The sequence below is a fragment of the Nicotiana tabacum genome, chromosome 12, assembly GCF_000715075.1.
Source record: "Nicotiana tabacum cultivar K326 chromosome 12, ASM71507v2, whole genome shotgun sequence".
Classification (NCBI taxonomy): domain Eukaryota; kingdom Viridiplantae; phylum Streptophyta; class Magnoliopsida; order Solanales; family Solanaceae; genus Nicotiana; species Nicotiana tabacum.
Window position 1 is genome coordinate 98,269,968 of NC_134091.1, and position 61,555 is coordinate 98,331,522.

Genomic DNA, 61,555 nt, shown 5'->3' on the forward strand with positions numbered 1-61,555 from the left:
AGAGAAGAAGTAGCCTGCCTATTCAATGAGGGCCACCTTCGAGAGTTGCTTAGTGATCGAGCTAAGAATCACTTCAGAGAAAGGGACGCTGACAAAGGAGATAAACAGCAGGAACCTCTACATATCATTAACATGATCATCGGTGGGGTTGATATTACACAGGAACCCGTTCTCAAATACGGCAAGATACCGGCTACAAGGGAAAAATGAACCCGAGGTTATGCACCCGAGGGCACTTTATCATTCGGAATTGAAGAAGTCGAAGGCATCTCTCACCCTCAGAATTAAGCGCATCTTAGTGGATCCAGGTAGCTCTGCAAATATCATCTGATCTTGGGTAGTGGAGAAGCTCGGTTTACAGAATCAAGTCATGCCCGCAACTCGGGTCTTAAACGTCTTCAATATGGCCAGTGAAACAACTAAAGGGGAAATTATCCTGCCCATAAATGTGGTTGGAACGGTCCAAAACACCAAGTTCCACGTAATCGAAGGCGATATGAGGTAAAATGCCCTACTCGGAAGACCATGGATCCACAATATGAGGGCAGTACCTTCGACTCTACACCAAGTAATGAAATTTCATACGTCGGACGGCGTGAAGACAGTGTACGGGGAGCAACATGCTGCGAAGGAAATGTTTGCCGTCGATGAGATAACACCGATACCAACATCGTCGGCCTCAGAAAGGTCGAGTATAAAAAATAGGTGAGGAACAAAATAGCAATCACAGCAACCGGTCTCGACCGAATCGGTGAAACAGGAAATAGATGATAACGAGGAAGAATTACCGACACCTCGAGCTCTTATCGTCCCCGACGACTCCGACGCCACCAAGTCAACGATCGAAGAACTGGAGAAGGTTATATTAATCGAATATCTTCCCGAGGAAAAGGTATACCTGGGTACGGGGTTGACCCCCGAACTTAGAGAAAAACTCATTCAATTTCTTATTAATAACATAGATTGTTTTGCTTGGTCCCATTTAGACATGGCGGTGATCCCACCATCGATAACAACGTACCAGCTGAGCTTGGACCCTAGGTTCAAACCGATGAAGCAAAAAAGAAGACCCCAATCTGAGGTGAAACACGCATTTGTAAGAGATGAGGTAACTAAACTTCTCAAAATAGGGTCAATTCGAGAAGTGAAATATCCCGAATAGTTGGCCAATATGGTTGTAGTCCCCAAGAAAGGGAACAAACTTAGAATGTGTGTAGATTATAAAGATCTAAACAAAGCATGCCCCAAAGATTCCTTTCCACTGCCTAGCATCGACCGCTTGATCGACGCCACGACCGGCTACGAGATCCTCACTTTTCTCGATGCCTACTCCGGGTACAATCAAATTAGCATGGACCCGGAGGACCAAGAAAAAATTTTGTTTATCACTAAGTATGGAACCTATTGTTATAATGTAATATTGTTCGGGCTAAAAAAATGCAGAGGCTACGTACCAACGCCTAGTGAATAAAATGTTCGAAGAACAAATAGGTAAATCAATGGAAGTTTACATTGATGACATGCTAGTTAAGTCCCTGCGCGCAGAGGACCATTTGGCTCATTTGTAGGAAACGTTCGAAATTCTAAGGAAATACAACATGAAGCTCAACCCCGAAAAATGTGCCTTCGGGGTCAGATCGGGTAAGTTCCTTGGCTTCATGGTGTCGGATAGGGGGATCGAGATCAACCCCGACAAAATCAAAGCCATCGAAGACATCACCGTCGTGGATAGTGTGAAAGCAGTGCAAAGGCTGACCGGACGGATAGCTGCCTTAGGCTGATTCATTTCAAGGTCGTCAGATCGAAGCTACAGATTCATCTCTCTACTCAGAAAGAAGAATGATTTCTCCTGGACCCCAGAATGCCAACAGGCACTAGAACAACTGAAGCGGTACCTATCGAGCCCACCATTATTTCACACTCCTAAGGCAAATGAGAAGCTTTACCTATACTTGGCAGTATCAAAAATCGCTGTGAGTGGTGGCCTAGTTCAAGAAGAGCAAGGTACGCAGTTTTCTGTTTATTATGTAAGTCGGACCTTAGGAGAGGCAGAGATTAGATACCCACACTTAGAGAAACTGGCGCTTGCATTGGTAAGCGCCTCTAGAAAGTTAAGACCATACTTTCAATGTCACCCCGTATGCGTTTTAGCCACTTACCCACTTCAAAAAATTTTGCACAAGCCCGAGCTATCGGGCTGACTAGCCAAATGGGCCGTCGATCTCGGTGGGTACGATATTGAATATCAGCCTCGGACGGCCATCAAGTCCCAAATTCTAGTCGACTTCGTGGCCGACTTCACACCAACCCTTGTACCCGTAGTTGAAAAGGAACTCTTGTTAAAATCGGGTGCATCGACGGGGGTTTGGACGCTCTACACCTATGGTGCTTCAAATGTGAAGGGTTCCGGGCTTGGCATCGTACTAAAGCCTCCCACAGGTGGCATTATTAGGCAATACATCAAAACTACTAGATTAACTAACAATGAGGCCAAGTACGAGGCCATGATTACAGGTCTCGAGCTAGCCAAACGCTTGGGAGCAGAAGTCATCGAAGCCAAATGTGACTCTTTGTTAGTGGTAAACCAAGTGAACAAAACTTTTGAGGTTCGAGAAGAAAGGATGCAGAGGTATTTGGACAAACTACAGATAACTCTACACCGTTTCAAAAAATGGACCCTACAATATGTACCTCGAGAACAAACCAGTGAGGCTGACGCACTCGCAAATCTGGGGTCATCGGTCGAAGAGGATAAGATCAGCTTCTGGGACTGTCGTTCAACTCTCGAGACCTATAATCGAGGGTGGGAACGCCGAAATAAATTCCACAAGCTTAACCTGGGATTGGAGGAACAAGTACATTAAATACTTAAAAAACGGAAAACTCCCATCAGACTCTAAAGAATCTAGAGTTCTACGAACCAAAGCTGCTCGATTCATGTTGGTTGAAGATAGAACATTGTACAGAAGGACGTTCGACGGACCGCTGGCAGTATGCTTAGGTCCAGGGGACACCGATTATGTTTTACGGGAGGTCCATGAAGGCACTTGTGAAAACCACTCCGGCGCCGAACCACTAATTCGCAAAATCACCAGAGCAGGATACTACTGGGATAGCATGGAACATGACACTAAGGAGTTCGTTCGAAGATACGATAAATGTCAAAGGTTTGCACCGATGATCCATCAACCAGGAGAGCAGCTTCATTCAGTCATCTCTCCATGGCCATTTATGAAATGGGGAATGGATATCGTCGGCCCTCTACCATCGGCCCAAGGTAAAGCTAAATTCATTTTGTTTATGACTGAATATTTCTCTAAATAGGTTGAAGCACAGGCGTTTGAAAAAGTAAGAGAGAAAGAGGTTATAGATTTCATCTAGGATCACATCGTGTGTAGATTTGGTATACCAGCAGAAATAATATGTGACAATACTAAGCAATTTATCGGCGGTAAAGTGACAAAATTTCTCGAAGACCATAAAATAAAAAGAATACTATCAACACCATATCATCCTAGTAGGAACGGACAGGCCGAATCAACGAACAAAACTATCATCCAAAACAAAAAGAAAAGATTGAACGAAGCTAAAGGAAAGTGGAGAGAAACTTTGCTCGAAGTCCTTTAGTCATATCGGACAACATCTAAATCCAGTACAGGAGCAACTCCATTTTCCCTAGTATATGGCTCCGAAGCCTTAATTCCGGTCGAAGTCGGGGAGCCAAGTGCAAGGTTTTGACATGCATCGAAAGAATCGAACTACGAGGCAATGAATACTAGCCTCGAATTATTAGACGAAAAATGAAAAGATGTACTGGTTCGAATGGCTGCACAAAAACAACGAATCGAGAGGTACTATAAAAGAAGAACCAATCTCCGCCATTTCAAGACCGGGGACTTGGTCCTAAGGAAGGTCACTGTCAACACTCGAGATCTTAATGAAGGAAAGCTCAGCCCAAATTGGGAAGGACCCTATCGAGTCCTCGATATAGTTGGGAAAAGGGTCTTATAAACTTGGGGCAATGGATGGAAAACCACTATCAAACAATTGGAACATATCGCTTCTCAAATGATATTACTGTTAAGGTATGATTTTCTCCTCTCTATCATCTATATACGTTCATTGGATGTTAACTCATTGCAGGAATTCGACTAAAAACATCAAGACCTCCGGTTTCAAAGCACGCGTTGTACTCTTTTTCCCCTTAGTTCGGTTTTTATCCCAAATGGGTTTTTTCGGCAAGGTTTTTAACGAGGCAACAATTATGTGCTACTCGAGGGCAAAATCAGCAGTATCCGAGGCTCCTTCATAATCAACCTCGAATACTAGGGGGGCTACCAATCGAGTAAATCAAGTTCGGCACAAGAAAGTTGTTTTCATATCTAATTCTTGTCGAACAGGGTCTTGATAGAGAAAAGTGTAAGGGCCAAATGGTCAAAACGAACCATGCCCACATAGTTTTGCTCGAACCCTAGCACAAGATACAAATACATATATAATGACATAAAGGAGAGCTTCTAATTTCAGATATCTCACACTTTGAAAAGCTTTTTCTGCTTTATGATTCAAACAGGTTAAAAAGCCTACAGGCTAAGATATTTTGAGTTCGAGTTCGAAACAATTACTCACTCAATTATTTAAGCCTAAGGGCTATCCTACTTCAAGTTTGAGCAATCACTCACTCGATCATAAAAGGCCTACGGGCTAAGATATTTTGAGTTCGAGTTCGAAACAATCACTCACTCAATTATTTAAGCCTAAGGGCTATCCTACTTCGAGTTTGAGCAATCACTCGCTCGATCATAAAAAGCCTACGGGCTAAGATATTTTGAGTTCGAGTTCGAAACAATCACTCACTCAATTATTTAAGCCTAAGGGCTATCCTACTTCGAGTTCGAGCAATCACTCGCTCGATGATAAAAAGCCTACGGGCTAAGATATTTTGAGTTTGAGTTCGAAACAATCACTCACTCGATTATTTAAGCCTAAGGGCTATCCTACCTCGAGTTCGAGCAATCACTCGCTCGATCATAAAACGCCTACGGGCTAAGATATTTTGAGTTCGAGTTCGAAATAATCACTCACTCGATTATTTAAGCATAAGGGCTATCCTACCTCGAGTTCGAGCAATCACTCACTCGATCATAAAAAGCCTATGGGATAAGATATTTTGAGTTCGAGTTCGAAACAATCACTCACTCAATTATTTAAGCCTAAGGGCTATCATACTTCGAGTTCGAGCAATCACTCACTCGATCATAAAAAGCCTACGGGCTAAGATATTTTGAGTTTGAGTTCGAAACAATCACTCACTCAATTATTAAAGCCTAAGGGCTATCTTACTTTGAGTTCGAGCAATCACTCACTCGATCATAAAAGGTCTACGGGCTAAGATATTTTGAGTTCGAGTTCGAAACAATCTCTCACTCGGTCATAAAAGCTACGAAGACCGAATTCGATGGAATTGCATATAAAAGCATTCGCAAGGCATGAACGAAAGCTTCACAGGGCAAGAAAGCCGAAACAAGTCAGTAAAATAAAAAGATATTTGTATAAATATACAAAGATTATTTACATGAATAAAAGCGACATAAAATCTAAGGGCTAAGCTTCTGGGTTGTCATCAAGAGCGGTCTCTTCTCCACCGGGCTCCCCTTCATCATCGTACCCGCCCTTTCTATCGTCATCGGCATCGTCATCGTCATCATCATCATTATCATTGCCATCGGAAACTAAGGCTTCAGCATCAGCTTCGAGTTCTTTGGCCTTTTTTATCTCTTCGGCAAGATCGAAACCTCGAGCGTGTATCTCCTCAAGGGTCTCCCTCCGAGATCAACACTTAGCAAGTTCGGCAACCCAATGAGCTCGAGTGTCGGCAGTATCCGCTGCTGATCTTGCCTCCGTTTGAGCAGCCTCGGCATCGGCCCGATAAACAGCAATAGACTTGTCTGTCATGACTTTTGATGATTCGACCTCCGCCTTGGCCTCAGCAAGCCTTGCTTCAATCTCCCCGATCCTCTTAGCCTGAGCCGAGCCTTTTTGCTTAACGTTTCGAAGCTGAACATCGGCGGATAATAATTTGGCCAAGATAGTTTTCTTTTCTGCATCCAGTCGGTCAATAGTCTTCTTCTACCGATCACATTCGGCTTTGATTTGATCAACTTCTTCCCGAAGCAATCCGATCTTTTCGACTTTTTGCTGCAGCTGAGATAACGAAGGATCAGCTTCCATAGTTTGATCAAACCCATACTCTAACAGAACAAGGCTCACCTGCTTATCTAGTTCGGCCTCTTCTTCTCGAGCCTTAGCCAAATCTGCATGGAGGTCCTTTATAACCTCATCCTTTAGGCCATAGAGAAGCCTCAGAGCATCTCTCTCCCCCGAGACTTTCTGAAGCTCGACCTCACACTGACTGTGGTCAGCTCGAAACTTGCTAATGGCCTACGCAGAAAAAAAAAACACGATTCAGGTTTAGAAAAGAACGAAGAAACCAAGCTCAGTAAGGTCATTACCCGAGAAATGAAACGTTGGGCCTCTTCTAGGAAAAGAGAAACGTCACCGATATCGGAGGCATCATCGACTCCAGCGAAGCAATCCCAAAAAGGATCCCCTGCACTAGAGCCTCCGCCCATATCGGGGGTCTTCAATTCTCGAGCTTCTTTTAGCGCCTCCTCAGAGAAGGTCGGAAGAGAAGGCAAACGACCTACTATCATGGTACCGAGCAAATCACTCGGGGCACTCTGATCGAGTCTCGCGGTATTGGAACCGGCCCCGACCGGTGTGGCTATCATCGGCTCAGAAGATCTAGTGATCTCGATAGCTTTTGTAGATCGAACCACTAAAGTCCAAGCATCTTCTTCTTCTTATTCTTCTTCTTCTTCTTCTTCTCTCAGTCGTTGGACCGAGTCCATCGAAAGAGCGATTGCTTTCCTCTTCACTCTTCGAATTTTGGGCTTGGTGTCCTCAGACCAAGAGGCAGCCTTTCGCTTTTTATCTTTCCCCGGTTTCGGGACCGGGGACTTAGTTCCTTCCTTACTACTCGGAGGCCTCAAAACGACATCCTTGGTTACGCCTGCATGAGAGGAAGTCAGTAACGAATGGAGCATAAAAAACATTTCGAAAAACATAAGAAGAGACCCTTACCATGATTCTTGGCCTCCCACCTGCCTTTCGCCAAGTCACGCCAAGTGCGTTCGGCATAAGAGGAAGTCGAGGATAACTTCCGAACCCAATCCTCGAGGTCGGGCACCGCTTGTGGCATCCAAGGGGCGGTTGTATATCGGAGAAAGATATCAGGTAAAATCAAAGAAATATACAAAAAGCAACGCCTTATGAAAATCACTTACGGTCGAAATTCTACTCCTCGGGGAACGACAACTTCTCTTCCGGGATAAGGTCACGGGTCCTCACCCGAATATAGCGGCCCATCCAACCCCGATCCTTGTCTTTGTCGATGCTCGACATTAAAGCTTTCGATGCCCGACGATGGAGCCTGATTAGACCTCGAAAGATTTGAGGCCGATATAATCGTATAAGGTGATTTAGTGTAAAATCCAGTTCCCCGGCCTTGTTAGAGAAGAAGTGAAGTAAGATTACTATTCGCCATAGAGAAGGATGAATTTGACCGATGGTGACCTGATATCTTTTGCAAAAATCGATGATCACTGGGTCGACGGGACCCAACGTGAAAGGGTAAGTATAAACGCTTAAAAACCCCTCCACATGAGTGGTAATTCTCTCTTCGGAAGAGGGGATTTGCAACATAACCTCGGGACCCCAGTTTCACTCTTTCCTCACAGCCTCGAAATGGCCCGCTGTTATCGAGCACATGTACATCGACACATGCTCACATCGACCCGGAACCGATGAAGAATTTTCGACTTTAAAATCGATTTTCAGAGTGCACGGGCCAGGAACATACTCGTGGGGAGGCGACTCCACCGGTGCCTTGTCGCCGGACGGCCGTGATGAGGAAGCTTTCTCCTTCTGAGGCACAGTTTTTGAAGTTTTAGCCATTGATATGAGATAAAGGAAGGCAAAGGAAGATGAAAAGTTGATGATGTCAAATGCTGGTGTAGATGGCTCTGCAAGCGGCGAAATAGAGAGAGAGAGAGAGTAAGAAACTTTGGAAGAGTGAAGACGTAAAAGTGATAAATGTTAGATGGAGGGGTTATTTATAGGCTTACATAGTGGCGGTTCAGTATCAGCGGTGGCTACTACTGTCTGACATGCATTAAATACCTTGAAAGATTAAATCGATGGGACAACTATCACATACGTCATGATCGAGCCCTGTGAAAACGTCAGCTTATAACCCGATCGAACCGTCGAAAATCATATCGATTCTCACCACATCCTTCCTGAGAAATGAGGGGACTATCTGTATACGGTCAAAATAGATTTCGGCCTTCCTACGTTCGATCGAGTTCGAATGTTAAGCAACCGGAGTGGGATTTTGGGGTGAGTTCCGAAGACAGTACAAACGAGCCTCGAGTTCCAAAGACTGATCGAGGAGTCGGCTCGATGCTATTATCGAGTCCATGACCAAATCGATCCGCAAGGCAACGTGAGGGTAGTCGGAAATGCGCTACACCTCGAAGGTCGAACTCAAGCCAAAGCCGAGGGCTCGACCCAATAAAGAGTTTGAGCCAGTATCGAGCTCGCAGACAAGAGCCGTTACAACCGCACTAAGGGAGAGAATCTTGGCGGGAATCGAGGAAGAGACAATTCATCATGGGTTCTCCACTATATTTTTTTTATTGTAAATAAAGTAGGATCCCTCTACTATAAAAGGGGGAATCCTTGTAAGCATAAGGCAATCTCACACACTGTAACAAAAGATCACTTCTCATATTGAAAGATATCTCCTTGTGCTCGTTTTACTTTATCTTATTCATTCTTCTTGCTCAACTATTCTCATTCTCATAGTCAAGAACATAGGTATTACTATTTCTCTATACGGTTTGTATCAAATTATATCACATATCTTTAGAACCATACTCAAATTTAACGTTATCTGATTTTTCGGGTAAACAACATGAATTAATTAACAAGTTTGCAGCAAATGAGACAATATTAACAAATACAACCTCAATACTTCAGTTTGTAACAATGCAAGTGAATGATAAAGTTGTTCTAGAAAATAATACTAACAACTCAAAATACTCCAGAGATGAATGGATAAGGATGAAAAAGGTTACATCAAACAAAGAATTCAAGTCTAACAAGACTTGAACACAATAACTTCACTATTTGAAGTTTATATAGTGATAATTGAAGATTGATGTTTCATTCCAGCATAAATTAAATATGAAATCAAATGGTTAACTCTGAATAAATCTGCATGTAAAAGTTACATCATAAAATATAATATTAATTAAGTGACCATGAGTGCTCTTTAAAGAACAATTGCAATATTACACTTAAAAAAATTATTTTACAATTACATGTTGGGCCAATGCTGAGCATGGGCACACCTCATCTAGTGTAAAGAGAAGCGCCAGAGGAGACATTTGGAAAAGAGCAAACTAATTACTATTATGTATTATTTTTTGTCAAAAGAACTCACGCTATTAGACGATCTCCAACCTTACGCTAAATATTACACCAAATTATTTTGGGTGTAATATTTGGTATTTTCGTGCTCCAACTCAATACCATTTTCTTACACGATTTTGGTGTGTGAATAGTGTTACACCAAATTTGGTGTAATACTATTCATCAATACCATTACTATTGAATATTCATCAATATTTTATTATTATTTATTATTATATAACACTTTTAATTTAACATATTATAAATTTTACTTTTTTCATTTAGGTCCCTATATACCTAATTAGTTTTATGTAATATCTTTGTAATATTAATTTTATATTTTAATTTTGGAGTATAATTTTTATAAATTATTTTTCATATATATTATTTTTATATAAAATTATAAGTTAATTTTATTATAAGTTATAATTGTATTAAAAAATATAACCATTATATTATTCAAGGAAAAGAATATGTTGTGGGTTATTAATGTGCAAACTATTCGTGAGCCACATTTTAAAAGAAGAAATATTTCACGATGAAATAAGAATCATGTTGAAAAGATGTTGAACATGCATTCGGAGTTTTGCAATTTCATTTTGCAACTATTGCAGGGCAATCACATTTTTGGAGAAAAGAAGTGCTACATGATATATTTAACTACATGTATTATACTGTCCAACATGATAATCGAGGATGAGCGTGATCTTAATGCACCAATTCAAGATGCTTGGGAAAGTCCAACTCTAACAGTAGAAATTGTAGTAGATGAAAATTACCGATTTAAATAATTTTTAGCTCGACATAAAAAAATTAAAGACAAAGATGCTCATTTTGCATTTCGTAATGCATTAATAGAGCATTTATGGGAGCAATATACTAATCCTCGAAGTTGAGTATTTATATAAAAATTAAATAAATTTTACCATAATGTAATATTTATTTAATTATATTTTATAAATGAAATTATTCATTAATACGTATAATGTATAATATTTGTGTGTAATTTATATTATTTAAAAATTTATGATATAAAATAATTTTATATTAAATGGTTATATATGAAATGTATGAATTATATGGGATGAATATGTAAAAAAAAGAATTTATTTTATGAAATAAAAAAATAAAATTTAAATAAAAGAAAATAATATAATATAGAAGAGAGAAAAGAACATAAAAAGGATATTCTTTTTTGGTATACAAAATAGTGTAATGGGTTGGAGTTAATTTGTACCATTTTGGTATTTACACCATCTATATAAATATATACAGGAGGGATTTGGCAAAGTGATGTGGCATCTCTTAAAAATTATCATTCATATTTCTCTTAAATTTTTACCTTTTTCCTTTATTAAGTCTCAATTAAAATTCTGAAAAGTCATTTTTAAAAGTCATCTTAATTGAAAAGACACTTTTAAAAGTCATCTTAACTACTACATGTCTCATCTTCTTATCCCTCCTCCTTCCACGCCAGAGGCCCAGGGCTTCTTTTTCATTAACGTCTCCTTCTCTTTTCTTCTTTTTTCATTTGCTAGATCTAAATCTCTCTCTTCTCTTCTTTCTCCCAACTACCCAAGGTTAATCCCTTCTTCTTGGTTTCAAGATTTGTTTATTCACCTTTATGTTTTGTTGGTATTTTATCTAGCTTTCTATTTACTAATGGTTAAGACATGATATTATTTGCAGACCGTTTTGACATAAACTTATGTTTGTTCTCTTGTATCTTTGCTGCTATTTTATCTCTCTTTATAGTTAGTAATGGTTAACTCTTGATATTATTTGCAGATTATTTGTACAGAAATTTATCTCAAATTTGTTCTCACTTTTATCGAAATTTCCTCATAATAGTCCTTTACGTTTATCCGGAGCGATGAGCCTTACAACATTATTCTCTCTTTCATCTTCCTTTCTTTTGATATATTTTATCCAGTAAATTTTAATTTATAATTACCTTATGAAAGCAGCAACATGGTTAAATGTTGATATTATTTGCAGATTATTTGGACAGAAGTTTATCTACGTTTTGCTCCTTAGATGACTTGGAACAGGAGCAAGTAATTGGCTTAATCCAAACATTTGACTTTTATTGCATTTTATTCTAGAATTGACTTTTTATTTTTTATTGCCGATAGGGTTTATGAATTGCAATTACTTTTATTACATATTCTTTGTGAATGAATGAAATTTTTCTTTGATTGCCTATTTACGTAGATTCTTTATTCCTTTTTGATTTTCTCATCCTCTTTAATTTTTAGGATTAGGTGAAGTTACACGTTAGAGTTGATGTCATGAAACAATCAAAATTGATCTCATCGTACAAGAACTCAACAAACTAATCTCTTTTTTCTACAGTTTTGCTCTACTCAAGAAGAGAGGAGTGCTATTAAGTCATCACTTATTCAGTATGAGAGCTAAGTGAAGAAAAAGGGTATGTAGAGGTTAAACACTAAATTCAATAAGTTGGTTTAGAATAATTAAATCATTTACTGAAAATGGCTTGAATTATCAGCTTTGTTTGGGTTCTATTCTTCCTTCTTTTAAATTAAAGTGGTGAACATTTCATTTGGTCTAAAGAGTAAATGAGGTGGAATACAGCAATGATATTATCCTTTTTCTCATTTTTGTCATAAATATTTTAATAGAATTTAATGTTTACTCAATGTTGAGATTAATATACCAATGAGGACAATAAATAATAGTGAAGATAATAAAGGATTGTAGTAATAAGGACAAGTCATATATAGCATTGAGTCCTCTCCCTTAAGAAGATAAATACTTACTAATGTGTAACGTTGAATCATTGACTAGACTGGTTCAGGCAAATTATTTCTGTTTCAGGCATTTTTTTTTTTCGATAAGAAGAATTGATTTCTCAATGACTATTGAACTTTCTGTTTTTCTCCTCCTCTCTATGGAACTTATGGTTAAAAAAGAACATCACGGAACATAGCGAAAGAAACTGATTTCATCCCTTTAAGATTTCAAGTTTATGGATTTGGTATTCTAATCCTTTTAAGTTACTAGGTTTTAAGTTAATTATTTGTGCATAATTAATAAATTTTTAAAAGAAAAATACAAGATTTAAACAAAAGCTAATGGGTTCGGCTGAACTCATAGCCTGCTCTGTGGCTCTGCCCCTATTCATATTGAATGATCGAAACTTAATTGTACATCTAATCAGGAGAGGAAGTTACTGCAGAATGTTGTATTATAATGTTTTAAAATTTAGGTTCTCTGTCTTTTGTATTATCGAAACTTAATTGTACATCTTATCAACCTTCATTGATAAGGTTTTTAGAAAGAGTATAATGTACGTTGTGGAGTTGAAGGTTCTATACAACCATACGAATAAAAATAAAAAAAGCTACGCAGGAGGATATAAGAGTATATCAATTAACCTTGAGGATATAATTATATCAAGAAAAATATTTGACATTATCATTAAAAAATATAGATTAATTTATTATTATAAAAATATAACAACACTGAAATTATTTGATAATATTACATATAATTTTTAATGATCGCGCGAAACGCGGGCATACTCACTAGTTTTAGTATAATAAAAAGTACTTAAGGTTGGAGATGCCCTACACTAAAGGAAAATTAAGGTGTCATGGTCTCATGGACATGAAGCAATGCAAACAAAATCGAGTGAAATCTGTCCAAAAATGTCAGAAAGGTAGAGACTTATCACCAAATCGAGCTAATATATATTTATCATCATCGATTTTTCATCGGTCAATTTGTTATACTACTTTATGCTCTTAAGGAGGTACTTATAATCTTCTTTTTTATTTAAATTCAAAATCTAAGTTTTTCCCATTAGCCGAATCATCAAAGGGAGCTTATGTTATTAAGTTTTATAATAGATTCTTTTTTTTTCATGAATACAACAGTAAAAATCGCCTAAAATCAGGGCAGTCCAATTGTACGTGCATGTATTCACATATATTTGTGCCATGTATTCATGAATACAGCAGCAAAAAGCGCCTAAAATTAGGGCAGTCCAGTTGTACGCGCATGTATTCACATGTATTCGCGCTGCTGTATTCATGAATACAGTTGTACGTGCATGTATTCACATATATTCGCGTCATGTATTCATGAATACAGTAACGGCAATCCCTTAAAAATAAGTATGTCCAGCTATCTAAGAGAGAGGAAAACATAAATAGCGTATTTCATGCCTCAATGGTAGTATATACCATAAAATGCTTATTTTGCTATAAAATATAAAAGGTAACTATAGAAAATAATATTTTAAAATGATTTTGGTTTATAATAAATTGGGTGTATACCTTTGCTATAGATGATAAAATTTCCATCTAAAAATTACTTTTCACCAGTTAGCCCACCCCATTTAAATACTTTTTTTTCATTCGTTCTTCTTCTCCCTGTATCACGACTTTGCACCCCCAAAATTTCTCTACCTTTATATTTATTCTTCAATTTTCCTTCCAAATTCAAAGTTGATAACCACTATTTAAATGAGAAGAAAAAACACTATATTTTTTAGAGTCATGGGTGGCTCGACTATAAGGCCAGTAAAGCAACCGGTTGGGGTCTCAATTTTTTGGGGCCTCGGTTTTTACCTTAAAGATATATTGTATATGTATTATTAAAAAATTATGTGTACACTTAAATTTTAAATAATAAATTGAAGCGAAAGTACATTAACTTTAATGTAATAATTAGAAAATGGAATATTTTTAATGAATTGTTTAAGGGTAGCTATTTTATGTTTTTTGCCTCATTTCTATCCTAACAACTAATACGAACCCACATTATTATTTATATATTTAATTTTTTTATTCTCTTTTACTATTTTCATTCTCAATATTGAAAAGTCTCTCAATCAGCAACTTACCGCGGCTTACAAGTTGCCTTCTTCAAAATATCAAGAATTACAACAACCAGTCATTATATTAATGCAACACTTTTCGATACCATTATATCAATGTATCTTGCTCTATAGTTTCTTACCCTTTGATTTCTTCTACTATCTATTGTTTCTTGTACTTCGATTATCTTATTTATCTGTGATAGATGTTGCTCCGTGCTTTATCATGACTTATTTCCTTACTTTCATTTTCATACATTATTGAATTGATTGTCCTTATCTGACCTTTTCTTTTGCCATACTTTCTCTTGAGACGAGGGTCTTTCGGAAAAAATATCTCTACCTTTCAAAGTAGAGATAAGGTCTGCGTACACTCTACCTTTCCAGGCCCACTTTGTAAAATTTTACTAGGTATATTGTTGTTGTATATCAACTTATCAAATTCTTAAGCCGGTTTTATTATTCTACCTTTATTTCATACTTTTTCATTGAAAATTTATCGTTGATATTCTTACTTAGGGCCTCTCTCTGAAATTTGGCTTTAAACCCCCAATCTTGTTGAGACGTCCCTATTTAGAGTCATATTGTCACGACCCAAAACGCACTCTAGGCCGTGATGGCGCCCAACGGTGAACCATCTAATTAATAATTTATTTTATTACTTTTGAAATCATAAGTTTTATTAAATAAATAAATCTATGCATTTAAAAATTATGGGTACATACAATATTAGTAAGATATAAAATAAAAAGGTGACAATATTAATGCAGGCCCATTAACATCTACTAGATATCCCAAAATTCGGTGTAACAAGTGTATGAGCATCTACTAGGAAGTACAATAATAATACAACATCAATCTGGAATATAAGATAGGTAGGATAAAGTAAATAATATGATGGAGACTCTGTCTTGCGGATCGTAATATGGAATACAACTCACCATCAGAAATATACTTGTACAATAAGTGCAGAAGTCTAGCATGAGTACGTAACTCAACGCATACCCAGTAAGCATCTAGCCTAACCCCGAAAAAATAGTGATGAGGGGTCGACATCGACACTTACTAATGGTCCGATAAATAAAATACAAGAATTTTAAGTAAGCATGAAATACGACATGATTAATAGAATAAGGAACCAAAAAATAACGAAATCCGATAACAAAATATTATCAGTTTACAAATCCCCAAGTGTCACATGCCATCTCAACAAATAAGAACTATCAACCAAATATCCAATCTCATGTCATAAAGAAAATATCATGAAATTTTCAAGTTCAACCAAGAGGGTAATCTCATGGGTATTCGGACTCCTAAAGATTTTACGCACGAATTATGCTGAGGTCGTTCGGCCCGATCCATAGTCGTGTACATACACTGTCGAAGTCATACAGTCCGATCCATGGATGCATCTCATATATACATATACTTTCGAGGCGTTCGTCCCGATCCCTAGGAAGAGAAGAAACTTATCGAATTACGGGCTATATATTTGTAATATAGAAAGGGGAATGTAAAGTAATCATGACCTTTACTAATTTTAGAATATCTTGCCAATAACTCAAGGTAATGAGATTCGATCTAACATGATCTCTAATCACATTTCATTTATAAGTCTTAGGTAATTAAGCTAACAAGTTGAATTCAGATAATACAAATATTGCATAATAAAATCCTAAGCCTATCCGGACCTAAAAATGATATTAGCTACGTATGAACTCTCATCACCTCGTGCGTACGTGGCCCCCACAACAAGTAGTATATAACAAATACGCACCTACATGGTAGTTTTCCCCTCACAAGGTTAGACAGGAGACTTACCTCGCTCCGAAATCCAATAACCAGCTCCAACGCCTCTCTAACATCTCAAATCGATGAACATCGATCTGAAACTATCCAAACAATGTGCAAACCAATCAAACTATACTTCAATACTCATAACTTAACAATTTATAACAATTTTCAACTCCGCTCGAAAAATCAACAAAGTCAACCCTCGGGCCCACGTGCCCGAATTCCAAAATATTTCGAACATAAACATTATGCATGACACCACGAACTCAAATATATAATTTATTCCTAATTTCATGTCCAATTACGTGGTCAAAATGTAAAAGTATCAAATTCTAGGTTTTCTTCCAAAATCCTCCAATTTCTACAAAATTTCATGTTTAAATCCATATATTTATCTTACAACAAATGAGAATAACTTACCTCATGATATATGGAGAAAATGATCTTCAAGAATCACCCCAAATCGCCCCCATATGTGCTCCAAGAACTTAAAAATGAAGAAAATGAGCTCAAAATCCCGAAAGTAGATGTTTAATATACCTGCCAGGCCTCCTCCTTCGTGATCGCGGTCATTACCCATGCGATCGTGGTTAACAAAAGTTCCAGTGTCATTTCCTTCATCGCGATCGCGGCCAAAATTCCGCGATCGTGATGTACAAATTTTGTTTTCTTCTTCACAGATACCCTTCGGTATAAAATCATAACATTTTGTACAAAATTTCAAATGACAAACGGTTTGATTTTCTGAAAACTAGATTCAAAGGGCTACAACTTTCATTTTTGGATCATCTCAAATTACTTATAGATTGCAAGATATAAGCTCCCAAAGTCAAACCACTGATAGCATAAATCCTTCTACGTGATCGCGACCCTTCCTTCCGCAATCGCAATTCACAAGGCCCAGAATGCACTTTTCTCTTCGCGATCGCGGCCCAGACCTCCGCGATCGCATTTCACACCCCCGACACCAATTATCAGCAATTCCAAAAGGTCTAAAAGTGGTCCGAAATCACCCCAAAACTCATCTGAGGTCCGAGGAACCCCGTCCAATCATTCTAACAAGTTTATATACCCTATGTAAACTTTTTCGAAGGCTCAGAACACAATTAACAGCATCGAAACCAAGAATTAAAGATCAAACTAAATTTCTTAAACTCTCTTAACTTGCAAACCTTCATCCTTCGCCGAACACGTCCGAATCACACGTAAATATTTCGGAATGATACCAAATTTTGCGTACAAATCACAAATCACAATACGAACCTATTACAAGGCTTGAAATCCCAAACGGGCATCAATAACACCAAAGTCCACTTCTATTCGAACTTAGAAAATTCTAAAACCTTCAAAATTCCAGCTTTCTACAATAAGCGTTGAAATGCTCCCAGACCATCCGATACTTAACCCGAACATATGCCCAAGTCCAAAATTAACATAGGAACCTATTGGAATCTTCAAATCCTGATTCCGAGGTCGTTTACTCAAAAGTCAAACCTTGGTCAACTCTTTCAACTTAAAACTTTTGAATTGAGAATTTTCCTTCCAAATCAACTCCGAACTTCCCGAAATTCAAATCCGACTACACGTACAAGTCATAATACATGAAGTGAAGCTACTCAAGGCCTTAAACCGCCGAACGACACGCTAGAGCTCAAAACAACCGGTCGAATCGTTATATTCTCCCCCACTTAAACATACGTTTGTTCTCGAACGTGCCAAGACCCGCTCTGGAATTATCCAAAACCACTGCTTAACACCTCGTGCGCCTACCCGTGCCACCACAACCCATATGAGCACATTAGCTCAAGCCAGACTGAAGTTTCGTCCTGCCACTTTAACCCATAAGCCTTAGAACCAAATTTCAACATCCGAAATTCTCTACAAAACCTGATTCTAACATATGAACACCGTGTCAATCTCAACACGCTATACCAAAAAACACAATGCATTGTATAATTGGTATGCCTATAATAACATCCTCCAACCGTAGAAGCTGCAAATTCACTAACTCGATGCCCATAGTGTACCTCATAACACATGTAAGCCATGTTCCAACTCTCGCAATGATGCAATAATGAAAGAGGTGTAGAAACTCATATCCACCTGCCAAATCAATAATTTATGGAGTCTTTTTGCTTGGAAAGAACCATTTCCTCACTCTGAACTGATTAGTGACATGTTCTCTCTAATATATATTATATAAATCCGATTGCACTGATTTCAGGTCCAACAACCTCGTCTCACCCAGTACAAGCCGCTCGGGCAATAATCCATCTCAAACACCATCTAAAATATCATACGACGCCATCAATGAATCAACAAGCTACAATTCGAATATGGCCAATAAGGAAAACGAACTCGGGTAAAGAACTACCCAACCCGCATAACACTCAACTCAACTAGACAAACTCTATGAACTTATCCCAAGGGTAAGAAACAACACGCACGAAATAATTATAAGGAACCGTACTCAACATCTCACTGATGCGACGTGCAACCCAATCTAAACATCATACCCGTGACGGCGTGCCACCCGATCCACACATAACAATCAATAAGGAGCTACCTACCGAGCCAAAATGATCATACCCAAGAAATGTACGAATATCGATCGCAAGCACGCCAAGTACATAACCACAACCCTGGGAGATGGATAGCGTCATGCACTACAAAAGCCAAGTACAAATAAGGTGCATCCAACAACCGACATCTCGAGAGAGCTCATATAATACCACAACTATGTAGGGTCACCACATGTGTGTGAATAATCAAGTCGTCTCACAACCCACATAGTATAAAAGAGTAGCACTTGAAATAGACGATGCTAGGAATATCATCCATCACGCCCACAGACTCATCCATAAGCAATGCTATGCTGAATAAGCATATCTGATCTTGTGTAGAATGTACATTCATATTAGGCCTACCCACGGACCTCGAAGCCGATTCTGATCATCCCCAAATAGGTCTATAACCTCCCAAAGATCCATAATGACCCTATCCATGACACATATGATTGACCGTCATATCTGAAACAAACTTCCATAGTCCACAACCAAAAGAGTAGAACGTTTCTCAAACATAAACTCTCCAACCAGCGATAGTACCAGAATCTTCATACCTGATTTAAATCTCTAACACTTAAATGACAAACATATCACACTTATACGATCATCCCATGGGATATACTCCCACAACCTTCCACACCGGGTAGTAAAACCTGCACATCCATAGCTACCAACCATATTATTTTTGTAATGCAAATCATGAACCCGCAATTCAATACACAATGCCTCTTCCACTAAACACCATTCTCAAGCGTCACTAAAATAGCACCAGCACACTAAAAGTCTACTCTGTCGTTTCTTTGAACTCGTGGCATCCTTGACTAAACTAAACCGCAACCTTGACCTTTCAATCCCAATTTCATATCGCTCACTACATCTATCATGTTGTTACGCGAGAGTACAAGAATTATATCATAACTCATGAACCACCGGTAGAATAAACACTTAATCGGCTATAAACCTTTACTTAACTCATTTCAGAAGAGCAATTACATCACACAACCAAATTCCCATAACCGCAGAATACACCAACCTCAAGCCATGGTCTAAACCGCCATAACTCTTTCAGGATCCATTTACACATAACAAAACCAACAGAATCAAATTACGGTGGTTGTCAAGCTCGCACTTACAGCCACAAAATCACCTATATAGCTTTACCACGCCGAAGGAATCGATCATTTTCTCAACCATGTTGATTCAAACCACTACTAACTGACTCAACTTCTTCCGATCTATTGTTGGCTTGCCTTAAAAATAATAGCTCTATGCAAGCACATAACGGACCTCAAACAACACTCATCCTGAGTGACCCAAATCACGAGACCACATTGTCTCAATGCCCATAAGCCATTTTATACCCTCATCATGCACTCAATAGTATCTCTAACTGATACACCTGTTCTGAAAGATCTTCTGTGAATCCGAAGTTGTTTCCTTATATGTTTCTAACACTGCACCGCAGAACCCAGTGCTAACATAGAAACAATCCAATTCCTTTTTATAATCTGCTGCCAAACTCAATCCTTAACCACACTACGAATCCAAAAATCCTTAAGCACCGCACCTTTTAATTCTTGAACCCACTAGAACCATTGTTGAGATTATCTCACTCTGACTTGGTCCCGAGTATATAACCAAACACTAGTGCTCTATTAGCACATGAACACTTCCAAGTAAGAAACCACATGAATCCTTTACCTTGTACGTAACATCCACAAGAAGTATGAAATCTTAATCATCCCAAAATTTGCACATGAATCGATAAGGCGAACTGTAGCACATATTCATCAAATTTCTTGCCCGAATTACTCTTGATGTTTTCTACCCTTAGTCATAACTAATCTATCAACGTACCGGTAACCAGAAACTGCATAGGTACATAACCACGTGACCTAATCATAGACAGTAGGCTCCCCAACGTAGCCTTAAGCCACAATCCCATAAATTCAGAACCCACAATGACTCCCCCTTCTCAATTACCATGATCTCGCACTGCTACTCCGCCAAATTTCTCGCAAGTTCTTGTTAAACCTTTCATAACATATCCCGAATTAACATCCCCAACGCACACTCGACCTCCTAACAGTCGCACCATATTCTTCAAGTGATCCAAGCCCACATCGTAGTACATACCTCATATTGGATAGAAAGTAAAACTCTTCATAAGAACTTTATCAGAAACCATGCAACCCCTAACCTGCTCACGGGAGATAGCCCACCTATGTAATTCCATATCGACATCTTCCGATGACATTGTCGTAGTTATATCTACTATGAAATTAGTTAATTCTAGTAGGTCCACACTCACCTGCCAACCGTAAGAATTCGTTCATTCTATTAACATTAACTGAAGGCCCAATAATATGTTTAAAACTCGAAGCCATATTGCATCCCAAAACGATAATCAAATATTCGCATCCCCCTGCATTCCAAGCAAACTCCTTTATGTTATATTCAAACTTCTTAAGTATATAAGCCACCATCTCAAATGAAATACATGGACTTAGTCTTCTGCCCACCATGTTTCCTTCTCATCCTTTGCTGCTAAAAATGTTGCCTCAAATCATAATCTATCTCTGCATCACCCGAACTGATAAATTGCCACCAACTCTAAGCCTCCACAAAGATCATCTCTCTCGAGCCATCAACATTAGAAACACCAATTTGACCCTGAAGCTGCCACACACCGCCATATCTGATAACCCCTGCTTAGGCACCATTCTACAACATCCTGCCCCGAAGACAAATCATAGGAGACCATAACATCGATGAGCCTTAATGCGTTCTAACAAGGACGGCAACACCATATCACAAATGAGAATGCCACCAAGTTTGACAATATCAAGTCTCGGTACTCCGTCAACCAAGGCCTGATCATTCATAGTCTAATTGTCTTTCCTCCGCTGGAATTAAATGCCGAATATCTAAATCATGAACCGAAAAATCCTCCTTTCGAGTCATTCACTGCCGTGACACATAAATAAGTACCCCTACCATTTATACCAACACTGTATGATAATAACGCATGGACCTCATAATACACTGTGCATAGACTCAAAATCGTAGGCAACACTAGCAATTGGCTACTGAACACCCTTCCACAAGGCGACGATAATAGCCCGCCCGAATACGCAGGGAGAAACATCCTGCACCACATCTGTAGTACCACTACAACTCCTCGATGCCCAATTGATAACAAGCGTTCATCATCGTATAAGAATGAGTAGGACGAAAATGAAGCATAAGTTTCAATGGAATCAAATCACACAACGAGGAATCTAGAAGGAAAATGATCCTAACAGCCTTGTAGCCTCTTGAAGATAGGTACAGACATCTCAGTACCGATACGCAAGACTCTACTAGACTCGCTCATGACTCATGAGACCCAAGTGAACCTAGAGCTCTGATACCAAGCTGTCACGACCCAAAACCCACTCTAAGCCGTGATGGCGCCCAACGTCACTATTAGGCAAGCCAACGGTGAACCATCTAATTAATAATTTATGTTATTACTTTTGAAATCATAAGTTTTATTAAATAAATAAATCCATGCATTTAAAAATTATAGTACATACAATATTAGTGAGATATAAAATAAAAAGGTGACAAATATTAATGCAAAACCATTAACATCAACTAGAATATTCAAAACCCGATATCACAAGAGCATGAGCATTTACTAGTAAGTACAATAATAATACATCATTTGTTGGAATATAAGATAGATATGATAAAAGTAAATAAATATGATGGAGACTCTGTGTATTGCGGATCGTAACATGGAATACAGCTCACCATAAAGTCCCCTCGGCAACTGCGGTTACGCGCCCAAATGATCATCAGAAATATACATGCACAATAAGTGTAGAAGTGTAGCATGAGTATGTAAATCAACGCGTACCCAGTAAGTATCTAGCATAACTCCGGAGAAGTAATGACGAGGGATCGACATTGACATTTACTAGTGGTCCAATTAATAAAATACAGGAATTTTAAGCAGGTATGAAATACGACATGATCAATAGAATAAGGAACAGTAAATAACAAAATTTGTTGACAAAATATCATCAGTTTACAAAATCCCCAAGTGCCACATGCCATCTCAACAAATAAGAACTATCAACTAAATATCTTATCTCAGTTCATAAAGAAAATATCATGAAATTTCCAAGTTCAATCAAGAGGGTAATCTCGTAGGTATTCGGACTCTTAGCGAGTTTACGCACGAATTATGCCGAGGTCGTTCGGCCCGATCCATAGTCATGTCCATACACTGCCGAGGTCGTACGGCCTGATCCATGGATGAATCTCATATATACATATACTACTGAGGCGTTCCTTCCGATCCCTAGGAAGAGAAAAAAACTTATCGAATTATGGGCTACGTGTTTGTAATATAGAAACGGGAACATAAATTAATCATGACCTTTACCAATTTTCGAATATCTTGCCAACAACTCGAAGATAGGTACAGACTTCTCAGTACTGATATGCAAGATTCTACTACACTCGCTCATGACTTGTGAGACCTAAGTGAACCTAGAGCTCCGATACCAAGTTGTCATGACCCAAAACCCACTCTAAGCCGCGATGGCGCCCAACGTCATCGTTAGGCAAGCCAACGGTGAACCGTCTAATTAATAATTCATGTTATTACTTTTGAAATTATAAGTTTTATTAAATAAATAAATCTATGCATTTAAAAATTATAGTACATACAATATTAGTGAGATATAAAATAAAAAGGTGACAAATATTCATGCAAAACCATTAACATCTACTAGAATATTCAAAATCCGATGTCACAAGAGAATGGACATCTACTAGGAAGTACAATAATAATACATCATTTGTTTGAAATATAAGATAGACATGATAAAAGTAAATAAATATGATGAAGACTCTGTGTGTTACGGATCGTAATATGGAATATAGCTCACCATAAAGTCCCCTCGGCAACTGCGATTACGTGCCCAAATGACCATCAGAAATATACATGCACAATAAGTGTAGAAGTGTAGCATGAGAATGTAAATCAACGTGTACCCAGTAAGTATCTAGCCTAACTCTGAAGAAGTAGTGACGAGGGGTCGACATTGATACTTACTAGTGGTCCAATAAATAAAATACACGAATTTTAAGCAGGTATGAAATACGACGGGATCAATAGAATAAGGAATAGTACATAACAAAATTTGTTGACAAAATATCATCCGTTTACAAAATCCCCAAGTGCCACATGCCACCTCAACAAATAAGAACTATCAACTAAATATCTTATCTCAGTTCATAAAGAAAATATCATGAAATTTCCAAGTTCAATCAAGAGGGTAATCTCGTGGGTATTCGGACTCCTAGCGAGTTTACGCACGAATTATGCCGAGGTCGTTCGGCCAGATCTATAGTCATGTACATATACTGCCGATGTTGTACGATCCGATCCATGGATACTTCTCATATATACATATACTTCTGAGGCGTTCGTTCCGATCCCCAGAAAGAGAAAAAACTTATCGAATTATGGGCTACATGTTTGTAATATAGAAATAGGAACATAAATTAATCATGATCTTTACCAATTTTCGAATATCTTGCCAACAACTCAAGGTAATGAGATTCGATATAACATTATCTCTAATCACATTTCATTTATAAGTCTTAGGTAATTAAGCTAACAATTTGAATTCGGATAATACAAATATTGCATGATAAAGTCCTAAGTCTACTCGGACCTAAATATGATATTAGTTACGTACGGACTCTCGTCACCTCGTGCGTACGTGGTTCCCACAACAAGTAGCACATAATAAATACACACCTACAAGGTAGTTTCCCCCTCACAAGGTTAGACAGAATACTTACCTCGCTCCGAAATCCGATAATCGGCTCCAACTCCGCTCGAAAAGTCAATAAAGTCAACCCCCTGGCCCACGTGTTCGGATTCCGAAAATTTTTAAAGATAAACATTATCCATGAAACCACAAACTCAAATATATACTTTATTCCTAATTCTATATCCAATTTCATGATCAAAATTTTAAAATATCAAATTCTAGGTTTTCATCCAAAATCCCCCAATTTCTATAAAATTTCATGTATAAATCCATATATAAACCATGTATTTATCTTACAACAAGTGAAAATAACTTACCTCATAATATATGGCGAAAATGATCTTCAAGAATCACCTCAAATCGCCCCACATGTGCTCCAAGAACTTAAAATTGAAGAAAATGCCAGCTTTTCACAATAAGCATCGAAATGTTCCCGGACCATCTGATACTTAACCCGAACATACGCCCAAATCCAAAATCATTATACGAACTTATTGGAACCTTCGAATCTTGATTCCGATGTCGTTTACTCAAAAGTCAAATATTGGTCAACTCTTTCAACTTAAAACATCTGAAGTGAGAATTTTCCTTCCAAATCAACTCCGAACTTCCCAAAATTCAAATTCGACTATACGTACAAGTCATAATACATGAAGTGAAGCTAATCAAGACCTTAAACCGTTGAACGACGTGCTAGAGCTCAAAACGACCGATCGGGTCGTTACACATATGAAGATCACTTCCTTGAATGGAGAGAACTGTGAAGTTCACTTGGTAGGTTATTGGATCATCAAACTAGAACGAAGATGGAATTTTCTCAATCTTATCCTCATTCCACATGTAATTTTATTCTCAGTTGTTGATTTAAAACTTGAAAAATAAAAGTCACCATTAAAGGTCGTTCGAAGCTTCAATTTCAGAATTTGGATTTTCCGATTTGTTAGTTGTTTAGATTGGGTGTTGTCCCAATTGATTGAGATCATCAAGGAGAGTTCAAGTCTTAAATTTGAAGTGATTTGGAGTAGATTTAAGCTAGGTTTGAGTGAAATTTCAGAAGATACCCAAGGAAGAAAGAACTTGTTAAGCTCCATTAACAAGATTCATTTGTATACTAGTGTATAATAATGTAAAGTAGTATATAATAGTGTATAAACACCTCTTATACATTATTGTATACAAGGTTGATACATTATTTACAGGTATTTGGTGGATTTCTCACATTTCTTCTTCATCTTGTTCTTCTTCTTCTTCTTCTTCTTCTTCTTCTTCTTCTTCTTCTTCTTCTTCTTCTTCTTCTTCTTCTTCTTCTTCTTCTTCTTCTTCTTCTTCTTCTTCTACACCTATATACATAGTGTATCACGAACATTTTCACTATTGTGCTTATACATCTTTATACACTTTTATACAACTATGTATATAATGTACCTCTTTGTATAAAAGTGCATAACATTGTGTAAAAGTATATAAGCATCTCTGATGAACTATTTGTACAATTTTCACTTGCAATTCATGTATAAAACTAGTCCAAATCTCCATCAATGATTTCAAACTTTATATACATCATACTTAGACTATTTCTAATAAGTTCAAACAATACCCACTCCAAATTCTCACAAAATAATATTCAAAATTTAACAAGATTAGCATTAAAGGAGACGACACGTCTGTTTTTGCGTTTTTGTAGCTGTGATAGATATGTATAAACTTGAGGAAAAAGGAGAATAGAAATCCACGGATGTTTCATGACAGAAGATATAGAGAATCAAAAAACGAAAAAATAATTTGGATCTAAGCTTATTGATATTTGGCTACACATTTGCAAACTCGTAACTGGGATATAAAACTAACTTATGGAGTGCATTATTTTGTAATTTTGTTATACATAATTATTTTCTCCTACTTAACATCCTATCGAGGTTTTATATTTTAATTTTCTGTTTGAATTACTCATTTCAAGTTATTATATAAATTCTCAACTTGATTTGTTAAGTATAAAGTATGACATTCCTCGCATTAGGGGAGCTTTGGAGTAAAAGTAAATTTGTCTTCGTGTGACCTATAAGTCACGGGTTCGAGCCCTGAAATTAATTACTAATGCTTATATTAGGATAGGTTGTCTTACATCTATTAGGTGTGGACCTTTCCGAATGCGAGATGCATTGTGCACCTGACTGTTGTTTTTCTTATAAAAAGTAAGATGACATTAATGTTGTGATTTACTACGTACTAATAAGAAGGAATACATACACCTCAAGGTCAACATATCTTCTTGGCATTTCGAGGGTTTGGTAATTTCAATTAAAAAGGAGTGATATTGCTGGTCAAAAAATAATCTTACTGTAGCTGTTGTATAAATTTTTGAGTGCCTTTACAAAATTGTACTTTGCTTATACATTGCTCATCATCACCCTTAGAATATGCATAGCTTTTGATACATGGGCTCATCTGACTATTTATTCTACGCAATTTTCAGTAAAAATTGCGTATGCCACTATTTAAAGTGGTATTAATTTTTTATTCAGTATTTTTAATATTGAACAAAAGTAGCCACTAATCTATTAAAATTAATATGAAATAACGGAGTTACCCTTTCTTCTATCTCTTTTCCTTCCCAAAAGAGTAGTTCATATTCATGCGGCTCAAAATAGCCTTGCAACTGAAGGTTACGTTCTGAAAAGCAAAAAAAATACCATGGGGCAAAATAAACTAATTAAGAACCCAAGTTCAATAAGCATTACCTTAACCAAAACCAAAAGCGAAATTTCGAAGGTTCATATCAGATTAAAATTTGTTTTGTGATTAAGAACACCTTCACCCAAATTCCAATATCTACATAGGTTAGATCCAATAATCATTCATCGTCACTTGTATCAGAATCGTGCAGCCACACTTGGTCCTGAAGTTAGAGTTGGAAGTTCAAAAATTAAGGACAGGTAGTCCTTAAGTTAGAGTTACAAGCACAAAAATTAAGGACATGTAGTCCTGAACTTAGAGTTTCAAGTTAAAAAAATAAGGACATATAGTCCCGAACTTAGAGTTACAAGTTCAAAAGTTAAGGACAGGTAGTCCTAAATTTAGAGTTACAAGCTCAAAAACTAAGGACAGGTAGTTCTTAACTTAGACTTACAAGCTCATAAATTAAGGACAGCTAGTTCTGAACTTACAGTAACAAGCTTATAAGTTAAGGACACTTGGTCCTGAAGTTAGAGTTGGAAGTTCAAAAATCAAGGACACTTAGTCCTTAACTTAGAGTTACAAGCACAAAAATTAAGGACAGGTAGTCCTTAACTTAGAGTTACAAGCACAGAAATTAAGGACAGGTAGTCCTAAACTTAGAGTTTCAAGTTAAAAAAAATAAGGACATATAGTCCCGAACTTAGAGTTACAAGTTCAAAAGTTAAGGACATGTAGTCCTAAACTTAGAGTTACAAGCTCAAAAACTAAGGACATGTAGTTCTTAACTTAGACTTACAAGCTCATAAATTAAGGACAGCTAGTCCTGAACTTACAGTAACAAGCTCATAAGTTAAGGACACTTTGTCCTGAACTTAGAGTTGGAAGTTCAAAAATCAAGGACACTTAGTCCTTAACTTAGAGTTACAAGCACAGAAATTAAGGACATGTAGTCTTGAACTTAGAGTTACAAGTTCAAAAGTTAAGGACACTTGGTCCTGAACTTTTATGATCAGAAGGGTATTTTCGTTCAGGCAGGTAAAATATTTTAAAGCTGTGGCTAAAGACTAAAGATATTTTAAACAGTGACTTAAAAATAAATATTAAGTATATGTATATTAATGACTAACTGTGCACTTTCCCCCAATTTTCAAGGTTTTGAATCTTCTGCTTTTGTATAGGAAAAGCACCGACTTATTCTTCAGTTCTTACTTGGCCCAATTGTGGGACCCGCTAGCTCTTGGAGGTTATTTTGTACTTCTCGAGTCAATTTTTCGAGAAACAAATAGGATAGGAACAAAAGCATTTGAGCATGCCATATTTCTTTTTCTTGGACTGAAATATGAAAATCCAAGTACTTAGAGAAATGCTTCGACAAATCAGTTAGCACATGACATACCTGAGCTTATTAAATTGCTTTCCGTACACGATTGTCTATGCTAGCGTTTGACCATAGAATTCTAAATTTATTTTGAAAAATTTAATTTGGGTGAAGTTTAGTTTGAAGATGAAAATATGTTTGGACATGATTTTTCAAAACATATTTCACTTTTTAGTTGAAAAAATATGAAACATGACTTATACCCCACAAGTTCTAAAAACTATCACAAATACCCAATAGTATCATTATCACAAACCATAGTCCTAAACATAAATAAGTTTGGTATAAAATATCATTTTTATAATGAACTATATAAATCATTAATTACAATGAAATCCCATTAGAGAATTACGCCTTCTAATTAAAAAGAAAAAGTTAACTGATATGAATGTTCAGAAAGCCATTTAGCTTACAAATTAGAAGCAAAAGTAAGATGCACAAAGGATTGAGCTGATAAGGGAGCATATTCATCAAATATTTAGTTGGTCGTAATAAATATGGGCTCTTTTACAAACTATAAAAGTTTAGGGTAATATTTAAAAATTTTAAAAAATGTAGTGGTCATGTTTTGGCCCAAAATCACCGATTGAGGTGATTTTAGGATTTTGGATTTGGGATTTGAGATTTTGCCAAAATGTGAGCAAAATCTATGGCCAAACATGTGTTTGCCAAATAAATCCCAAATTTATTTTGGCAAAACTCATGGTCACCTAATAATATTTGGTAATATAAAAGTATTGGAATGCATCAACCAAACTTAATTTGCACGATCAAAATTGGTTCAAGTATTAAGAATAGTTATACCAGATCTACTTTTCTTTCAATATATTTTTTCCACAGTAAATTCAAAATTCGCAAAACTTTCATATTTACAACATAAATCTTGGGTGTTTTTCGAATATAGGAAGATGCAGGATCACTTTGAGTTTGAGATGTATTTGATCTTCATGAAAAATGTTGTGGATCTTTTTGAACTATTTGATTACCAAAAAGTATATGGGCACATCTTGATATCTTTGCGAATATTCTATGAGTTTAGAAAATTTTCGATATTCTTAAAACAAAATTTTCGATATTCTTAAAACAATGTTCTATAGATAGACTTTCCTTCATAAAGCTATGTTAATCATGAAAAAAGGATCCTACCTTCGACTAAAAAATTAAATCGTACAATAGCACCTGAAAGTAAAATTTTTTTTTTTTCACCTTACACTTTTTTGTTAAGTATTTCAAACAACTGCATCATATAATATTTAAAAAAAAAAAATAGAATACAGATTTCAAGGCTGAACCTCAATTGAACTTTAGCATATGCATAACTAATATTAATAGTTTTGACTTTCTTTGCAAACATTTCTTTGCAGCCTGAAGTGTAATATAATATTGGGCTATGTTGCGCCGATTGAAGAAATTTGAGAGAAGAATCAAGAAAACAAAAAAATTATACTCAATTTATTAATAAAATCCACCTTTTCTTCGTACAAAAAAAATAACATAAAGAGGCAGACAGTAATGAAAAGGAGCTAAGCTAACTATAACACAATATATTTAATGTGGTTTAATATGAAAATACATTCAATAGAAAATCACAAAAGAAAGGTGATTAACTTAATTATTAAAAAAAGTCTAAGCTGGGTATCAAAATTTTAACTTCAGTTTCAGTGAAAACAAATGTATTCTTAAAAGATTTACCAAAGATGCTAAAACTTGTTTAACTAATACTAACGGCAGAGCTAAGATCATATTTTTGTACATTGAATCCAATAAATCATTAGAAATGCCATGCCTAGTCTTGGCCCTCTGAAACGAATCGACTTATTTATGCTGTATTTCCTTTTTGTTGTAGAAAGTGGCTTTTATTACTCTTGTGTTTACTTACCTGTTTTCGAAAGGTCTTCAAGAAATTATCTTCCAACATGAATGTTTATCCGAGATATGTAACTCTTTTTTGTCAAAGTTGAATGTGTAAATAATTTTCGTGCTCTAAAAGTGTATCACAGGAATTTGATCCTAAGTTCCAGGTATATTATATTTTATACGGTCAAAATCGAGTTTTGCCCTTCATATGATTAATCGAGATTGAAACATGATGGTTCAAGGTTCATCATTATAATATTGAGCTATGGTACGAAGAATATGTTGCCGAGCTCGAGACCCAGAGACCAATCAAGATCGAGGTCGGTCAAGATCGAACTCGAAGACCCAGAGACCGATCAAGATCAAGATCGGTCAGGATCAAGATCGAGCCAAGAAACAAAAAGTCGTTACAGCCGCAATTAAGGGGAGAATCTCGGCGGAAATCAAGACACGTATCAAGAAGAGGCCGATTAATTAGCTCATCATGAGAGTCCTTACTATATTTAGAATTGTATCAAGAGTAAGACTCCCCTACTATATAAAAGGGGTCTGATCATTTGTAAAGCACGGCGGAGAGAGTAAAAAAAGCAATATTATATTCTTTTCTCAATGTTCTCAATCCTCTGTTGCCTCGCTTATATTTCCTTTGTTGCTTCATTTGATTCGAGGGCCCAAGCTACATATCTCATTTGGTTTGCTTTTATTTTTCTTTACAGTCAATTTCAATATCAGTTTGCATATATTCTCAGTTTATGCCAAGTAAAATCACGCGTCCTAAAAATCACATATAAATTCAATTGTTATATGCTTTTAAGGTAAACAATTTGGCACTCACCGTGAGGCTAAGGACAATAGTGATTGCCTGGTGTTAATTTTCATAACACACACTGCTTTACACTTGTTCTTGTAAGCATTTTTTATTTCAGGATCAGCATGTCAAACTCTCAAGCAGTACCCACACATATCGACAACGACCTTTGTTTTCATGGCGAAAACGACAACGTAGCCGCCCCAGGAAATGAAGTGCTTCCAATTGACCCTGAGGGAGTACCAGTTGCAGACCTCATCGACATCAGTTCCCATGTTGCCCTGAACGCAAATTTGGGCGTCGACCCCGAAAACAGCGTCTATAGAAGCGTTCGATCAGTCGGTCAGAACTCACAGGGCGGCGAAGAAGGCGGAATCAGCCTTCGAATAATATTCGAAATGTTGCAAGCTCAACAAGCTGCAATAATGCAACTTCAAAATCAGAACCACGCGCCGAGTAGGGTCGAACCCGAGCCATCACAGGAAATTGTTCATAGGGCCGAACCAATGCTGGGGAGGTCAAATGGGAATGAGTCAAGAACCGACCCAGCTATCTTGAAAATGTTCGAGGAGCTGACAAAGCGAATCGAATCGGGGTAGAAGAAGATTGAAGCGAATGACAAAAAAGCGGAAACATATAACTCCCGAGTTAATCAAATTCCGGGAACACCACCGATTTTGAAGCGTCTGGATTCAAAGAAGTCCATACAAAATCCCCCCCCCCCTGAGCGCAGCTCCTAAGCCCATTCCGAAAAAATTTCGCATGCCAGAAATTTCCAAGTACAGTGGAACTACCGACCCCAACGAGCATTGTGAGCACCTAATTTTGGTAAAAAGGAGGTGTGACAAGCATTTCACTTCTTACATATGCGCAATAAAGAGGAACGACCTAGATGACGATGAGATTGAGTCCGTACTACTGAAGAAATTCGGAGAAACTTTATCAAAGGGGGCGATGATATGGTACCATAATTTACCACCTAACTCCATTGATTCTTTTGCCATGCTCGAAGATTCCTTCGTCAAAGCGCGCGCCAATGATAAAGGTCGAGACTAGAAAGTCGGACCTCTTCAAAGTAAAACAGAAAGACAGTGAGATGCTCAGAGAGTTCGTATCTTGGTTCCAAATGGAGCGCATGGAACTGCCCCCAATCGCCGACGATTGGGCTGTTCAGGCTTTCACTCAAGGCCTAAACATACAAAGTTCGGTAGCCTCACAATAGTTGAAGCAGAACTTGGTCGAATATCCAGCTGTAACCTGGGTCGACGTGCATAATCGGTATCAGTCAAAGATTAGGGTCGAGGATGACTAGTTGGGGACTCCTTCTGGGTCCGTTTATCCAGACAGGACCATCGACAGAGTTCAAAGGGATATTGACCGGGAACCATGGTCAAACAGAGATCGATATCAGCCATACGGTGGAAACCGGAGAAACAGCAGGCCTGGACGCAACCGCGGTTGAACTGATGAAGAAATGATCGAGGATAGAGCTCTCGAGGGCTCATGAGTAAAAGAGGTTTCGACAGAAATGTCAAACCCAAAGAAGCACCACGACTATCGGAATACAACTTCAACGTTGATGCATCAGCTATTGTATCGGCCATTGGGCGCATCAAAGACACCAAGTGAACCCGACCTCTACAAAATGATACGGCCCAGAGAAATCCTAATAAAATGTGCAAATATCATGACACCCACGGTCATAGAACAGAAGATTGCAGACAGTTGAGGGAGGAGGTAGCCCGTTTGTTCAACGAAGGGCATCTTCGAGAATTCTTAAGCGACCGGGCTAAAAACCATTTCAAGAACAGAGATTCAAACAGATAGAATGAGAAAGAAGAGCCACAACACGTGATCCACATAATTGTTGGAGGGGTCGATATTCCTCAGGGGCCCGTATTCAAACGCACCAAGGTGTCGATCACGAGGGAAAAGCGGACTCGAGATTACGTACCGAAGGGGACCTTATCTTTCAGTGACGAGGATACAGAGGGGATCTTACAACCCCACAACGACGCACTGGTAATATCTGTCATTATGAATAAAATTCAAGTTAAACATGTTTTGATTGATCCAGGTAGCTCGGCCAACATTATTCAGTCAAGGGTCATAGAACAACTCAGCCTACAAGATCAAATCGTGCCCGCAACCCGAGTACTTAACGACTTCAACATGGCAAGCGAAACCACCAAGGGCGAAATTACTTTGCCAATGAACATGGCTGGGACCATCCAAGAAACAAATTTCCATATGATCGATGGTGACATGAGGTACAACTCCCTGCTCGGAAGGCCTTGGATCCATAACATGAGGGCAGTGCCCTCGACCCTTCACCAAGTTTTGAAGTTCCCGACGTCGGAGGGAGTCAAAACAGTATACGGGGAGCAACCTGCCGCCAAGGAAATGTTTTCAGTCGATGAAGTGATACCAGTATCGTCACTCTCATCAACGAAAAGATCGAAGGGAAAACAGGAGGCCAAATAGCAACCACAGATACCGACCTCAACCCAATTGCAGGAGCAAGGGATCGACGAAGATGATGACTACTGGATCCCTCGATCCTTCGTAGTTCCCGATGACTCCGATGCCACCAAGTCAACGGTCGAAGAGCTAGAAGAAATCACACTTGCCAACCATCAACCCGAACGAAAGGTATACCTGGGCACGAGGCTAACCCCCGATCTTAGGAAAAAACTTATTCATTTCCTTAAAGCTAACATAGATTGCTTTGCTTGGTCCCATCTCGATATGACAGGGATTCCACCAAAAGTTACCACTCACAAACTAAGCCTGGACCCTAAATTCCGCCCGGTAAAGCAAAAAAGAAGGCCCCAGTCCGAGGTCAAATATGCCTTCATCAAGGACGAGGTAACCAAACTTCTCAAAATAGGATCTATTTGGAAAGTAAAGTACCCTGAATGGTTAGCAAACGTAGTGGTAGTCCCTAAGAAAGGAAACAAACTTAGAATGCGTATAGATTATAAAGACCTGAATAAAGCATGCCCCAAGGATTCTTTTCCTTTGTCAAATATCGATCGTATGATCGATGCCACGATCGGCAATGAGATTCTCAGTTTTCTCAATGCCTACTCCGGGTACAACCAGATACAAATGAACCCGGAGGATCAGGAAAAAACCTCGTTTATCACTAAGTATGGTACCTATTGTTATAATGTAATGCCATTCGGTCTAAAATATGCTGGTGCAACTTATCAACGCCTAGTAAATCAAATGTTCGAAGAACAAATAGGAAAATCAATGGAAGTTTATATTGATGACATGTTAATTAAGTCCATGCGAGTAGAGGACCATTTAAAATATTTGCTCAAAACTTTCGATATATTAAGGAAGTACAATATGAAGCTCAACCCCGAAAAGTGTGCATTCGGAGTTGGCTCAGGCAAGTTTCTTAGTTTCATGGTGTCCAACCGGAGAATCGAGATCAACCCAGATAAAATCAAAGCTAGAGATGATATCACGATAGTGGATAATATAAAGGTCGTGCAGAGGCTGACGGGGCAGATAACCGCCCTAGGACGATTCATTTCGAGATCCTCAGATAGGAGCCACCAATTCTTCTCACTGCTTCAGAAGAAGAGCAATTTTGCATGGACTCCGGAATGCCAACAGGCTTTAGAGGAACTAAAGCGTTATTTATCGAGCCCGCCGCTGCTTCACACCCCAAAAGTGAACGAATAACTTTACCTGTACTTAGCAGTCTCGGACATAGAGGTAAGTGGAGTCCTGCTCCGAGAAGAACAAGGTACACAATTCCTTATCTATTATGTTAGTCGAACTTTGGGTGAGGCCGAAACTAGATATCCACACTTAGAAAAATCAGCGCTTGCTTTAATAAGCGCCTCCAAGAAACTAAAACCGTATTTCCAATGTCATCCAATATGTGTTATAACAACTTATCCTCTTCGAAATGTTTTTCATAAACCAATTTTTCGGGTCGATTGGCCAAATGGGCCGTAGAAATCAGTGGATACGATATTGAATATCGACCCCGAACCGCCATCAAGTCTCAAATCTTGGCAGACTTCGTGGCTGACTTTACGCCAGCCCTCGTACCCGAGGTTGAAAAAGAACTACTGATAAAATCAGGTACATCTTCGGGAGTGTGGACCCTATTTACGGACGGTGCTTCAAACACGAAGGGGTCCGGACTAGGCATCGTGCTGAAATCACCATAGGTAATGTAGTAAGACAGTCTATCAGAACTACAAAATTGACTAACAATGAGGCCGAGTATGAGGCCATGATTGCAGGTCTCGAACTAGCTAAAAGCTTGGGAGTAGAGGTCATAGAAGCTAAGTGTGATTCCCTCCTCGTGGTAAACCAAGTTAACGAGACTTTTGAAGTCCGGGAAAATCGAATGCAAAGGTACCTGGATAAAATACAGGTGACTCTACATTGATTTAAGGAATAGACCTTGAATCATGTACCTCGAGAGTAGAACGGTAAAGCCGACGCTCTTGCAAACTTAGGTTCGTCGATTGAGGACGACAAACTCAACTCGGGGACTGTCGTACAACTCATGAGATCGGTAATAGAAGAAGGGCACGCCGAGATAAACTCCACGAGTTTAACATGGGATTGGAGAAACAAGTATATAGAGTAGTTAAAGAACGGGAAACTTCCATCGGATCCAAAGGAATCGAGAACTCTGCGCACAAAGGCAGCACCATCGCTTTGTCCGAAGACGGAACGCTGTTTAGAAGAACGTTCGATGGACTGTTAGCAATATGTTTAGGACCAGGAGATACCGACTACATCCTACGAGAATTTCACGAAGACACTTGTGGGAATCATTTCGGTGCCGAATCGCTGGTCCACAAAGTAATTAGAGCAGGGTACTATTGGAACGATATGGAGAAGGATGCAAGGGAGTTCGTTCGAAAATGCGACAAATGCCAAAGGCATGCGCCCATGATTCATCAACCCGGGGAACTACTCCACTCGGTCCTCTCCCCATGGATCTTCATGAAATGGGGAATGGACATCGTTGGCCCTCTTCCGTCGGCCCCAGGTAAAGTTCAGTTTATTTTATTTTATTTTATCTACACCCGAGTCAGTTTTGTTAACTTCAAAAAATAATTTTACCTGCTCGGATAAATCGGCTTGTTCTTTTCGAGCTGCTTCTAGCTCAGTCCGAAGTCCTTCTGCTTCTCCTTCTCTCTGCTCACTGAGAATCTTAAAGGCATCTCTCTCCTCAGTAAGCCCTCATATTTCGGCTTCGTACCGTCTCAGCTCCCCTCGGGATCGGAGAAACACTTCATGGTGAAGCATAGAGGCCTACAAAATAGAAAGAAAGAATTATACAAGGAAAGAAAAATACAAGCATGAAAATTGACAAAGAGAAAATAAACTTACCTGATTCAGGGCCTGTTGAGCTTTGTTGAAAGACAAGAAACTCCTGCCTCGCCCGAGCTCTTCTTCAGAGCCTCCAAGTCATCAGACCGGTGACATCTTCTGCCCCGATAAAATAACCACGGAAAGGATCTTCCTCTTCATGGGGCCCCCTCCCCGTGACAAGTCTCCATGGCTTGAGCGTCACGTATCATCGACTGGGAAAATGAAGGAAATGAGGGGGAATCCTCGATCTCTATTACCCCAAGTAGGTTTTTTTAGGCACCACCTCCCTCTCGACGAGTTTCAAGCCCGGTTTCTGCGTCGGCATCCACCGCCTCTTCAATGGTATCTTCCCCCCGAGGTAAAGTATCTTTGGTTCCCCTCGGTTCAGAAACTTGGGCTGGAGTCTCCTCTTCGACCTCACAAACCTAGACGGAGCAGTATCGACTCCCACCAGTTCCGAAGTATTCTGAATATCGGCGCTAGCTCATGCACGGGCCACCAGCCCAGAATCACCTTCTTCTTCTTCTTCTTCTTCTTCTTCTTCTTCTTCTTCTTCCCTTAGTCTTTGGACCGACTCCATAGTCAGTGGGATTGTGTTCCCCTTGGGTTTACGTGCCATTCTTTTCTTGGTTTTTTGACCCTCGGAGTCCAAGGCCCTTTTTCTTTTAATCACCTTTGCCGGTTTCGAGATTGGCGGTAAGGCTTCGTCATCACCGAACGACGATCTCATAGCCGCATCCTTTCCGAGACCTACAAAAGGAGAAAGTAAGTAAATTCATTCTTAAGAAAATGCTCGAACGATAAGCAAATCGGTAATCCAAGAAGAAGGCCTACCATGAGTACGAGCCTCCCACCGGCCCTTTGACAAATCGCGCCACGCGCGCTCGGTGTATGTTGACGTCGAAACCAGGCTCCTCACCCAGTTCTCGAGGTAGGGAACCGCATCTGACATCCAAGCAATGGCTGCATCGAGAAAAACGCTAACGAGAAAGGATGAAAAAGTAAAAACAGCGAACGGAAATTAAAAACGGGATCATACTTACGTTTCATATTCCATTTCTCAGGAAATGGCATACTTTCGGTCGAGATTAGGTCCGAGGTCTTCACCCGAATGAATCGGCCCATCCAGCCCCGGTCTTTGTCTTCATCTATACTCGAGATGAACGCCTTGGCGGCCTGGCGTAGTAGCTTTATCAACCTACCTCAATAGATTCGAGGGCTGTATAATCTTACGAGGTGGTTGAGGGTGAAAGGGAGTCCATCGATTTTACTCATGAAGAAACGGAGCAATATCACGATCCTCGAGAAAAAAGGGTGAATTTGGCCAAGGGTCACCTAGTATTTCTTATAGAAATCGACGATGATCGGATCTAGGGGACCCAGCGTGAAAGGATAGATGTAAACACTCAGATACCCTTCCACGTGGGTAGTGATCGCTTCCTCCGGTATCGGTATCACAACCTCTTTGTTTTCCCAATTGCAATCTTTCTTCACGATCAAAAAGACTTTTGGGTATCGAGCATATATATCTCGATACCGGCTCGCATCGACCAGCAACCTATGAGGTTTTCTCTACCTTAATATCGGAATCAATAACACACACCCCGGGAATAAGTTCCTCAAGGCGCGGCTCCACCACTGGTTTCTCGCCGGCCGGCTGAGATGAGGAAGCAACCTCTTTCTGCGGAACGGTTTTAGATATTTTTGCCATTTAGTTTTTGTGAACAAAGGAGAATGGATATTAAAGTATTTGGTGTTTTAAGAAGAACAAGCAACGAAATTTGAAAACCTGAAAATAGGGAGCTTTGGAGAAGGCGAAAAACTATGAAGATAGGAATGGAAAAGTTTCGAAAATAAAAGTTTGGAATGATGAAGAAATGAGCTATTTGTTGGTTTCACAATGACGGTTCAAAATTGGTAATGGCCGGCCATCAACTGACGCACATTTAATACCTTGGTAACCGGACCGACGGGACGTTTGTCGCATACGTCACAATCGGGCTTGTCGCTGATATAATCATCCACCAAGTCGAAGTTTGAAAATTCATATCGTTTCTCATCATTTTCTTTCTGAGAAATGAGGGGACTATCTGTATACGGTCGAAACCGAGTTTTGCCCTTCATATGATTAATCGAGATTGGAATATGATGATTCAAGGTTCATCAATATAATATCGATCCATGGTACAAAGAATATGCTGCCGAGATCGAGACCTAGAGACCGATCAAGATCGAGATTGGTCAAGATCGAGCTCGAAGACCCAGAGACCGATCAAGATCGAGATCAGCCAAGATCAAGATCGGTCACGATCAAGATCGATCCAAGAAACAAAAAGTCATAACAACCGCAATTAGGGGGAGAATCTCGGCAGAAATCATGACACGTATCAAGAAGAGGCCGATTAATTAGTCCATCATGAGAGTCCTTACTATATTTAGAATTGTATCAAGAGTAGGACTCCCCTACTATATAAAGGGGGTCTGATCATTTGTAAAGCACGACGGGGAGAGTAAAAAAAGTAATATTTTATTCTTTTCTCAAGGTTCTCAATACTCTGTTACTTCGCTTATATTTCCTTTGTTGTTTCATTTGGTTCGAGGGCCCAAGCTACATATCTCATTTGGTTTGCTTTTAGTTTTCTTTACAGTCAATTTCAATATCAGTTTGCATTATTTCTCAGTTTATGCCAAGTAAAATCACGTGTCCTTAAAACCACATATAAATTCAATTGTTATCTGCTTTTAGGGTAAACATATATATTCTTCCTTAATAATATTATTTATTTCCTCTATTTTAATTTTTTGGCAATATTACAATTTGAGGAATTTACGAAATTGTTCTTTGATCATGTTTTTCTTAAATATTTTATAAAAATTTTGAATTATAAATTATAATACTTTTATGTTACTTTTACATATGTAAATTTTATTTCCATAAACTTGAGGAATCTATGCTAGCGTTTGGCCATAAATTTCTAAATTTATTTTTAAAAATCTGATATGGGTGAAGTTTGGTTTGAGGATGAAAATCCGTTTTGACATAATTTTTCAAAACATATTTTACTTTTTTTTTAAAACACATAAAATGTGACTTATTCCCATAAGTTCTAGAAATTATCAAAAATCCCCAACACTACCAAACAAACGTACTTGTTAATCCTGTATATGCAGAACCTTTATTGATGACATTCATTATTATTATCGCTAACCATAATCCTGAACATAGATAAGTTTGACATAAAATTATTATTTTTATAATGAACTACATAATCCACTGTTCTAAAATCATAACCTAATATTTTAAAATCAACTGGTAATAACATAATTGCTAGCTACTATAATTCGTCAAATTGCAATAATATTACAAGATCCATCAGTCCAAAAGAAAATTATAGTAATTAGCCGGTGGATTAGTTGGGTCATAATAGATGGCGGACTTTTTTATATAATACAAAAAGTTGGGATAATTTTTGAAATTATTAAAAAATTCAACAGTTATATTTTGGGCCAAACGCAGGTCTAGAGCTAGTTTTGGGATTTGAAAATTTTGTTTTCAAAATCTGCCAAAACATGGATAAAATCTATAAACAAATATATTTTTCAAAAACTTTTTTGAAAAAAATTAGGCAAAATCTATGACTAAAGGGGAGCTATATTTAATTTTACGGTCCAAGTTAAAAATTTTAGGGGAAGAGATCATACTTTTCTCGGTCCTTTCGATATTTTGTTTTGGTTTGGTGTGATATGAAAATAAATGACATCAGTTAGCCACTCTAAAGGAATGACATTTACGAATTAGCTAATGCATCTTAAATTTTAGATTTTAGGTTTAATTAGCTAATGCATATTAAATTTTAGATTTTATGTTCAATTTTTCGAGATACAAATATTCTGAATTATCCTGAAATTAAGATTTTTAGTTCAAAATTTTCGAGTAAATAAAATTTCTAAATAGTAGCATTAAGAATGATTGTTTGTGTACTTGGCTCGAAAATCAAAACAATCAACAAATGCAACTACTACTACTACAACAACAACAACAACAACAACAACAACCTAGTATAATCTCATTAGTGGGGTCTGAGGAGGGTAGTGTGTACGCAGACCTTACCCCTACCCTGGGTTAGAGAAGCTGTTTCCGATAGACTCTTGGCATCCCTTCCTCCAAGAACTCTCCACCTTGCTTTTGGGGTAACTCGAACTCACAACCTATTAATTGAAAATAGATGGTGCTCACCACTGGAGCAACTTGTGAACCCTCTTTAATTTCTTGTGAGCCCTCTTTAATCGAAGAAAGTAGTTGACGTGGTTACACGGATGACACACCGAGTTGTTTACTCGTTTAAGCTTACCACGACGTGTTGACTTGCGCTACACCAAATACGAAATTACCATGATATTATAGCCCTCCCTTCCTTCTCTAAATCATTGAACATCTCTAAAGTCTAAACCACACCTATATATTTCCATCCAATTATCCAAAAGTTCACAGCACACAATCTTTCTTGAACTTTTCTCATAGTCCAAACAATTTCATGGATCCAACACAAGCCAAAACTACCTCCGGAGCCAGTCATTCGTTGTCCCATAAGCCCAACAGCCACCCAAAACCATCCAAATCTGAGCTGATGTCCAGCGCTAAGCTAGTGGCCGACGCGGCCAAAGCAAAACTCCATCACGAGCCAAACAGTAAGGTCGACAAGTCTGAGCTCGCCGGAGCCGCCGCTGACCTCCTTAACGCCGCCTCACAGTACGGCAAACTAGAAGAGAAAGGGATCGGAAAGTTCGTCGGAAAAGCAGAGACTTATCTCCACAAATATGAAACTTCTCATTCCACCACCACCTCCACGACTGAACACACGCAGTCCTCGGCGCATACAGGGGGAAAACATGAACAATCTGGAAGTGGATATGGCGAGTATATTAAAATGGCTGAAGGAATTTTCAAGAAACATTCCGATGGCACCCACTCATCGGAATCCGGCGGAGGTAAAAAAGGAGAGTATCTTAAAATGGCTGGAGATTTCTTGAAGAAGCATTGACTTGTACTATGTGAATTCCTTTTTATCGTTTGTTTTAGAATTTTTTTGCTGCAGTTCTACTATTGTTATCTATCAGTGGATAGGTGTGATTTGTAATGTGTGGCCTAGGCTGCATTGCCAATGAAAATAATTTTGTTTTAACATGTTATCCAAAAACTGTCATGTCATCAAAATTATTGTTTTCTTTACTAAAATTTGGTCCTATTAATATTCAACTTTTCCTGCCATAATATGTCTCAAGGGAATGTAGTTGGCAGTGTTAATGCGATGATAACGATTGTGCCTCGATCAGAAAATATAGCTTGTTTATTTTTTCTTTTCCAATAAAAGAAGTCAAGTGACTCAGTTTCCCTGCATAAAAGTTAGAGCGATCTTCAAAATGTTAATCTTGTACATTATTTAAGGCCTTCTTGTAATTGAACTTGCTTAATAGCACGGACATGTTGCTGGAATTTTCCCAGCTGATCTGATTTTATTTGCTTTCTCTTTCACCTTAAGCTCTTCATTTTCTTGATTTTGCTCTGCTTGTGATTTGGCTCCTCCTGCTATGTGTTCAATCCTTCCAATATCACTGTAGAAACTGTCCCTTGCTTTCGCCCTTCGCCTGTCTAATTGTGCCTGTTATTTCATTCACAATGTAGTCAGCAAATGAATAACATTCAGCAGGTCATATTGTATAAATTGGAAACAAAATTAACCTCAGTTTGCTCTAAATGGCGCTTCGCCTTTTTCTTCTTTTTAGTCTCCCAGTCATGTATTACTTTCTTGAGCTTCTCATACCTGAAACTTCTCTTATTAGTTATCAGGACAGCAATTTGTTCAAGTATAACATAGAAAGCACAACATAATTGTCAATAAGCACACATACCGTTCTTTGATCTTTTTCATCTCTTCTTTCTCCCAAATATCTGCTTTAGAATTTCCAGTTCCAGGCTTTGTTGTAATTGGTCCTTTTGCCATCTCTAGTTGAGACGTAGATTGTCTAGTTGGCGGTAAGGCAAGCTTGGGCGCCATAGTCTCTGGCGTTTTAGGAGTTGTGATGTCAATGTTCTTATCTGCAAATGTGGTTGCATTCTTCTTAGGGGACGGGACAGAGTTAGTAATTGGTTCTTTATTGACCGTTGCTGTCCGTATTACAACATTTTTGTCTTGAACTTTTGAACTTGATTTTGAAGCTTTGGCATCTGTTTGTGAATATGGAGAAAATGATATAACATGTTATATATTAAAAGAAGAAAACCTAGAACTACTTCAAGCCTTCTTGTAATTACCAATGGATTTTTGACGTCTCCCAGTAATATCAGCTGCTTTACTTTGTATCTTGCTTAAAGGATTATCAGCTCCACCACTTGTCTTTCTTTGTTCTCTATTGCTCTTGTCTTCAATTGATTTTACAACAAATGCAGCTACAGCTACTGCAGTTGGGTAGTCAACACCATTATTGGAGTCGTGATCCCGATTCGTCTGTCTTGTGAACTGTCTTTCTAACCAGCTAACGGTTCTTTTTGTGTCTGCCAAAGAAAAAATACGAAGGGATTCAAATAATTATCTTTTGTTTTTGCAAAATTCAGACTCCGAAAAGCCATATTAGTAAGAGCACATCAAGGATTCGGACTCTTCCGCAAACAAAAACTTGATACTTAAATGGAGAACGGAAGAGAGGTGGATCCATTATTCAACTAGTTTTGAGCCGTGCCCCACTGACTCTCAGAAATTTATGGGTTAGTAAAAAAGAATTACATTATGAAGAGCCTATTTACTACCTTTTGACGTTTGTGTTTTCTGGTGAGGTATTCGTCTGTCTCTGTTGCTGCTTCTCCCTTCTTTCTCTTCTTCCCCTGCAGCAGAGAAACTCACCCTAAAAGAAATTGTGAATTCTTATAGGGAAAGAAGGGAACAAAAAATATTTTGACAACTATACTTTAAAAGGAAAAAAAAAAAGAAGTTTATGATTTCCCTTACCTCGTTGGCTTAAGCATATCCATCATTTAGAATGGTACCTTAGTTTGAAACTAATTCAACAGTGAATATCTGATTGGTGCCTATTTGAAGAAGTATGATTTTGTTTGGAAGAGGGGATTGAAGGAGCAAAATTAAGGTATCTAAAACACAGGTGTTCAAGTATTCTTTCCTTCTAATTAATGGCTAATGCTTTTTCATGAAGAGGCTGTGATTCCTTTCCTGTGAACACTTTTTAGGTTTCCCTTCTACTTTGTACAGACTTCTAATTTCCAGAAAACTTGAACAGAAGAATCTAAATATTCTGAGCAGTCCTTTTTCTCATTATGCAATCATAGGACAGAAAGTGCCTTAATCAAAATTCCATCATTCAAAGTAACGAATCAAACGAATCTAAGAATGTTAGATGACTAAAACATTGTAGTATGGCTTAAATTAAACTACCCAGGCAGCCTGGTGCACAAAGTATCCGCATTCACGCAGGGTCGAGGGAAGTATCGCACCCCAAAGGGGTACGATGTAGACAGCCTACCATAGTGCAAGTATTAATGGCTGCTTCCACGGTTCGAACCTGTGACCTATAGGTCACATGAAGACAACTTTATTGTTGTTCCAAGTCTCCCCTTGAAACTTCCTGCATGAATTTCACAAATTATAGGGAGGACCACTACCGGATAAATTAAAAGGGTTGTGGTAAGTTAACGGTAAGGAAAATATATAGTTTTACGGTGACGAATCACTATCTGTCTGCATAGACACGTGTTACATCATCATCTAGTGTGGTATTGAAGGAATTGGATAATGCGAAATGAATAAAGATAATTCATATTTTAGATTAAAATCTTTGAACTACTTGATTAGAATTAAAAGCAAAAGGAAGGAAAAAATAGGTAATCTGGATCGGTCTAGGATGAATATTTTGGTGTAAATCTCTCTCTATTTTGATATTAAACGAGTCTTGATAATAAATTCTTGCAAAACACTTACCAGAACTTTTCTTGAAAAGTGTTACCGAAGCCGAGTACTCTCCTGACCCCGAAACCCTAGCTTTCCGATACCTCCAAAAATTAGTATCCCAATTACTGATGGGGTATTGAGCAGCTAAGCTAAGAACGGAGAAAAAGAAATTAAGCTAGCTAAGGAATTAAGATGATTTTCATAGATAGATTCTCTAAGAGATAATTACAGCATATAAGGATGAGCTCAAGGCTTTCCAATTCTCCAATTCGTACCAAATACAAGTCTATAGCTGTCTCTGACAAATAACTAACTCTACCTAGGATTGAATCTGCTAACAAGGAAATGTCGAGGGGACTTAATTGGAATAAAATAAACTTTCTATTTACAAACGTCTAGGACCAATGTATAACTAAGGTAAACTAAATAACAGCTCGCACCAACAACTACGTACTACTACCAAAACAATGGTTACAATCTTCATAGCATACACAATATTTTTTTCCTCCTTAAAAAGATTCCTTGTCATCAAGGAAGAATTGTGAAAATTGAACCTTCAGAGCGTGATAATCTTCCTAAGTGAGATGATTTGGGGGAAATTGCTCCACTGAATAAGAACTTGCGCCACAGCTTTGTTGCCCTTCTTTATCATCCTTCTATCAATAATTGCCTTAGGAGCTGGACAATAGAAATTGGTTAGCTCGAGAACAGGTGGTTGATGAATAGCATCAGGAATTTTGTGACAAGGCTTGAGTAGGGAAACATGAAAGGTGGGGTGTATGGCAATGTGATCAGATATGGCTACTTTGTAGGTGACAGGACCAACTTTTTGCAGGGCCTAATAAGGCCCAAAGTATTTAATAGACAGTTTGGAGAAATGAGATACGAAAAGGGTGTATTGTCTATAAGGCTGAATTTTGAGATAAACCCAGTCACCAACTTGGAAGTTCTTGTCAGTTATGTGGGCATTGGCATAAGAGATCATTCTTTGTTGTGCTCGAGCCAAATGGAACTTGATCAATTGGAGCTTAAGTTCCCTCATTGTTAAACTTCTATCCACATATTTATCCACAACATCACCAAAAACATAAGGCAAATAAATAGGGGGTGGCTGACCATAAAGAGCTTCATAGGGGGTTAACTGAATGGCAGAATGATGGGTAGTGTTGTACCACCACTCAACCAATATCAAGTATAAATACCAGTCTTGAGGTGAGTTTGAGTAATAACACCTTAAGAAGGTTTCCAAGCATCTATTGAGTACTTCAGTCTGCCTATTGAATTGAGGGTGATAAGTTGTTGAAGTTCTTGAAGTTACACCATGGGTAGAAAATAGTTCATGCCAAACCTTGCTCACAAAGATCGGATCTCTGTGACTCACAATGTTTTCAGGCATGTCGGCTCTTAAATGTTATCTAGGAAAAGTTGAGCAATGCCTACAGCTGAATAAGGATGAGGGAATCCAACAAAGTGGGCATACTTATTGAGTCTATCCACTACTACCTAGATAACTGACTTTTCTTTAGACTTAGGCAAACCTTCTACAAAATCTATATTGATACTAGACCATGCCCTATGAACAATTTCTAGTGGTTGCAGCAGCCCAGTGTAAGGGGAATTTTCATACTTGCTCTTCTAACAAATGTCACATTGCTTAACATAATATGCAACATCCTCCTTAACACCCTTCCAATAAAACAGAGAAAAAACTCTCTTATAGGTATTGTGTTATTGATTCCAGAATACCCAGCCACATGTTGATCATGCCAAGTGCTGAATCTTCTTCTTCAACTGAGAGCTATTACCAACCACCAACCTCCCATTTTTCTGAGTTGCTTATTGATAAATGTGTAACCCTTGTAATCACCACCATTGCTGAGAATTAATTAAATGAGGTTCTGTACTTCTTGATCATCTTTCCAAATCTCAATCACTTATTGGAATAAGGTGACTCCAGCATTACTGATGAACATGGTTGCCAGTTCACCTATAGTAGTCTGGATAAGGAGTCATCATCAGTGTTGTCTCTTCCATTCTTGTATTCAATAAAGAAATCAAATTGCATTATCTTGGTTATCCATTTTAGCTGGGTGCCTGTATGTAAGTTCTGCTCCAAGAGGTACTTGAGGGTTTTTTTTATCTATCCTCACCAGAAAATGTCTTTCCCTTGGGGATTGATACCATTTATTGATAGCCAACAACAATAACAATAACATACCCAAAATATTCTCGTATGTGAGATCTGGGGAGGGTAGTATGTACGCAGATTTTACCCCTACCTGGTGCTAATAGCTTGTTGTCATAAATAGACAAGGCCTGGTATTTAGTTGATAGACCTTTACTGATGTAGGCTATGGGGTGGCCTTGTTACATCATAAATGCTCCAATCCCTATGTCACAATCATCATTCTCAATTATAAACTGCTGGAAACTGTCTGGCAAAGCCAGGACTAGTGTCGTAGTAAGGGCCTCCTTCAGCTACTCAAAAGCTATGGTAGCATGTTGATTCCAGTTGAAGTTGTCCTTCTTGAGTAGATAAATCAATAGCTTGTTAATGAGCCTATATTCCTGAATAAACCTTCTGTAATAACCAACCAATCCTAGAAACCCCCTAAGTTATTTAATGGTGACTGGTAAAGGCCAATTTTGAAGTGCAGAGATTTTCTTGGGGTCAGTAGCCACACCATCAGCTGAAATCGAGTGTCCTAAATACTCAATTATGTTGGTTCCAAAAGAGCATTTAGACAACCTCACAAACAGACTTCCAAATTTCAAATGTAATCTTGAGGTGTCGCATGTGTTCTTCCAATTCTTTATTGAACACAAGGATATCATCAAAGAACACTAGGATGAATTTCCTTAAGTGTTCTCTGAAAATATGGTTCATCAGTCCCTGAAAATATGATGGAGCATTGGTAAGACCAAAAGGCATTACCAGGTACTCATAATGGCCTTAGTAAGTTTTGAAGGCTGTCTTAACAATGTTAGCATCATCTACCCTTATCTGATGGTAACCAGTTACGAGGTCAAGCTTGGTGTAAATTTTAGACCCTCCCAGCTCTTCCAGAAGTTCCTCTATGACAAGAATAAGAAACTTATCTTTTATAGTAATCTTATTAAGAGCGCTATAAACCATACAAAATCTCCAAGAACCACCTTTCTACTCACCAATACCAAAGGGGAAGCATAAGGACTAGAGCTAGGTTGTATGATGCCTTGTCCTAGCATCTCTTGGATCAGTTTCTCAATGATATCTTTATGGGCAGAAGAGTATTTGTATGGTCGGGTGTTGACTGATTTGGTTCCTGGATGTAAAGGAATTATGTGATCAAATGGGCCTTTGGTAGGAGGAAGGCCAGTTGGCTCTGAGAATAGCAGCTGATACTCAGACATCAACTTTTGAATACCTGAGTCCATAGTTTGATCCTTCCCGATTTCCTATTGTGGAACCACCCTAACCATGTAGATCTGGGCATCACACTTAACCATCTTGTCCAAGGATCTTGCATCCACTGTTTTTAACTCAATGGTCTCACCTTTTAACAAATGGTTCCTTCCTTCAAACATGAACTCCATGATTAACTTACTGAAATTCATCTTCATATCACCAATGTTCACCAACCACTGGACTCCCAATACAATATCACAAGAACCCAAAGGAAGTACTAGCATGTCAGATTTAAAAGTTGTTCCCCTCATGAGCCATTGAAATCCAGACAAATCTAAGTAGTGCCCACAAAACTACCATCAACCACCTTAATAGACTGTGTTGCCACTATTTGGATATGTGCAGCCCATTTCTCACCAAAATTGGAGCCAATGAAATTATGTGTACTACCTAAATCAATCAAGATACTAATTAGAACTTGTTCAGTATAACCTGCCACCCTCAGAGTTTGGTAGCCAGCTATACCATTCAATGCATTTAGAGAAATAGCACAAGGCTCCATATGGAGCACATTCTCAGTAGCCACTCCTGCCTTCCCATTTTCCTCTTCCTAAGCTACCTCATTCCCATTGAATTCTAGCTCACATAGCTGTTGAAGTACCTCCTGACTTTCATATTCAACTTCCACAATCTCACCCCTTTCTTCCAGCTCCAATAAGTACAATTATTTAGCGGTTTTGCATTTGCGCCCTGAAAAAACTTTTCATCACAAAATAACATAACCCCTTAAGTCTCTTATCATTCAATTCAGTTGGGGTAAGTCTTTTTCCCTTGTTTCTTCCATAGTGGTGAGAGGGTTCAGGGAGTCCTTTTGGTGCTGGTTTGGGAGGATCATAAGTGGCTAAGGTCGTGGTTCTAGGGGTGGTAGAATGGTAGTGAGTTTGTGTGATTTGCTGCTTTTTAGCTAGGCTAGATAAATAGAGTCATGCAGCCTAGCAAACTAACAAACATGGGGTAGTGAAAAGAGCCTATGAGCCTTAACCAGATCTCAAATTTTAGGTTTGAAACCAGTGATGAAACAGCTAATGGCATTCTCATTAGATAAGGTTAATATAGCCATAGATTTATCAAACTTATTTTGGTATTCTATCACCCCTCCCATTTGAGTGAGTAATTTAACCTCAATCATAGGGTCATCATATCCAACCCTAAATCTATCAATAATAGCATATAAGTATTCATCCCAACTAGGGTAAGGCAAGTTCAATATGCTTTTAAAATAAGCTAAGTGTCATTCAATAGCAACGCCATCGAAATTAATAGAAGCTACTTTAATACACTAGGAATAGTGTATGGGATCAACAGAGAAGAATTGTTCGACCTTGTACAACCACGATCTGAGTTTAGTGTCATCAAAGTGAGGGAAGTCAATCTTACCCACTTTTGATAACAGATTCTGAGAAGAAGCACTAGCTCCTTGTGAAGTAGCAGTGCTTCCAGCTCCCAATGGTCTTGGAGTGTTTCCTATCGAAGTTCCACCAGCCATATTGCCACCATGATATTTTCAGTCACCCCAAAGGGATATGTGGTGGGTAAATAATTCTCAACGCCTTTCGGAAAGGCCACTCCATTATTTCTATTGGCCTGCCTCTTATTCGACTTAATCGTTTCTCGTAACTCTATTAATGCTATGTCTCTCGTCTCCTCTAGTTGGCCTTGCCTCATCGTGAGGTTGGCCAAATCCATTGAGATTCTTGCAAGAGCATCAGTAACCCCCTTGAGGTCAGATGCCATTTCTCACAGTGCGAGGACCACTGCTTTGATACCAAATGATGGGGTATTGAGCAGCTAAGCTAAGAGCGGAGAAAAAGAAATTAAGCTAGCTAAGGAATTAAGATGACTTTCAAAGATAGATTCTCTGAGAGATAATTATAGCATATAAGGATGAGCTCAAGGTTATCCAATTCTCCAATTCGTACCAAGTATTATAGATGTCTCTGACAAATAACTAACTCTACCTAGGATGGAATCTGCTAACACGGAAATGTCCAGGGAACTTAACTGAAATAAAACAAACTTCCTACTTACAAACATCTTGGACTGTCAGATTAGGAGAAGATTTGTTATAGATGTACAACAGCTTTAGGGAAGATATATTTCTATAAATAGCTGAGATATTTTTTCCATATTTATCTTAGGAAGATCAGATATGATATGTATCCCTGATTTGTAGAGATATCCCTAGCTGGCTTTATTTGTAATCTCTGTATATAAACCCCTAGTCTGTACATTGTGAAGATGAGAAAGACAATACACATTTTTCTTCTCCTTTTAACATGGTATCAGAGCTTTTGGCTCTTTCGTGAGAGAATTCCTTTTCGCTTCTCATCATTCTATTAGGATTGAAATTTTTTGTTTCCCTTCTGGACTTGTTGAAACCCGAAGTCAAGGATAAAATGTCTGAAACAACCAAGATCAGTCCTACTATCATCACAACCAGTGATATTCTTAGTACGGTTAAGGAGATATGGAAAGCAATCCAACAAACCTACTCAAAGGTAAATGATGTGGCCCGAATCTATGAACTCAAGATGAAGGTTACAGCCATGAAACAGGGGGCACGATCAGCCACTGAATATGCCAATCTCTTGCAGGGACTGTGGCAAGAGATTGATCACTACCAATGCATTCAGATGCTATGCCCAAAAGATGCAGTAACCTTGAAGCGCTTTATAGAAAGGGAACGCACATATGAATTCCTTGCTGGACTTAATGTTGAACTTGATCCAGTAAGGGTACAAATATTGGGAAAAGAGGAACTTCCATCACTGAATGAAGCAGTCTCAATAGTACGGGCTGAAGAAGGGCATAGTAATGTTATGCTTGACACTCAAGCCGGAGAAGGATCAGCATTTGTTGCAAAGAGGGTTGGGCAGAAGGAGAATGGCATGCTACAGTCATCAGACAATTCTACCAATCCAACAAATGCTTCAAAACTATTCAATAGAGATTCTCTCTATTGCACCTACTGTAAGAAGCATCGCCACACAAGAGAGATGCTGGAAGCTTAATGGCAAACCACAGAACAATAACCATAGGGGCAAGAATGGGAGACATGCTTATGTTGCTAACATGGACCAAGTGTAACTAAGGTAAACTAAATAACAGCTCGCACCAACGACTACATACTACTACCAAAGCAATGGTTACAATCTTCAGAGCATACGCAACAATTACACAAATCCACTACTGACACCGGTTCAATGAATGCTAGCCCATACTCATTCTCTCATATTACGCGCCTTAGGGCCGTATATCCCCTAGCGACGTTTGAAAGAAGCATAGGCAAAATTATGTATGTAAGATATTGCTTTTTGTGATTCAAATACATTAATCGAGGGGGGAAAAGATTTGTTTTTAAGTGATTCGGAATAATGAGTAAAGTTTTACTAATTAAGGAAGATCTGCTATTCTAATAAATGTTTTCCTATTTCGTTTGAATTGACATTATTGTGTCAATTAATGTTATCATATATTTTACTTATGAAAGCCACCTGCAGGTTGGCTGAATTCTTTTAATGTGGAAAAATGTGATCTCGTAATCTTCAAATTGTTATCATAATTTAATAAGAAATTATACAAAATATAATTAGTCAATCTTTTTGTGGAAGCAATTTTCTTATTCTTTCCACGAGGTCCATTTTCTTTCAAGCTTGGTTTGTCGTATCTTTCATGGAAGAAGAAAAAGAGATCCACTAATAGATAAAATTCCCCTGTCTTGAAGTAAGTACGAATTATAATATTAGACGAAATTCGCATAATGTTTGAGAAGACACTTTTAGTTATTCAAATTGTACAAAAGGGCGTTGGATCTTTGGTAAGAACGCAACGCATAATATGTAGGTATTTAAGAATGCACGCTACAAGTTGGAACCTATGGCAAATAAAAGTCTGGTATTTAAGTGGAGAAAAACACATGAGTTAGCCTATTATTCATCGAGCTTCATATCACGCGTAAGCTGGTTTTTGGAATTTCTTGTTTCTCAAAAATAATTTGTACAAAATGCATTGAGAAACCAAAAATATAATTCAGAAAACCAACCATATCAAGTGTCAGAACCATGTAGTACATCTGCACTATAATCGAATTGATTGTTAATAGTTTCCAAAAGTTCATGGATTCGAACCAATTGAGGGTGAGTTTTCTCACCTGCAATGAACTCATGAACAACACCAGTGATCTCAAGGGAGCTGCAACCTGGTACCTTGTCTATATATTGGCTTTTCATCTTCTTCCTTATCCTTCTTGCACCATCATGTTTACCGGCTGCAACATAAATATTAGAGAGTAGAACGTATGCTCCGCTATGCCTTTCTAACTGCACAATCCTCTCAGCAGCGGATTCAGCCAAATCGACTAGTCCATGATTCCCAAAGGCACTTAATAATGCTCTCCAAGCTATGGCTTCTTCAGAAGGAACACTCAAATTAGGCATGTTTTGGACTATGTTCTTTGCTTCCTTTAGCAGCCCGGCTTTGCTGAGGACGTCGATAATGCATCCATAATGTTCACCTTTGGGCTCAATATGGTACACATTACACATTAAATTCAACATATTTAGACCTTCATTTGCCATGCCTGCATAACTACAAGCAGTAAACATTGAAACAAATGTAACATCATCCGGCCTAATCCCGGCACTTTGCATTTCATTGAATAACTGTAGGGCTTTTGAACCATTTCCATTCATAGCAAATCCTGAGATCATAGCATTCCAACAAATAAGGTCTCTTTGAGGCATTTCATCGAACAGTTCCTCTGCAATATCCAAGCAACCACATTTCGCATACATATCAATAAGAGCAGTGCCTAATTTAAGACTCATTGACATTCTTAACTTCTCCACATATCTATGAATCCAAATTCCAATATCAAGAGAACCTAAATGAGCACAAGCAGAAAGTACACTAACAAAAATGGCCTCATCAGGATCAATCCCAGTCATTTGCATTTGCCTAAACAATTTTAGCCCTTCTTTAAAACAATTATTTTGTACATAACCAGATATCATAGAGCCCCACACTCCTCTATCTTTCACTGGACATTCCTCAAAACTTAATCTTGCTTCATAAACATCCCCTCTTTTAGCATACCCAGAAATCAAAACAGTCCAAGACACAACACAATTGCAAGGAATCTCATTAAAAACCAATCTTGCAGCTTCCACATTGTCAATCGCAGTGTACATTGCTATTAAAGTATTACCCACAAAAATATCAATCAAGAACCCCAATTTCAAGATTTGCCCATGAACCAACTCGCCAAGATTACAACTTTTCATTCTGGCACAAGCTTTCAAGACATAAGGGAGTGTATAATTATCAGGGTACATTCCAATTTTCAACATATTTTTGTATATCTCTATGGTTCTATTGAGCTCGCCCTTGAGCAAGAAAGCTTTGATCATTGTATTAAAAATGCAAATTGTGGGTTCTTGTATTTGTTCAAAGATTTTCCATCCATAAGTTGGACTACCAAGATTAGGGTGTGAACAGAAAGCCAACAGCCTGCTCAAGGCAAAGCTATTTTGCCCAAGTCCACATGTGATTACTTGGGCGTATGCTTGCTTGAGTTGCTTCATATTCCTGCATCTCTCTAGTAGGAAAAGGCATCTTTTTGTGCATATTGACATTAGCCTTTGCTAACTTTTCATTTACAGAAAAGGAAAGGCGTTTTATTGTAGCAGAAGATTCACTCTAAATAGTAAATACTGCAATTGCTGCTAGAGTAAGAGATTAATGTATAACACGCACGATGATTTAAATATTTATTTATATAAAAGAATAATAAAATTTAATTAATGAGAGAAATTTTATGTATAATAATACAACAATCATCTAAATGTCAAAAAATATTATTACATTAGCATAATACATGAATTTAAATAAAAGGACATCATCAAAACTTACACAAATGATTAATTTTGTCATATTAGTTAGATAATTACGTATTATGGTTTAAAAGTATTTAATGTGATGGTATTTTAACGAACACTTCTTTGTGGACAATATTATTTTGTGTTTGTTTCCTCCTAATGCTTTGGTTACTCTGCCTTAACCAAAACTCTTGTTGTCGATTTTGATATCCCTCTTAAAAGTGCAACACATGGTTGTTCGTGCAAGAAAACATATTACGGTAAATATAGTCCATTATTTAGGATATTTGTCCTTGTACTTTATTTGTTATATTTGCAAAACATAAACATACTAAAAATTATTTTCACACAAATTTAAAAGGATACACCTTAGTTTCGGAAGACGAAAGTTGAATTCAGGGATAATAATATATTTAGAAACACATTGACCAGTATCATAATTTTTGCATATATGACGTTATTGTCAAAACTTCTATACCATCTGTGTGCTATTACATAAGCTATTCGGCTTATCTAAGTTTTTCAGTAGCATGACGTACATTTCTTTTTTCAAAATTAACCTATATACAATGGAAGATCAATTTTAACTTAGTCTATTATATATACGGTGACACTAACATACGTAAGAAATAATAAACTTGACAATAAATATGTATGGTAGAAGGCCATTTGGTATGAAAGTATTTTAAAGTATTCTTCTTGGTAGTAATTATTGGTATCATTTTCTGTCGAGTCAAAAACTGAAAAATATTTTATTTTTACTATAAAATTTTACAATCAACCTTTTATTTAGTTGATCAACATATTCATTTCTGCTAGCTAAGATATCTTTTTAATTCTATCATGCGATTTGCACAAATTGCGTTTTAATCTAATGATAGAAATATTTCTCTTATTAAATGCACTACTATTACCATTGGGATTGATAACCAAGTATTCAAGAAAAAACAAATCATCTTTTATCGGATGCTCTTATTCGTTTCCGACATGAAGCAAGAAGACACCAAATACTGGATATGTTCTTACTTTATATTTCTTGTCAGTTGAATCTTTTTTATTTGAGGCTAGAAGTATAACTTTGGCAAGTTAGCTTTTACAATCTCTGTTTTTGTCGATTTTGGAACTACGGGTAGTACTTGACAGAAATCACCTCCCAAACCATTAATTTTCCACCAAACGGTTTATTAATATCCAGTATATCTCTAGAACTCCGTTTGACACTTAGTCAAGTACTATCAATTATTTTTTCTTATAAATTTAGCATCATTGCTCTGCTTTGATATATTTGTAATAGTTAATTAAGTTATTTGAAGAGGTACATCAAATTTAAAGTGAGTGGCCTCACAATAAAATCGTTGTTGGTACACCACTTGCTATTATTGCTAACAGTGTCATACCTCTTGATATGATATTTGCAAGTAATGCATGACATAGAAATATTATTTCGATTCCGTCGGAGGCATCTACAAAGAATAATTCCGTTATAGCAGAGTCAACTCTTTATAATATAGTTTTGAAAGCTTGTTCTTGTTTTGGATTTAGTTTTGATTGTATTTTCTCAGACACTTGTATAGCATTTTGATTCTTAATAATATATTAACCTTTTTAATTTTATTCTAACACTCTTTTTATGGAATAAGTTTATGTACCCTAAGGTTCTTTTTAACTTGAATAAGAATTTTACTCATATAATGAATTTAAAAAATAATTTAATTGAATTCTCTTGCTAAATAATTCATTAAAAGATTTAATTATTTGATTTTAACATAAAAATAATTTACGCTATGTTGATTCATATCTTAATATTAGTTCATCTCTTGTTTTGAATATTTAATCTTAAAATTAATTTTATCCACCATAAATTTTATTTTCAAAGAGTAAAAGATTGATATGACATTTTACTTTTAGATCCTTATGTCTATAGAATTATTAGTGGTATTGACTCTTACCAACCATTTTTTTCTCTTTCTCACACATTTATATTCTTAAATATCTTTTAGTTGTTGTTTAATAATTGGATATTTTTTAATATTACGCGAAAAATTGATAAAAAATATTATTTGAGTAGAAAAATAATTCAAAAATAATATAAAAATATATTATCATGGGGGTATTTTTTCTCAATTTTAACTCTTTATGCAGTTCATTTAATGTTACTTTTAATTTTTTTGGTATTGGACATTATGGAGTGGTAATATATTGCCAATACAGAGGATTCTGATAAAATTAATTTTATTTAGCTTTCCTACATATTTTTAATAAGAATTTAATAGATAAATTTTATTAATTTTAAAATATTAAATATTAAAAATTAGCATAGAAGGTATTGTAGTCGAAAAAATAAATTATTACAGTTATGCCCTTTACCTATGAGTTCTTCTGTTTAATATATTAGGGTTATTTTGGTATATTAATGTTATATCTATGCTTTTATAATAATATAGGCTCTCATTTTTCTAAATAAATTTTGACAATAAAATACATTCTCAAATTAAATTAGTAAGTGGACATTATAATACGTTTTCGAATTAAATTAGTAATAGAAATTTTTAAGAAGTATATCCTAAAAGTAATAGGATTACATGACTAAAGATATTTACTTGTTCAATTTTATATGAATTAGACAGCCCGAAAGTAATTATACTAATAGGATTCCTAAAGGTAATCATGTAGGTTTCCTAACGTGTAGTATTATGTCATAAAGCTAATACGATTATAAGACTAATATCTAGAATTTCAGTTATGCCCTTTTATTATGAGTTATTATGCTTAATATTATAAGGTTATTTTTGTAAACCAACATTGTATTCATACTTTTATAATAACAAGGCTAATACCCTAGGTATTTTATCTTCATCAAAATTACAATTAAATATTATAAAAACTTTAATTTAATTAATCTGTCCTATCTTCTCTCCCTCGAAAGTGAATAAGACGGCTATTATCCTAGGTTTTTTATCTTCTTGAAATTAAATTAGACATTATTAGAACGTTAATAAAATTCCTCTGTCCTACATTTTCTCCCTTGTCCGCTCATATAGTCGGTATTTTATACCCTTTGAATGGAGGATTCAAATGCTACATAAACTAAAAGATGAAAAAGTTAATTTGGAATCATAAACTAATTTGAATAGAATTCCTAGCTACGCTCTTTCTCCTAAACCAAACTAAATACAAAACAAAAAGGAAAATAACAATATTACTATTATATCCAATAGTATAGTTATATTTTAGGGCTATTTTTGTAATTCTAACATTGTATTCATGCTTTTATAATAATATATATTAGTTTTTAAAATATGTAGATACGATTTGACTTTTATATAATCAAATAAAAAAATATTTTACACTATCAACTCCCATACCACAAGGCTTCATCATACTTTTGATAGTCATGTATGGCTACTGTATCGACAATAAATTTGCGTCAAGAAAATAATCGAGACCAAAAAATATCTCAATAATCGTAGTATTTTATTTTAAATAATTTGAGTATTACAATCTCTATGAATCCTCCGATTCTTCTTTCCAACAGTAAATAAATTCAAGGGCCTTTGAACTTGATCTTGAATCTATATTTGTTGCCACGAACGATGATCTTGAATTCAACTAGCACGAACTTTGAATTGAACTCGTACTCCTTGAATGTTGATTTGTTCGTCGTTCTTGAGCTTGAACTTAAATTCTTGAACTTGAACTTGATTGCTTGAAGCTTGAAACTTGTAGAGAAATTTGCGGCGTTTGATCCACGAGCTCTCTCTTGCTTCTTATTATAACTTCTGGTGTCTTTTATGAGTTATGAAGACCCCTATTTATAGTTGTGGAAGAGAAGAGTTGTAATGAGAACAAACTCTTTTTCACCAATCAGATTGAAGCGTGACAAGACTGCATTTGATTGGCCAGAACATGTCACTTGCACATGCGGCGCGATTTCAATGGCCTTTTAATTTGACTTGGCATGCCTGTCATTTTGATAGGTGGCACGATCCTATTAGCTCTTCCATTTGACTTGCCGTACCACGTCATTTGACATGTTGCACCAAATTGGACTTCTAGGAAAACGACATCTTGGACCTAATAAAGTGGGTTCATCGGATTTGGACTTACTTATTTAATCTATATATATATTGGACTTATATAATTAATCTAATTATTCCAATAAATTTATTTGGACCAAAATATCTTGAATTTATGATATAATCCACATTATTTTATCGATTTAAATTCGATAAAATAAATGCTTACAAATGCCCCTAACTTGTCAAGGTATAAACTTAAAAGACTAGACTCGAAGGATATTTTCCTTAATTTAATAGAACTAAACTATAAATATCCTTTCTCCAATTTGCATGTAACTAGAAAACATCACCGACTTGAGAGTCAAGTCCTTTTAGCAGACAAACTAATTGGATCACACATCGACTAAATTATTGTCCGCTACCCTCCAATACGTGTATATATAGACGTATGCTATTCCATTCCAAATTTAAATTAGCTACAACGATCAAATATTCCCCCCAAGTGAAGCTTTAAAATTGTGTTTATCTCTTGTTTTAACTCACGGATCCCACTTATCCTCACTCTCTTTTGTCTGCAAAAGTTTCTACCACCATCCACCCACCTCCACCTTTAACCACTTTCTGCTATTATTTTTAACGCCACAACTTGTACCATGAAAGAGATCATCTCACAGATGAGAAAATGGATAGCAGGTCAAAGTGGTATGGCTTTGGCAAAATGACGTTAACAAAAAGGAACTATAAAGGGCTTATACCAAATATAAAAGAACCAGAAATTCAACATAAAGATGATTTTAGTTATGAGTCAATTCAAATATTATTTTTTTTGGATTTTGATCCCCATGTGTTTCAATTTGACAAAGAATTTTAGGTTCATCTAGCTTCCAGAACCAGACCTTATTTTCTTAAACAAGAATACACTACTCTCCATTTTTTTTTCTCATATTTTTAACATTGACACTCTCAGACAACACACCCAACTACTACCTTCTCACCTTTTTCACTGACCACACTCTCAAAAGAGCCAAGAGTCTTTTCAAGACTTTCTCTAAATATAACACCATACTTTCACCACCTCTCCGCCGAATATCTACCGAACTACTACTCCTTTCGAGTCTCCTCGCCGTGGCGGGTGATGAAGACGAAGAAGATAGTATGAGGCTGGGAAGAGGGACAAGAAAAAGGAGTCCGGAATTAAAATATGGTTCTTTTGGACTCAAAAAACCAAAATGTGTGAAAAAAATGAGCAGTGACCATAATATATATAACACCCTTTAAAGGGCGCTATACCTTAACGGCCATTTGCCCACTTAAGCATAGCGCCCTTTTAAAATGCGTTATATTTGAACGTCAAAAGAGTGGGAAGGTATAACGCCTTTTATTAAGACGGTATACTATAGCGTCTTAATAAAGGGCACTATACCTATATAAAAAGTCGTCCCTTCTCTTTCCCTACCAACAGAAAATGACCCCCCCCCCCCCCCCAATTAAAAAACAAAACCAGCGGTCCCTCCTCCATTGATAACGAAAAAAGCTCGAGTGGAGCCTACCGGTCCCACATTCTAGCTAAGGCGTTATCTCGTAGCGGGTTGCTCGTTTCGACTCCAAATCACCAAATCTTCAACTTTCCAAAAATATTAAATCGAGGTATTCCGACTTAGTTTTTGTTAAAACTCGTATAAAAAATGCATATTAGTTATTTTTAATGTGCTCTATGTTATTTTGTGATTGTTTTGCGATTTAATTAATTTATTATTTTTTATCCGGACTATAGTATTAGTGTGCTAAAAAAATTAGTAAAATAAAGAAATCGTTATTAGTTGTTAAAAAAAATGTCAATTAGTTACTTTCTCTACTTCAACCACTTAAATTTGTCTTCCAACCTATTTTTTTCTTCTTCCGCCTCTTTTAGTTTCTCCTTCACTGCCGCAATTTGTCATTGCATTTTAAAGATTTGGAGTTCGTATTCAACGGTCATATTCCAAACATACTGTAAACATGATTTGTAGTATTCCTAGTTAATGGGTTATGGGTAGAGATGCAAAGGACCTAGGGTTAGAGTGTTGCAATGCGGCCATGTACCTGGGTAAAGATGCAAAGGACTTATCCCAGTTACCATAAACAATTTCAAACGCACGTTTGCGCCCGAGAAATGCCTTTATTTTGGTAATGGTACACCCATATTCCTGGTGGACAGATGATAAACACTCTTTGACCTTGTACCTTATGGATGCTTCAATGTGTGGAATCAAGACAAGAGAAATCAAGTCAGCATTCAAGTTAAAATAATTCTCACTGAATGTGTCCATGTCACAATTGTGGGTGCCAATGTATTTACCCATAACCCACATATTTATTTTCTTCTTCCTCGCACGCAACATCCAATTACAGCCCGTAAACCATCTACGACAAACTACCTTGTATACATCCGGAGATGACTCTAATACCGTGATCTCACGACTCTTTTACGTTGTACATTTGCACCACCCTACTTAGGCGTACTTTATCGGAAAAAAGCATGCCCTTTGACAGCAGCGTTGCTCTAGATTCATTCGATATTGTTGTCTGAATTTCGTCAATATCCCTTGTGAGGGCATCCACATCCGGCATACTTGGCAAATGATCAAGGTAGAGAATCTCCCTTTAATAAAATGACACGTGGGACTCGTACACTCTTGGTCTAACAGGAGGTAAAACATGCTCCCTCGTCAAATCAGGTTCAGCATTCTCTTCCTCCTCATCATCACGCTCATCAGGGAAGGGTGTGTCATCTCCAGACTCATCGGCATTGTTGTCATAATCATTATTCTCTTCCTGACTCTGCGCATCTGCCAGATCCTGATTAAATATGTCGTCTTCGGGCAATTGAGTAAGAACAGGACCTTCAAGTTGCTCATTTTCACTACACAACCAACAAAATAATGAGTTGCTCAAATTGATCCAAGCTTTACATATAGCTTTATCACTTCACTTACAAATCATAATATGTTGACATCCCATGATGGATATTATCCTGTTGGTGATGACTCCCGGATGGACCACAAATGGTGAAATCACACCAGAACTAGGCATATTCCAACTGACGTTGGTTCATAACTTGTAAAATTCATATTTGGCTGGTACCCCCTGTGGAATATATGAGTGTTAATACAAATTCAATACATCAAAAATAAATATCGTAACACAAAAGAAAATTGAAGTTTACCACTCGTCTTGTGGATTATGTAAACTAGGAGAGAAATTATTACCTCGCTCCTCATTCGCTCATGGAGATAAGTTTAGATCAAGCCAAACTCTTTCAGCCGGAACCTGTTCGGCTAAAACTGCTCCAAAATAACCACCCGATGACTAAGAGATATCCCTACTTTGCGCAACCTCATTATTGCGAACGTCTTCAGCCTTGACGTACATTTCCAACATTTTTATCACAAGAAATTCCCCGTATTCATCCGGAGTCCTCAAAAAATCTCTAAGGGTTTCATCGTCTTCGATGTTAAACTGAGCATAACAAGCAACCCCTTGCGGGGTGACAGAATACGGATATCTTCTGATTACTTTAATATTCATCAAGTATTTTCTCATACTCATTTTTTTAC

General features: G+C 37.4%; 4 protein-coding genes across 5 annotated transcripts; 2 read left to right on the forward strand and 2 right to left on the reverse strand.

The window, feature by feature from the left end:
- Positions 1–40,631: 40,631 nt before the first annotated feature.
- Positions 40,632–46,430, reverse strand: LOC107777041 (uncharacterized). Of its 2 annotated transcripts, XM_075226725.1 has the most exons (7): positions 44,647–46,430; positions 43,663–44,293; positions 43,464–43,558; positions 42,972–43,211; positions 42,569–42,884; positions 42,399–42,480; positions 40,632–42,318 (listed from the first exon to the last, which is right to left on the reverse strand). In XM_075226725.1, the coding sequence occupies exons 2-7, from the start codon at positions 43,686–43,688 to the stop codon at positions 42,127–42,129; spliced, it is 951 nt and encodes a 316-aa protein (XP_075082826.1). In that variant the 5' UTR covers positions 43,689–44,293; positions 44,647–46,430; the 3' UTR covers positions 40,632–42,126. The 2 variants fall into 2 exon arrangements, with proteins under 2 accessions (XP_075082826.1, XP_075082827.1); XM_075226726.1 differs by lacking the exon at positions 44,647–46,430 and having other exon boundaries at positions 42,569–42,755; positions 43,663–44,637.
- Positions 41,194–41,856, forward strand: LOC107777040 (nodulin-related protein 1-like). Its single transcript, XM_016597000.2, has one exon. The coding sequence runs from the start codon at positions 41,194–41,196 to the stop codon at positions 41,698–41,700; it is 507 nt and encodes a 168-aa protein (XP_016452486.1). The 3' UTR covers positions 41,701–41,856.
- A 4,030-nt stretch (positions 46,431–50,460) lies between the features above and the next one.
- Positions 50,461–51,075, forward strand: LOC142167291 (uncharacterized). Its single transcript, XM_075227455.1, has one exon. The coding sequence runs from the start codon at positions 50,461–50,463 to the stop codon at positions 51,073–51,075; it is 615 nt and encodes a 204-aa protein (XP_075083556.1).
- Positions 51,076–51,782: 707 nt separating this feature from the next.
- LOC107777039 (pentatricopeptide repeat-containing protein At2g20540-like) lies at positions 51,783–53,777 on the reverse strand. The gene has a single exon (XM_016596999.2). It carries the CDS (start codon positions 53,695–53,697, stop codon positions 52,111–52,113), a length of 1,587 nt encoding a protein of 528 aa, XP_016452485.2. The 5' UTR covers positions 53,698–53,777; the 3' UTR covers positions 51,783–52,110.
- Between the last annotated feature and the right edge of the window lie 7,778 nt (positions 53,778–61,555).

Coding starts and splice junctions, on each gene's coding strand:
- LOC107777040 (XM_016597000.2), top strand. CDS start 41,194: ATGGATCCAACACAAGCCAAAACTACCTCCGGAGCCAGTCATTCGTTG.
- LOC107777039 (XM_016596999.2), bottom strand. CDS start 53,697: ATGTCAATATGCACAAAAAGATGCCTTTTCCTACTAGAGAGATGCAGG.
- LOC107777041 (XM_075226725.1), bottom strand. CDS start 43,688: ATGATGGATATGCTTAAGCCAACGAG. Junction 43,559..43,662: donor GATATGCTTAAGCCAACGAG/GTAAGGGAAATC, acceptor AATTTCTTTTAG/GGTGAGTTTCTCTGCTGCAG. Junction 42,885..42,971: donor GAGACGTCAAAAATCCATTG/GTAATTACAAGA, acceptor ATTCACAAACAG/ATGCCAAAGCTTCAAAATCA.
- LOC142167291 (XM_075227455.1), top strand. CDS start 50,461: ATGTCTGAAACAACCAAGATCAGTCCTACTATCATCACAACCAGTGAT.